The sequence below is a fragment of the Olea europaea genome, chromosome 15, assembly GCF_002742605.1.
Source record: "Olea europaea var. sylvestris chromosome 15, O_europaea_v1, whole genome shotgun sequence".
Lineage (NCBI taxonomy): Eukaryota > Viridiplantae > Streptophyta > Magnoliopsida > Lamiales > Oleaceae > Olea > Olea europaea.
In genome coordinates, this window is record NC_036251.1 from 4,665,431 (window position 1) to 4,728,756 (window position 63,326).

The 63,326-nt window shown below is 32.9% G+C and overlaps 2 protein-coding genes across 2 annotated transcripts; one reads left to right on the forward strand and one right to left on the reverse strand.

The window, feature by feature from the left end:
- Window positions 1-2,630: 2,630 nt before the first annotated feature.
- LOC111409896 lies at window positions 2,631-20,850 on the reverse strand. Its single transcript, XM_023040000.1, has 8 exons — window positions 20,416-20,850; window positions 19,806-19,873; window positions 18,475-18,541; window positions 17,550-17,701; window positions 17,407-17,474; window positions 17,011-17,079; window positions 3,405-3,505; window positions 2,631-2,990 (listed from the first exon to the last, which is right to left on the reverse strand). Exons 1-8 carry the CDS (start codon window positions 20,833-20,835, stop codon window positions 2,745-2,747), a joined length of 1,191 nt encoding a protein of 396 aa, XP_022895768.1. The 5' UTR covers window positions 20,836-20,850; the 3' UTR covers window positions 2,631-2,744.
- A 31,766-nt stretch (window positions 20,851-52,616) lies between these two features.
- Window positions 52,617-55,754, forward strand: LOC111409897 (pentatricopeptide repeat-containing protein At1g02150-like). The gene is made up of 2 exons (XM_023040001.1): window positions 52,617-52,995; window positions 54,308-55,754. The coding sequence occupies exons 1-2, from the start codon at window positions 52,639-52,641 to the stop codon at window positions 55,439-55,441; spliced, it is 1,491 nt and encodes a 496-aa protein (XP_022895769.1). The 5' UTR covers window positions 52,617-52,638; the 3' UTR covers window positions 55,442-55,754.
- The last annotated feature ends 7,572 nt before the right edge of the window (window positions 55,755-63,326 follow it).

Consider the following 63,326-nt stretch of genomic DNA (forward strand, 5'->3'; position numbering starts at 1 on the left):
AGAAATAAATTTATATATATATATATATATATATATATATATATATATATATATTATTTGTTTTTTGCTGTGTAGTTTTACGTTATAAATAATTTTTTTTTTCAATTTAAATTTTTTTAATTCCTTTCTCTTCAAATTTTTTACTTACAGGTAACTTTTAGTAAAATATTTTCTATCTTATATTATCTTTATTTTTAAATTTTTTTATATAAAATTATTTTTTTCTTATATCCCTACTATATATATCTATATAAGAGTGGTTGAGTATGAAGTGGTGGGAGGAATGAAAATTGCATGTTGCAATATTTTTTTATTGTATAATAAAATATATATCACGCAAGGCAAACGACCTCGTTTTGCTCCCCCATTTAAAAAAAAAAGTTACAGTGAAACAAAATGAATTAAGTCATTGTTGCTTTCTGCAGCAACTTCACATTCTCCTATTTATATAGTAAGAAAATAAAGTTACAATTTTACTCTTATAAAAATAATTACATGTGGTCAAAATCATATCCTTGGTCAACTAACTGAAAAGTGGATGTATTCCAATCACTTGGACTCCGGACGTAGATTTTTGAAAGGTTAGAAATTTCTACTGGTACAAATTGAAAGTTAGGATGAAGTCTGCAAAAAATGAAAATGTTAGGAATCGCTGTTTCAATTTTTCCTTTAATTTAGGATAAAATTCTTAAACAAAATATAATTTAATTTAGGGTCAAAATTTCAAATTTTAGTTAAATTTAATTTTAACAATAATTTAAAAAATTATAAATTCTAAATAAAATTTTAATTGGGTCAACAGTAAAACTCAAATCAACCCTAAGCCCAAAAAAATATTTAGGCCAATGCTGCCCCTTGGTAGATCCGCGACGTTCATCGCTCATCATGTAGCAGTGGCATTTGTCGTTGCAGCATAGGGTGCAAGGCTTGCTTTCGATGATGATTGTCGCCTTCGGTAGCTATCGTCCCTTGTTATATTCGACCCATTTTTTGATAAAAAATTAGTTTTCTTTAAAACAGATTTTAGAACAAAAAATTAATTTTTTAAAAGCTAGAAATTAACAAGAAATCAACAATAATCAACCACTGATTGTTCCCAAGATTCAAATATAACTTCTAACAAATACAAAGTTGATTTTGATACCACTATTGGAAATTTACTTATACATGAACAATGAAATTTTAAAATAATTTTTCAATTCAATTCAAGGATCGTCTTTGTGTTTATCTAAAAATCATGATTAGATTTTGTATATTTGGCAAATTCTTCAAACTATTTTGAAAATCTTGATTACAATCACGATTATTGCTCATTCTTGTGAATCTTTTTTTTAACTTCATAGTTGTTCAATTGTCCAAACTTCAATGGTAATCCAAACGAAAGAACAAAAATGAGATATTAGAAATTTTCTTTCTTGTGCTAGTAAGAGTATGATATTCTAATGTGAGTTACGAAGTGTTGTAATAAAAACTCAAACCTTATTGTTTATTTATGTATGTTTATGGGTTTGACCATTTATTAAACATAAGTCGAGCCATTAATTAATTAATCTAATTAATTAACTTGAGTTTGTTAATAAAAAATCTAATTAATTAAATCTACAAATATTAAACATTTGTCAATTAATTAATTCTTAATATCATTCTTCAAGTTTTCCCTTTTGCATGAACTATTTGGTTCTTGATCATGATGTCAAACGACATGAATTATTATTTTAATCTAAGCAAAATAAGATAAATTAAAACTCTCCTTTTAATTTACAATTAATTCACATTCTCGTTCTCGATTGACATCTAATAATGTATTAGGACAATTTATATGACAGAAAATGTCTCATGGTGTGATTATACCAAACTTATTAGTTTACCATTAAACTATAATCATTTCGACAATATGATCTGATCAATTACAAGATATTAAAATGTGTCATTCTCAATTAATCAATTATATCTTTCATCATGCTCTTAAGTCAATAATCGTCGAAACTCTTTTTGACTTATGCAATTACCTTGATTAAGGATGAAACTGTGGTGACCTCAAGTCGAAGCATCAATTCTACTACTGATCATTAGAATCAGAAACTATAATCATTTCGACAATATGATCTGATCAATTACAAGATATTAAAATGTGTCATTCTCAATTAATCAATTATATCTTTCATCATGCTCTTAAGTCAATAATCGTCGAAACTCTTTTCGACTTATGCAATTACCTTGATTAAGGATGAAACTGTGGTGACCTCAAGTCGAAGCATCAATTCTACTACTGATCATTAGAATCACCCGTTGACACTCAAATAGTTATCAATGTGGAATCCCTACAACGGGTCTTCAATGATTTTTTATTTTATTTTATTAAAACATCTATACATCCATTTAAATGTCGCTACATTTTAAATTGTGAGATCAGTTACTAATTTTATAAATGAGAAATAAGACACACGTATTGTTGCATCCTTAATAACAATATTCGTATTTCATTATTATTTACGATCACTGATATTTTAAAATTTAGGCATATATGTATTTGTATCTCATAATCACAACTCTTTGTAATTAACAAGTTATCAAGACATGAATCTACGGACTCTAATAATTTAATATATCAAAATAATAGATATCTCATATATAAAAATATATCAATTATATATTAAAAGTATTTATGTCCAAAATCGATTGGAACTAGATTACCAAACTTATATAATTGGGGTGAAAGGCATAGCGTTTTTTGTCTAAGAAACTCAATACCCAATATAAATGGATAGACAAAAGGCGATGATAGATATGATAAAAGCAAAACCAGTTGCACCATCCTGAGAGCTCCCAGATGCTGCTTTGATGTATGTAGAAGAGCTAGGAGTTACGTCCAGAGGTACCCAATCACAGCTTACAGTATAATGCTCTGAACTATTCCATGGATTTCCATTAATAGGGTACCAGAATGCAACAGAAAATTTGCTTGATTGGCCTATTGTAAATTGTACATCCTACAAAAAGGAAAATAAAGTTATCCTTAGTGCCTTCATAGCTTTCAGAGCCTGGCCAAGACAATAAATGCTAACTAAATCTTTTAACTAATTAGTGAAGTTGTCCATCAGAGGAAGTTAATAACATCAATCCCATTTTAACTTTTCAGAAGTTTCAAATCGTGTCATCATCGTCCAAAACAAATTGAATATTTCAGATTCAAAAAATGTACACCTCTTTTAAGCAACCATGACTTGTATATTTTAGTACCATGTATTGAGTTTGTCAAATATGAAAGTTGAAAGGACTGCAATCGAGAATTCGTAAATTTAATATCAATTTTAAAAGGTGACTCTAATCTGCAAGCAACAAGGAAAGAATGTGCACAAAAAGGCAAATAGAGAAGAAACGAGCAACTGAAAAGACAAAACAACCTGTTGAAGACAATCCATGGTTCTCATGGGCCTTGTGAACTCAAAGTAGTATGTACCATTTTGACCAGATGATGCATAAGGACTATCTTCCTCAATGAAACCTGTCAATCGAGGTCAATTAAGACGGATAAGAAGCTAAGGTTCCATGCTTACAAAAACATCATAATTGTTCTTATCATATACACTGAACTATATATTTTTGTTATATAAATTCTTTTATGGCAGCTAGAATCAATTGGAAATGCAAAAGAATATAGTGATGCATTGCACAAAAAATATTTATCTAGATTAGTTTGGATATGAAAACCTCTAAATTACCAATTGAACTTCAAGAGAGGAAGCAGAAAGATAGTAATGCAGATTTTATTTATTTGGTAGTAAAATGAAGTCCTTTTAACTAGGATACTCCGATCCGAAAAAAAAGAAAAGAATTTGTTGAAATTATTGTTCAAAATCAACAAAACATGCTTTGGAATGGAAAAGCCTTTGGAGGTCAAGAATTTGACTTATATGATCGCATAGGCCTGTGTAGTCTGCGGTCGCATAATGATATGTAGGGCTTATATACCCTGCAAGAGATTGACCTATGTGATGGCATAGGATTGTTAAAAAAAAAAAAAAGCCTTTAAGGTTGGTTTTTTGTTTGACATTCTTGGTGACATTTGGGGAAAAGCATGCAACTTTTCATGATTTTTTGGCACTATTTTGCGGGTTTTGATTGAAATATATAGATACATATAGATTATCACATCAAAAACACAATTCTCGACAACTTCAGATCAAATCTTCATTCCAAAAGAAAGAATTTATATTCCTTCATTCATATTCAAATTTCTTTCAAAAATGTTCTTGAAGTTTTGATAGAAAATCTAAATGGTTAAGTGCTTTTCTATTGTAAGGCTCGATATCCTTTAAGCATCAAATTCATCCAAGATGGGGTAAATATTGTTTGAGGACAACGAATTTCGTGTTTAAACCTTTATGTTTTATTCCGATGTTCTCAATTTCATTCTTAGTTTCTTCTCCAAACCCCTTGTATGGAAGCAATTTTCCAACAATTTCAAACAATATCCTGCAATGAAAAACAAAACTATGATGGCAACGATCAAATTGATGAATCAAGATCTGGTCCACCTAGGGCATTTTGATGGGACAAATTTCACAAGATGACAAGACAAGTTGAAGTTCCTTCTCACAGCATTGAAGATATTCTACATCATTGATTCGGATTTGGCACACTACCAAATCCAACAAATGAAGAAATCGATGACTTAGGAGTCGAAAGGAAAAAGCATCAAGAAGATGAACTTATACGCTACGGTCATATTCTTAACACTCTATCCGACCAATTATATGATCTCTATACGAATACGTCATTGGCAAAAGAAATATGGGATGCTTTGGAAAACAAGTACAAAGTCGAAGAAGAAGGTAGTAAGAAATTCCTAATTTCAAGGTATTTCAACTTCAAATTCCTTGGTAACATTTATCTTCTTTTCCAAGTACATGAATTACAAGTGCTTATCAATAAGTTGAAGGCAATCGAATTTGAGATCCCGAAATCTTTCCAAATAGAAGCAATCATTGCAAAACTCTTAGAGACTTGGAAAGAATATCGAAAGAAAATAATGTATAGTTCCGAAGATTATTGTTTAGAATAAGTGCAAAAACATCTTCAAATTGAATAAAATTTAAGGGCAAGAGATAAGAATGACAATTCTTACGAAGGTATTTCAAAGGCCAATACCGTGGAAAAGACCAAATCTTCAAATAAATCCAACAAGAGAAAATCTTCTGAAAACTTTAACAAGTTTAAGAAGAAGTCCAAGTGACATTTCTTTATACGTGGGAAACCCGGACGTTATACAAAGAAAGGTTGACATCAAAAATAAAATAACTTCGAAAGAAAGGTAAACTCCATCAAAAAAGACAATATTGTGGCCATCTTAAGCAAGATCAATGCAATCAACAAAAAAAGTTGGTGGTATGATATATGTGCAACTGTACATGTATCATATGATAAGTCTTTATTCAAGGCCTATTATGAAGTGGATGGTGATCAAGGATTCAAATGGGTAATGAAGGCCGCTCTAAAGTTAGTGGAAAAGAAAATGTAGAGATTATCTTACTTCTGAGAAAATCATTACTTTAACAAATGTACCACATTTTATTGAAATGGATATGAGCTTAGTTAGTGGTAATCTTTTAGGAAAATTGGGCATATAAGGTGTTCATCAGTCTAGTAAACTTGTATTATCCCTAAATGGGAAATTTGTTGAAAAATGTTATTATAGTGAAAGAATGGTCAAACTCTGTACTGTTGATAAAATTATTAATAGTTTTTTTTTTTTTGCTTTTATTATTGATTCATTTACTTTATGGTATACTAAATTAGGTCACATAGGTAAGAGTACTATAAAAAGAATGTTAAAATGTGACTTAATATCATATAATAAAGATGATACATTTAAATGTAAAACATGTGTAGAATCTAAAATGACTAAGAAACCTTATCAAAGTGTAAATAGGACTTCTAATATTTTAGAATTGATTCATATGGACATATGTGAATTAAATGGTTTTGTTAACTAGGGGTGGAAATATATATTTTATTACCTTTATAGATGATCACTCTAAATATACTTATATTTATTTAATGAAACATAAACATAAAGCTTTTAAAATGTCTAAAACATATAAAAATGAAGTTGAAAATCACTTAAGTATGAAAATAAAAACTCTAAAAAATGATAGAGAAGACGAATATTTTCTAGTAATTTTAACCTATTTTGTGAACAACAATGTATAATTTATCAATATTCAGCACCTAGGATATCCAAACAAAATGGTTTGACTGAAAGGAAAAATAAAACTTCAATCGAAATGATAAATGCTATGTTAACTTGTGCTAAGTTGTCATTTAATTCATGGGGTGAAACATTGTTGAGTGTATGTATAATATTAAATAGAATTCCTTCGAAATTTACAAATATTCCTCCTTACAAATTGTGGAAATGAAGAAAATCTAACATTGGATACTTCAAAATGTAGGAATGCCTTGTATATTGTAAGGACACGAACTCTAATAGGATAAAGTTTGATCCAAGAGGCATTAAATGTGCTTTTGTTGGTTATGCTACTATTAGCAAATCATATAGATTGTTAAATTTGGAGACCAATATAATAATTGAATCAAGTGATGTTGAGTCCTTTGAGAATTCACTATTCTCAAAAAATGAATTAAGAGAAACTTACAATGAGATCTCTAGCTCTAGTGGAACTCAACATGAAACATCTTTTAAAGATATTCATGAATTTAGTGAATCATGAAGAAGCAAAAGAACTCCAATTGAGAAGTCTTTAGGACTTGGTGAAATTGACTCTCAACTTATTTCATTTTATCTAGTAGAAGGAAAGGAGAAGAATGTAGCAAGAACAATTCATTTAGTTCTTCAAGTGGAGATTGATCCTAACACTTATAAATAAGCGATGACTTCTCGTGATAACGTCTTTTGGAAATATGCAATTAAGGATGAGATAGATTCAATTATGTCAAATAATACATGAAAACTTGTTGATTTACCACCGGATTCAAACATATTGGATGTGAATGGGTGTTTAGGAGAAAATACAATATTGATGGTTTTCTTAATACCTTTAAAGCTAGATTGGTAACTAAAGAGTATCAACAAAAGAAAAAAAATATATTATTTTGATATCTATGCATTGGTAGCAAGAATAACTTCAATTAGTGATGTGATCCATGGCACGAAGCACGAAAGCAAGTACGGACAATGATCCACTGATCGTTGAAGAAGGGCCTATGACTGGTCACGAGCGAAGAAGGTTAAAGAAACGATGAAATTACTTGCTCAAATCACATGGACGAAACATTGATCATGATAAGCAAAAAATAAAGACTCATGTTGCACTCAGGAGAAGAAACACGATAGATCAACTTGGTTCAAGTAATAGACGAAGAAGCTGAAACGGGGCTTATGTGACCACATAGTGCAAAACTACATGTGGCGCATGTAACTAGGCAGAAAATCCAGCTAAAAAGTTAAAGAGTTCTATATGACTGCATCCAATAGAACTGTGCGACTGCAAAGTTCAAATTGTGTGCAAAATTTTCCAAAATTTGCGAAATCTTCTAATTTAGTTAAAACTCTATATTTTTGGTATCTTTTGTAATATTTAGAATTCGGTTTGGTTTGGTTTTAACTAGGTTTACAAACCTAATTTAATTAAAACTCTATATTTTTTGTATCTTTTGTAATATTTAGAATTTGATTTCGTTTTAACTAGGTTTATATGAGTTGATTATACACAGAACTCATTATTTTCACTGTAAAACAATTTTGATATATATAACTTAAGAGATTATTTTGTGAGCGTATTTTGATTTCAATCTTTGTTCTTCAATGAACTAATTTGGTCCCAACCAAGTTTTATTCTCGAAGAATTCAAATTAGGATTTGAGTGAGAAATTGTAATTTAGATGACTCAAGAAAGGAAAGATATTGTATACTGTTGGCAATTCTTGAAATTTTTTAAATTCGATTTTTTTTTAATTCATATTTTTTTTTTTTGCTCGAAAATTGAAAGGATTTGATAAGTTCCATTCAATTAAGAACAAGATAGAAAGTGAAAAATCTCACATTATGATTATTTCTCAAGAAATTAATGTCTTTATTGTATAATGAATGAGCCTTTTATAGGCATAAAACAAATTCCTAATAAAAATAAAAATCTAATTCTAAAGACAAATCCAAATAAACTAGAAACTACAAAACAAATATAAAAAAAAATGACAAATAACGAAAATATCCTTAAACTAATTTAAAACTTAAAAATGCAAAAATGAACCCTTGAAAAACCAATTTTGACTCCCAAAGTTCGACATATCATCCGTCAAACTTGAGTAGAATCTAAAGACATTTTCGAATTGTATTTATAGGCGAAAATCCGACAACCAAGTAGAAAGTTATACGCATTTTTGTACATCCTTTATGTTTTTACACATACTTTATATTCATTCCATTTTCTAATTGGTTTAAGATATTCTCTTTTAATTGATCCATACCAATTCGGAACATACAATGGATCCTTGTTAGTTTGGTCTCCATGATTCTCATCATTTAGAAGGACAAAAGACTCAAACAAAAAGACAAGAATCAACGTTTATAGTTTGATTCAAAAATATTGAACCAAAGAACCAAAACAATCTCAAACGTTATCTTGATCCCATGATCACAAAAACTATAAACCTTACTATGAATTTGTTGAACGCCACAAAAGAGTGTAAATTTTTGATAAGTTCGAATAGTTTGATCGTCACAAATATAGAAAATATTTGATAAGTTCTGTTCAATTAAGAATAAGATATAAAGTGAAAATTTTAATATTATGATTAAATCTCAAAAAATTAATGTTTTTATTGTACAATGAATGAGCCTTTTATAGGAATAAAATAAACTCCTAATTAAAACAAAACTCTAATTCTAAAGACAAATTTAAATAAACTACAAAACAAATATGAATAAAACTAAAATACTACAAATAGCGAAAATATCCTTAAACTAATTCAAAACATAAAAACGTAAAAAAGGACCTATAAATAACCAATTTTGACTCCTAAAGTTTTGACGTAGTCATCCGAGAAACTTGTGCAGACTTGAAAGACAATTTTGGATTGTATTCATGGGTGAAAATTCGACGATCAAGCAGAAAGTCATACGCATTTTTATACATCCTTTACATTTTTGCGCATACTTCATATTCCTTCCATTTTCTAATTGGTTTAGGATCTTTTCTTCTAATTAATTTGTATCAATTTAGAATATGCAATGGATTCTTGTTAGCTTGCCCTCCATGATTATCTTCAATTAGGATTTTATTCACTTTAGTTTCGATACATAAGCTGCATATTCATCAAATAGATGTTAAGACAACATTCTTAAATGGTGATCTCAATGAGGAGGTTTATATAAAACAACCCGAAGTGTTTGCTCTACCCGAAATTCCGAAGATTATTGTTTAGAATAAGTGCAAAAACATCTTCAAATTGAATAAAATTTAAGGGCAAGAGATAAGAATGACAATTCTTACGAAGGTATTTCAAAGGCCAATACCGTGGAAAAGACCAAATCTTCAAATAAATCCAACAAGAGAAAATCTTCTGAAAACTTTAACAAGTTTAAGAAGAAGTCCAAGTGACATTTCTTTATACGTGGGAAACCCGGACGTTATACAAAGAAAGGTTGACATCAAAAATAAAATAACTTCGAAAGAAAGGTAAACTCCATCAAAAAAGACAATATTGTGGCCATCTTAAGCAAGATCAATGCAATCAACAAAAAAAGTTGGTGGTATGATATATGTGCAACTGTACATGTATCATATGATAAGTCTTTATTCAAGGCCTATTATGAAGTGGATGGTGATCAAGGATTCAAATGGGTAATGAAGGCCGCTCTAAAGTTAGTGGAAAAGAAAATGTAGAGATTATCTTACTTCTGAGAAAATCATTACTTTAACAAATGTACCACATTTTATTGAAATGGATATGAGCTTAGTTAGTGGTAATCTTTTAGGAAAATTGGGCATATAAGGTGTTCATCAGTCTAGTAAACTTGTATTATCCCTAAATGGGAAATTTGTTGAAAAATGTTATTATAGTGAAAGAATGGTCAAACTCTGTACTGTTGATAAAATTATTAATAGTTTTTTTTTTTTTCTTTTATTATTGATTCATTTACTTTATGGTATACTAAATTAGGTCACATAGGTAAGAGTACTATAAAAAGAATGTTAAAATGTGACTTAATATCATATAATAAAGATGATACATTTAAATGTAAAACATGTGTAGAATCTAAAATGACTAAGAAACCTTATCAAAGTGTAAATAGGACTTCTAATATTTTAGAATTGATTCATATGGACATATGTGAATTAAATGGTTTTGTTAACTAGGGGTGGAAATATATATTTTATTACCTTTATAGATGATCACTCTAAATATACTTATATTTATTTAATGAAACATAAACATAAAGCTTTTAAAATGTCTAAAACATATAAAAATGAAGTTGAAAATCACTTAAGTATGAAAATAAAAACTCTAAAAAATGATAGAGAAGACGAATATTTTCTAGTAATTTTAACCTATTTTGTGAACAACAATGTATAATTTATCAATATTCAGCACCTAGGATATCCAAACAAAATGGTTTGACTGAAAGGAAAAATAAAACTTCAATCGAAATGATAAATGCTATGTTAACTTGTGCTAAGTTGTCATTTAATTCATGGGGTGAAACATTGTTGAGTGTATGTATAATATTAAATAGAATTCCTTCGAAATTTACAAATATTCCTCCTTACAAATTGTGGAAATGAAGAAAATCTAACATTGGATACTTCAAAATGTAGGAATGCCTTGTATATTGTAAGGACACGAACTCTAATAGGATAAAGTTTGATCCAAGAGGCATTAAATGTGCTTTTGTTGGTTATGCTACTATTAGCAAATCATATAGATTGTTAAATTTGGAGACCAATATAATAATTGAATCAAGTGATGTTGAGTCCTTTGAGAATTCACTATTCTCAAAAAATGAATTAAGAGAAACTTACAATGAGATCTCTAGCTCTAGTGGAACTCAACATGAAACATCTTTTAAAGATATTCATGAATTTAGTGAATCATGAAGAAGCAAAAGAACTCCAATTGAGAAGTCTTTAGGACTTGGTGAAATTGACTCTCAACTTATTTCATTTTATCTAGTAGAAGGAAAGGAGAAGAATGTAGCAAGAACAATTCATTTAGTTCTTCAAGTGGAGATTGATCCTAACACTTATAAATAAGCGATGACTTCTCGTGATAACGTCTTTTGGAAATATGCAATTAAGGATGAGATAGATTCAATTATGTCAAATAATACATGAAAACTTGTTGATTTACCACCGGATTCAAACATATTGGATGTGAATGGGTGTTTAGGAGAAAATACAATATTGATGGTTCTCTTAATACCTTTAAAGCTAGATTGGTAAATAAAGAGTATCAACAAAAGAAAAAAAATATATTATTTTGATATCTATGCATTGGTAGCAAGAATAACTTCAATTAGTGATGTGATCCATGGCACGAAGCACGAAAGCAAGTACGGACAAGGATCCACTGATCGTTGAAGAAGGGCCTATGACTGGTCACGAGCGAAGAAGGTTAAAGAAACGATGAAATTACTTGCTCAAATCACATGGACGAAACATTGATCATGATAAGCAAAAAATAAAGACTCATGTTGCACTCAGGAGAAGAAACACGATAGATCAACTTGGTTCAAGTAATAGACGAAGAAGCTGAAATGGGGCTTATGTGACCACATAGTGCAAAACTACATGTGGCGCATGTAACTAGGCAGAAATCCAGCTAAAAAGTTAAAGAGTTCTATATGACTGCATCTAATAGAACTGTGCGACTGCAAAGTTCAAATTGTGTGCAAAATTTTCCAAAATTTGCGAAATCTTCTAATTTAGTTAAAACTCTATATTTTTGGTATCTTTTGTAATATTTAGAATTCGGTTTGGTTTGGTTTTAACTAGGTTTACAAACCTAATTTAATTAAAACTCTATATTTTTTGTATCTTTTGTAATATTTAGAATTTGATTTCGTTTTAACTAGGTTTATATGAGTTGATTATACACAGAACTCATTATTTTCAAAGGAAAGGAGAAGAATGTAGCAAGAACAATTCATTTAGTTCTTCAAGTGGAGATTGATCCTAACACTTATAAATAAGCGATGACTTCTCGTGATAACGTCTTTTGGAAATATGCAATTAAGGATGAGATAGATTCAATTATGTCAAATAATACATGAAAACTTGTTGATTTACCACCGGATTCAAACATATTGGATGTGAATGGGTGTTTAGGAGAAAATACAATATTGATGGTTCTCTTAATACCTTTAAAGCTAGATTGGTAAATAAAGAGTATCAACAAAAGAAAAAAAATATATTATTTTGATATCTATGCATTGGTAGCAAGAATAACTTCAATTAGTGATGTGATCCATGGCACGAAGCACGAAAGCAAGTACGGACAATGATCCACTGATCGTTGAAGAAGGGCCTATGACTGGTCACGAGCGAAGAAGGTTAAAGAAACGATGAAATTACTTGCTCAAATCACATGGACGAAACATTGATCATGATAAGCAAAAAATAAAGACTCATGTTGCACTCAGGAGAAGAAACACGATAGATCAACTTGGTTCAAGTAATAGACGAAGAAGCTGAAATGGGGCTTATGTGACCACATAGTGCAAAACTACATGTGGCGCATGTAACTAGGCAGAAATCCAGCTAAAAAGTTAAAGAGTTCTATATGACTGCATCTAATAGAACTGTGCGACTGCAAAGTTCAAATTGTGTGCAAAATTTTCCAAAATTTGCGAAATCTTCTAATTTAGTTAAAACTCTATATTTTTGGTATCTTTTGTAATATTTAGAATTCGGTTTGGTTTGGTTTTAACTAGGTTTACAAACCTAATTTAATTAAAACTCTATATTTTTTGTATCTTTTGTAATATTTAGAATTTGATTTCGTTTTAACTAGGTTTATATGAGTTGATTATACACAGAACTCATTATTTTCACTGTAAAACAATTTTGATATATATAACTTAAGAGATTATTTTGTGAGCGTATTTTGATTTCAATCTTTGTTCTTCAATGAACTAATTTGGTCCCAACCAAGTTTTATTCTCGAAGAATTCAAATTAGGATTTGAGTGAGAAATTGTAATTTAGATGACTCAAGAAAGGAAAGATATTGTATACTGTTGGCAATTCTTGAAATTTTTTAAATTCGATTTTTTTTTAATTCATATTTTTTTTTTGCTCGAAAATTGAAAGGATTTGATAAGTTCCATTCAATTAAGAACAAGATAGAAAGTGAAAAATCTCACATTATGATTATTTCTCAAGAAATTAATGTCTTTATTGTATAATGAATGAGCCTTTTATAGGCATAAAACAAATTCCTAATAAAAATAAAAATCTAATTCTAAAGACAAATCCAAATAAACTAGAAACTACAAAACAAATATAAAAAAAAACGACAAATAACGAAAATATCCTTAAACTAATTTAAAACTTAAAAATGCAACAATGAACCCTTGAACAACCAATTTTGACTCCCAAAGTTCGACATATCATCCGTCAAACTTGAGTAGAATCTAAAGACATTTTCGAATTGTATTTATAGGCGAAAATCCGACAACCAAGTAGAAAGTTATACGCATTTTTGTACATCCTTTATGTTTTTACACATACTTTATATTCATTCCATTTTCTAATTGGTTTAAGATATTCTCTTTTAATTGATCCATACCAATTCGGAACATACAATGGATCCTTGTTAGTTTGGTCTCCATGATTCTCATCATTTAGAAGGACAAAAGACTCAAACAAAAAGACAAGAATCAACGTTTATAGTTTGATTCAAAAATATTGAACCAAAGAACCAAAACAATCTCAAACGTTATCTTGATCCCATGATCACAAAAACTATAAACCTTACTATGAATTTGTTGAACGCCACAAAAGAGTGTAAATTTTTGATAAGTTCGAATAGTTTGATCGTCACAAATATAGAAAATATTTGATAAGTTCTGTTCAATTAAGAATAAGATATAAAGTGAAAATTTTAATATTATGATTAAATCTCAAAAAATTAATGTTTTTATTGTACAATGAATGAGCCTTTTATAGGAATAAAATAAACTCCTAATTAAAACAAAACTCTAATTCTAAAGACAAATTTAAATAAACTACAAAACAAATATGAATAAAACTAAAATACTACAAATAGCGAAAATATCCTTAAACTAATTCAAAACATAAAAACGTAAAAAAGGACCTATAAATAACCAATTTTGACTCCTAAAGTTTTGACGTAGTCATCCGAGAAACTTGTGCAGACTTGAAAGACAATTTTGGATTGTATTCATGGGTGAAAATTCGACGATCAAGCAGAAAGTCATACGCATTTTTATACATCCTTTACATTTTTGCGCATACTTCATATTCCTTCCATTTTCTAATTGGTTTAGGATCTTTTCTTCTAATTAATTTGTATCAATTTAGAATATGCAATGGATTCTTGTTAGCTTGCCCTCCATGATTATCTTCAATTAGGATTTTATTCACTTTAGTTTCGATACATAAGCTGCATATTCATCAAATAGATGTTAAGACAACATTCTTAAATGGTGATCTCAATGAGGAGGTTTATATAAAACAACCCGAAGTGTTTGCTCTACCCGAAAATGAACATAAGTTGTGTGAATTGGTGAAATGGTTATACGGTTTAAAGCAAGCACCTAAGAAATGACATGAAAAATTTGACTTGACTATTAATTCATTTGGTTTCTTAAATAACAGTGTAGATAAATGTTTATATTCTAAAGTGTGTGAGGAATATATAATCTTTATTTGCTTTGTATGTCGATGAGATGTTTATTATGAGTAATCAAATGGATGGAATCAAAGAAACGAAGAGATTTCTATATTCCCCATTTAAGATGAAAGATCTTAGATAAGTGGATACCATATTAAGTATCAACGTTATGAAAACTAGTGAGGTTTTTTCTTGAGTCAACCACATTACATTGAAAATGTGACTAATAAGTTTAAACATTTGAACATAAAAGAATTCAATACTCCTCTCGATCCAAGTTTAAAACTCATAAAGAATGATAGAAGAGAAATTGCTCAATTGGAGTATGCAAATGCTATTGAAAGTCTAATGTATGTAGTTCAATGTACAAGATCGGACATAGCATTTGAAATTAATAAACTTAGTAGCTTTACCAGTAATCTGAGTAAGGAACATTGGAAGGCCATTGGAAGAGTTATCGGCTATTTAACGAAAGCCAAGAACTTAAATTTACAATATTCTAAATTTCAGCTATATTAGAAGGATTTACTTATATTGGTTGGATATCTAGTGCGAGTGAAAGTAAATCTACTTCGGGTTGAATATTTACTCTTTCAGAAATTGCCGTTTCTTAGAAATCAAAGAAACAAACATGTATTACACACTCAACTATAAAATCTGTATTTGTAGCGTTACCAGATACTGGGAAAGAAGTTGAATGGCTTTAGGATCTTCTCTATGAGATACATTTGCGATTGAAGGATCGACAAATACATCTTCAATATCTATCATGTGTGACTGTTAAGCAACATAAGCAAAGACATTCAATAAGGTATACAATGGGAATAATTTCCCTAAATTATATTAAGTCAATTGAGAATCTAACGGATTCCTTAACTAAACCTCTAAATAGAAATTCAATAATATCTATTTCAAGTATAATGGGGTTGAAACTCTTAAAATAAAAGATTCACCAATAATGGCAACCCTATCAGTCATTACTTTACAAGTAATTTACTAGTTTAGAGGGTAACAACTCATTCGATATGTGAATAGTTTCAACTTTATAAATTCGCGGTAACCTTATCCTAATAATATAATGTTAGTTGTTATTTGAATGAGGGTTGAACTTTAAGTTCCTAATGAAATTCAGTACTAAAATACAAGTATTTCTAAAAGTAACAAAGATACTGAAAGAATTTCACCTAGACGAATTTTGAGATGGTGTCGCCTCAATAGAGAGTTGGAGTTTCTCTCTTAAAAGTTTGTTAAATATAATAAGTGCAAGACCATATTAAAGTTAAGCGAGATTGAGGATCTTGAGAACACAAGGTACTTGCATATGTTCTTACTAGTATTGTCACAAGAAATAATTAGTTCAAAACATCTTTTCTACCTTTAATTTTGACTTTACTTTGTTTGAATTACATTGGACTAGTGAAGGATTGTTGAAATTATAGTTCAAAATCAATAAAATATACTTTGGAATGAAAAAAGTTTTGGAGGCCAAGAATTTGATATATGCGATCGCATATGCTTGTGTAGCCTACGGTCGCATAATTATACGCAGGGCTTATATGCCCAGCAAGAGATTGACCTGTGCGACAATATAGGATTATTTTATGCTGTCGCATAGATAAAAAAAAAAAAAATAGCCGCTAAGATTGGCTTTTTGTTTAAAATTCTTGGTGACATTTTGATGAAAAGCTTGCAACTTTTTGTGGTTCTTTGGCACTATTTCTTAGGTGTTGATTGAAATCTATAAATACATATAGATTATCACATCCAAAACACAATTCTCAACAACTTGAGATCAAATTTTCATTCCAAAAGAAAGAATTTATATTCCTTCATTCATATTCAAAATTCTTTTAAAAAGTCTTCTTGAAATTTTGATAGAAAACAATAAGTACTTAAGTGTTTTTCTATTATAAGGCTTGATTAATCATTCAAACCATTTGCCAATTTCCCTTTAAGCATCAAAATCATTCGAGAGGGGGCAAACATTGTTTGAAGACAATGAATTTCGGGTTTAAGCCTTTATCTTTTACTCCAGTGTTCTCAATTTCATTCTTAGTTTCTTCTCCAAACCCCCTGTGTGGAAGCAATTTTTCAGTAGAATTAACAATTCATTTAGAAACACATAATATACCTGAATGGTTTGTGAAACTGCTATGCCACCATGCACCTTTCCAGTCATTCATTGCTGTAGTTTTGTTTCCTGAGAGAGAGAAAAAAAGGCTTTTGATTACATGTGCTTTTGGTCCACGAATAGTATCATCCTTTTTTTTAATATAATGAGTATTCATGACCAATTTAAAGCCTGAAAAATATTTTGAGAATTAAAGTTTCCTGGCAGCAATTTATAATTTTTTTTCCCTGTAGTGTAAGAACAAAATCGTACTTAACACAAGTAGCAAACTCTTAATTCTATATTTCATGGCATAGGAATGAAAGTTTTGTCCTAAATAACACTGCAAGATTAAAAACACTAATCAGTTAACAGCTAAAGATCAGTTTCTAAAACATTTTGAGATATCAAAAATACCTGTGGAACCAACGCCGTCAAGGTTTCTACAGTGTGGGTTCCAAGCAAACATATCAACCAAATCAATCCTGTTAAAGAGAATTCAAATAGCATGTGACACCTACTATTAATTAATCTCTGAATCTCTGCACCAAATAGTTTACCTGTCACCACTGTTACCATATTCCACGATCGGGTTTCCGCCGTACAGTCTGCCTGGGATAGAATTTCCAGTGGAGAAATACATGATGTCAACTTCATAACCACGACATGTCTTGTTGTTGCATGTACCAGGCATTTCTTCACATCCACCCATCTTGTTTAATAAAGCCAAACCCGTTTCAACATAGAAAGATATCAAATTAGTAAAGTGGGAGATTACAAAAACGGAATGAAGTTGCAATCTAACCATGTTTTGGGTGTGTTTATAAGCACAGTTTAAATGATAAATAGATATAAATGACTTATGGATAATTGGGTAGTGTTGATGATAGAAATTGGACCAATAAATCCTCTTACCTACCTAAGATTTTAACCTCCAAATCTCACTAGTTTTGACACTCAAATTGAAGTTAGAGATTAACTAAATGGCTATTTGGGAGGAGGAAATTTGAATTGCATGCGTCTATCTTTAAATAAGGGGGTATTTACAGATTTTCCTCCAAGTCTTAGGGTGGTTTGATCATTTTAGAAGAAAGATAGATGGTGGCTCTTCATCGGCTTATTAGTAATTGATTTTGTTACAAGCGTCATGTTTTATGTACATCTTGACAGTCAACAGCCAGCCTAGAAGGAGCGGTTCACATTTATTTTATGCGAACCTTTAATGCCTTGATTCCCCTTGCATGTTGCTACATCCTTCACGAGGAATTCGGTAAGGTTCATAGAGCAAATTGAACCTTTCATGCCTTGATTCCCCTTGCGTGTTGCTACATGCTTCGCGAGGAGTTCGGTAAGGTTCATAGAGTGAATTTTTTGGGGTTAATATGTGAAATATGAATAAAAAGTGGGTTAAGTGCTTTTAAAATGTTTATAAACATGAGCCAAACATAAGATAACAAAACTTTTAGTTTCCTTAAAAAAACTTACATTATGATATGATGCGCTCTCGCCAACTTGGAACATCAGGGCTACTGATGGGCATTTATAGTGATCTCTGCATGATAAAAGAACAAAATCATTTGAAGTTATTGTTTATGCAAGTCAGGTTGCATTAACTTATAAGGCAACACAGAGAATGAAACTATGAGCAAATATGTACTCATGGAATTCAACAACGCAAATGTATATTATTGAGTTAGTTATTATATAGTGGTTAAGTTTATTTGGGCTTTTTTTTTTAATCTGAGATAATGATGAATGTGTCTAAAAGAAATTTTAGTTATTCTAATGTCAATTCGTGTATGCTGAAGTATAGCGATAAGATGCTCCACAGTAGAGTGTTTAAGAATAAAAATTCAATATTGTAAGGCGAAAATTTCTAAACATTGTGTGTTGTGTCTGGCACATGAGAAAGAATACGGCCTAAATAATTGTGTGTGATGATGAAAATCTTATAATATTAGGAAATATAATCAAAATAAATTAATATGAACTCCATTAATGTTATCACTTCTAAGCATAGTAATTTTGAAAAGAAAAAAAATTCTTTTACAGTTTGTCTGGGAGTGATTTTTCCCCCCAAAAATTTGATTTTTTGATCGTTATTTCACTATTTCATCCTTTATATTTGACTTCTTCTCTTACAGGTAAATTTTCCTAACGGTCAAAAAATCAATTCTCAAAATCACTCCCAAACAGGCTCTTATTCTGCGCTCTTTGGCACAGTGAGTCTAAGTAGGTAATATTGTTAGGTATCTTATTCTCATTCCTTGATATAAAGTTATGGCATAACATTTAGGGTTTGTTTAAGTCCCATTTTTTGGAAAAATAGATTTTGTAATAGTTATTTTTTAGAGGATATGTGATTGAAAAATAGGGATTTTTTTTTATTTACGTGTTTCATTGGAAGAATGTGTAGTCAAAACTTTTATCGAGGTAGCCCTATATTATCTAAATATTTAAAATTAATTTAAATATATTATACAGTCATTAGTCTAGTGAGATTGGCAATAAAGTGACTACAGATATAGAACATAAAAAATTTAAAGGAAAAAAATGAACAAGGAATGATTCTCGAATGGAACAAGGCTACACGAATCGTGGAAGTGACCGTGAGGATGACCATACACACATACATGAGGGTTTGGGATTTAATTCATGTGGGACCCACTCGTCCCATGTGAGGGCGCGTTCATCCCCGTGGTCTCTTCCGCAAGTCGAGTGGCTTAACTCATGGAACAAATAGAAGAAGAAATGGCAGGAGATCTCCCATATTTACTCTGAAAGAAGTTGAAGTTTGATTGGGGAGAAGGACTCACCCTTTTGAATACTCATAATCTCCATCCACTTGCAAGATGAAGTAAATATCCTTTCCATCATGAAGAGCCTATAATTCATTATCAAGAAAATCATTAATATAACATATGAAACCCTCGAATTTATTTATTTCGTCTATCTGTTTCAAATTCAATTTCCCCTAAAGTATTTCCTATTTCAACTGAAAATTCTCCGGGAGCCAGTACAATACTCGATATTAGTCGATTTTTCACCCTATGTAAAATTAAATTATTAAAATTTGCACGGCTTTAATGTAAGAGCATGCTTGAAATAAGATGGGGCTAAGGGACTAGACTTGGGAAGATTTCCGAACTTGATACTGGACGACATAGGGTGAATTGTTTTTGCGCCATGAAATATAACTTTTAAGTAAAGCGGTGACAATACCCTACGTCACGAGCCTCGAACAAATTAGTACAGTCTCGGAAAACGATCATACATTAAGCTAAAAACTAGAGTGAATTCTTTTTGTGAGCTATTTTTCGTAAATAGACATATTGAAACTTGGGTCTTTTTTTTTCTTTGATACCATGTGAACCATTTTATCTTTGAAAAATCTATCAGATATATGATTTTCAAGTCCATTTGCACCTTAACGGCCATTTTCCCAGCTTTATACTCCATATCTTCATCTGGATCGAGAGCTGGGCGTAGTGGAAAATCGTACCCATCGACATCGATCCAATCATCAGAATTTCCATCAACAGTGACAAATCCGGGCTTAAACTCGGCCACAAGTCGAGCCTTCTCGTCGGGCTCGCAGTGCCAGTCACCGGACTCTTCGTGAGAGGCCACGAATTGCAGTTGGCTTGAGCCGAAGAGGGCGAGGAAGAGTTGAAGATGAAGTAGAAGCGACATAATAGGCCGAAACGTCCCCTTTTTGGAGTTGTAAAACCACAGAAGAACAAAGCATGGGATCTTAAAGATTTGAAGTAAATTTGAAGCCGCCCAGTAAGAACGACGACCGTTGGAGTTGACTTGAGTTATAAGGTATACAGCAGCCAATGACATCGGATATGTTTCATCTGTGGTAACCAAACTTTTAGAAAAAATTCAATTTGGTTATTAAACCTAATTTATTTTCAATTACATCGCTAAACTTCAATTTCAGTTTCAAATTTCGTCGCTTGTAGGGCATTTTTGGCAAATAAGTTCATGGCTTATAGTGAACCCTGCACCATGTGTGGTCAAAATTTATGGAGAGCCTCTGAATGGTGTTCTAAGTTAAAATTAATTAATTATATATTTCATGAGATTCATAACTTTTTAACAACACACTTCATCAATTTTTATCAAAATTTACTTAAATTTAATTTTAATATAAAGAGTAATGGCCAATTGACAAAGTGATGAATTTTAAAATGTAATTAAATTAAATGACCAAATTGAAATAAATGAAATTTAATGATGTAATTAAACCCTTATATGAGTCCATGAGGAAAAAATATATTTGGGAATCGTAATTTTTGAGAATGTGTGATTAAAAATAAGAAAAAAATTCGATTTATGTATAAAATTATTTTATTGGAGAATAGATAATTAAAAAAGAATTTTTGATAAAATAGGACTCAAACAAGGACTATTTTACTTCAATAATCATAAATTATTTTAATTAAACTAAGAAATAATATTTTTATTTAAATTTTGCGGGGCCAGAGTGAAGTAAACTCCAGTCGTGAGAAGTAGACGCATCATTAATGGTGAAAAAGATAATTTAAATTTTGCGGGGCCCAAGTTAAGCAAATTCCGGTTGTGAGAAGAAGACGCATCATTAATGATTTAATGGTGAAAAAGATATAGGCTGATAGAGATCAATTTACAATTTTATTTTTATTTTTTATTTTTCCCTTTTTTTGTAATTTTTTTTTCTTGTTAATGGTTTTTGCCCTTTTTATTATTTGATTATAGAGTGATGAATGTTAATTATTGTGTTTAAATTTTACTTGTTGGATTGAAAAATTCTAAGGAAAATCATCATATTTGTATAGTCATGCAATCAAATTAATTGAAAAATTATACAAAAAATTAATAAAACATCGTGAATTATATTTTCACAATCTGCATGTATCCTTTCTAATTTTTTTAATTTATTTGATTTAATTTCGTATAATAATAATGATAAATAAAAATAAGGAATTTGTAAAACGTTAATCATTTTTCATTAAATTTTATGATTTTATTTATGGGTTAATTTCACAATCGGTCACTGAACTTACGGAAAAATTACAAAACAGTCACTGAAATTTAAAACTGTCAGTAATGGTCACTTAAGTATTGAGACGCTTTTAAAAATGGTCACTGAAATTTAAAAATTTTTGAGCTACTTTTGCGGCAATTTTTCGATCACTTCCGACCACCGATACCACCGGATTTTGATACCCTTGGAAAGCCTAAAATGTCCTCTTCAATTACAATAAAAAATCTCCCCAAATTCTAAAGGATTCGGCCGGAATAAACCTACAAAATTAGCTACCCGAAAAAGCAAAAATCTGCCAAAATTTTCAGATTTTTGGTGGACTTTTGAGGCGATTTTTTGACAACTTCCGACCACCAAAATAGCCAAATGTTGATATCGTTGGAAAGCCCACAATGTCCTCTTTAATTAGCATTCAAAATCTCCCCAAAACTCCAAAGGATTCGGCCGGAATAAACTCACAAAGTTGGCATCCCAAATTTTCGCCTTTTTGGGATGCCGACTTTGCGGGTTTATTCCGGCCGAATCTTTTGGAGTTTGGGGGAGATTTTGGATGGTAATTGAAGAAGACATGGTGGACTTTCCAACGGTATCAAAATTTGGCTATTTTGGTGTTTGGAAGTTGTCAAACAATCGCCTCAAAAGTCCACCAAAAATCTGAAAATATAGGCAGATTTTTAGATTTTTTGGGGCGACTTTTGCGGTGATTTTCCGGTCGAATTCCTTGGTGTTACAGAGAGATTTTGAGTGGTAATTGAAGAGGACGTTGTAAGCTTTCCAACGGTATCAAAATTCGATGGTATCGATGGTTGGAAGTAGTCGAAAAATTGCCGTAAATGTAACTAAAAAAACTAAAAAAGTGTTTTTCAACTTCAGTAACTGTTTCAGAAACTATTTAAATTTCAGTGACCATTTTTGAAAGCGTCTCAATACTTAAATGACCGCTACTGAAAATTTTAAACTTCAGTAACCGTTTTGTAATTTTTCTATAAGTTCAGTGACCATTTGTGAAATTAACCCTTTTATTTATGGGTTAATTTTATATCTATAATGCTATTAATTAATAGTATTTTTTATACTGACATTTTAAAGCCTTCATTTTATATTAATTTTTTGCTAATACTTAGACTCGTGCTTCTTAATTTTAATCTAAACAAGTACTTCATTTTTCCTTCATGTCAACAATTATTCATTTATTTGATGATTATTATTAGGGATGACAACGAACTTGTCGGCTCGACTCGAAAAAAGCTCGAGTCGGCTCAAGTCGGGGCTCAGACCAAGCCCAAATTTCGGGATTTGGCTTGAGCCTGGGCCGGCTCGTGAAACGGCGTGTGCCACAGGCTTGGCCTGGCTCATTGTCAACCTTTATTTTTACTTTATTTATGTTTAATTTAAGATTTAAATAATGTATATATAAATATGCTTACATAATTAATATTCATAATTATGCCACAGCTATCTATATTTATAATTTATTAGTATTCTTGTTATATTTTGTTGATATAAATTTTATTATGTAGGAGTTAATATAATATTATTTGTTTTCTAGTGGTGTTTAAACTTAAAAGACATTTTCTATTTCAACATTTTTAATTCTACAAATGAATATCAAGATATGTATACACCTGAAAATTGTACTCTAATTTATATACTTTTGTATCTATATGAATATTTATTTAATTGTATTTTAGTCGACAAGAACAATTTGTTTGACTTCTTTATATGAATATTTCATGAATTTAAAAAATTAAATAAAAAAATTAAATTGGAATCGGCTCGACAAAGTCCTAGTCAAGCCTCTAAATTTCGATTAGGCTTTGACTTGGCTTAGGGACTAAAAAAGCTTGAGCTTTCTTTGACCAGGCCACGTACGAGCCGTGAGCCGATTTGCGAGCATCGACTTTCTAATCGACTCAACCCGATTCGTTGACACCCATAATTATTATTAATAATAGATATTTATATGAAATTATTGAATTGTTGTTTTGTTGATGGTTTAAGTTCTCACTAACAAAAATACTGAATCTAAAGAAGATTCTTCTCATGCAAAATGAGAAAAGGGCTCAATTCAGATTCGGCATCTGAAAGTTAAGAAGAAGCACCATTGGAGAATAAAATTCAGATCCCAAACGTAGCTGGACAACAAAAAAATGATTCCGACTTTGATTCTGAAAGCCTCTAACAAAACATTATGTCCATTCAATCAAATTAATTGAGAAGAAACCTTTACTTAATTCTGTGGCCAGATTTTCATGAAAGATGATGTTATTGCTTTACTTCAAGGCTTGATCGACTTTAAGTCATCTGAGCATATTGCAAATTCAGCCCATATTTAACAACTATACTTTTCAAACCTTTTTTACGTACTTATTTTCCACTACATTCAGACAATAAAATATTCAACATATTAATTTAAAAATTTTCACTACTATTTAACTACACATTCTCCTAAAAAAATCACTATTTAAAATTCTCTCTCTCTGTCGTTTTTTTTTTTTTTTTAATGGTGGTCAAGCATTTTTTTTAATTTCTTTTGTTCGTCAATGACAAATTTTATGTCAAGTTTACGAAGATTTGGGTCATGAAAACGTTTCAAAAACACAAAAACACAAAAAAAAAAAAAAAGGGGAAAAAACTATTTTTTAAGAAATGGAAAATGTTTTATTTTAAAACTACTATTTAACCACACATTCTCCTAAAAAAATCACTATTTAAAATTCTCTCTCTCTGTCGTTTTTTTTTTTTTTAATGGTGGTCAAGCATTTTTTTTAATTTCTTTTGTTCGTCAATGACAAATTTTATGTCAAGTTTACGAAGATTTGGGTCATGAAAACGTTTCAAAAACACAAAAACACAAAAAAAAAAAAAAAGTGGAAAATACTATTTTGTAAGGAATGGAAAATGTTTTATCTTCAATAAAGAAAGGATATGTTTTATTTTTAGAAAGAAGAAAATTCGGACTGATATTATCAGAAAAATAAAATATTTAATTATTTTCAGTGAAGTTGAAATAATTTTGAATATTTCCTAAATCAAAACTTAAAAAAAAAAAAAGAAAAAAAAATCGTCTTGACACTTATGGCAACCAAGTCTATAGGAAGAGGAAATAAAGGTAATTAGGAAAAGAATAAAGTGATCATCAAGAATAAGTGTTTGCGTTGAGGAATAGATGATCCATTCGATCATTTATAAGGATCTATGGTATTTTTAAAGATAGATTTCTTGATTGGATATAAAGAGTTGAATATTGGAGTAAAAAGTTTTATTAATCACTGAACTTCGAATGTTGTCACGTTGTGGTCGCTGTACTTTGACTTGCTTCTGAGTGGTCACTGAACTTACCAAAGGTCCTCTCCATCCGTCACTCCTCAAGATCCCATTTAAGTTCCAGCTAATGTGTTAAGAACAACATCTTGTTTGGCGCCAGATGCCATCATTCATAGCAAATGTTGGAATCGATTTTTTGCACAATTCATTCCCACCCAACTCCAGCAAGAAGACAAACCCTAGATTTCGATTTTCCCTAATTGATTCCCTTCTGATTTCAAAAATCCCCACATCCAGAAACCCCTAATCGCACATCCTTCCATCTTTCCTTATCATCCCATAATCTAAACCCACAAAAACGCGAAGGAGCAAATCTGCCCGGTCAACCACTTTTGCGCACGGTGAAGGTAATCCCATGTTGAAGGCTATTATATGTGATCTGAAGAATCATTTTTGAAGTTACTTTGAAAAAAAAAGTTTGAATAATGTACTTATTGTTATATTTAATCAGCAAAAGAATATGCATTGTGACATTGTATAAAGCTAGTGTAGCATCCCTAGTGGAAGAATAAAAAACAAGAAATGGAATTTTATCGCCACAGAATTTGGAAACTGATTTTTAAGTATCATGGCAGGGAAGAACTGGGAATGTAAAGCTTAAGATTCAATTTCTGTGGAAACCTCAAGGGGAGTTGATAAGTACAATTTATGCACGTATTTATGCTACATTATTAAATTTTTAAGTCATCACATTATTAATTTCTCTTTAATTTAGGTTAATTTTCTTTGTGTTTTTAGTGACGGACCCCTTCGAAGCAAATAGAAAGGAAGAAGGACAATGGTTGAACAAATAAAACTGTATCACAGATTAACTTGCATTATTTGAAAGAATTGAGGGCTTGCGTACTTTAAATGGGCCTCAAATTTGGATTTGTATTCAAAGGCAATTGGGCTTTAATTAAATCCAATCAACCGGCTGGAATAAAGAGAAAAAAGGGTGGACTTGGACTCCAAAAAAATTGGAGGGCTACTTTATGCTGTAATATATATACCCATCCACATGCATTGGAGAAGGGGCGTGGGGGTAGATATATACACAACTACCGGCCGGGGGAAGGGAGAGAGGAACCTTTAAAAAAAAAAAATTGTCTTTTTTGGGGAGTCAAGAAAAACGACTGCTTGGAGGAAACATAGACACAGATAATTACGTAGCAGTTGGAGGGGCTGAAGGAGGTTTTATTTATTTATTTATTATTTTTTTTTTTTACATACAAAAAGAGGCTCCCAACCTACTGGAATTATACACGCCAATTGGATTAAAAGTGCTGCTAGGTTTAATATATATACACATCATACTGCAAAAAGGGAGGAAAGTGGATGAATTAATTTCAGTTACATAGTTGCTTGGGGGTTGATTTATATTTATATATACACACGCAACTGAGAAATTGGAGGGCTAGAATTTGGAGGAAACATTGGGACTTGCTGCTGATATATATATATATAGGAAGGAAACCTTCGAGAAAAATAAGACACGCGCACCAAAAAAAGAGGAGAAATTGGAGAGAAGAATTGCCGGCGGTTTGGGCTGAATTTTATATATACTCACACATAATTTTAAGCAGCTTTGAGTAAAAGAAGAGAAGTGGACGGCTGCCTCGGAGAAATCAACATACACGTGCAAAAGTTGAGCGAATTTGTGAAATTAATCACGTTTCGTCGACTCTCGGTGATGTCTTTCCACTTTTACGTGCTTAATTCCAATCTTATGCTAGGCTAAATATTTTCACGTATTGGATAGATGACAAAATTATTTAATTCTTAGTTTTAATTCGAGACCTATGTTTTTATCTTAATTTTTGTGTTGTAATTCTATCAATATGCATAATTATATTGTTTTAATGTTTGCGCACCATTAGGACAATAAGTTGTTTATTCGTGGTGTTGGAAAGCTCATGATAGGTAGAATGCTATTATTGGGACACACGGACAATAAATATTAGGAATAATATTTATGGGGTGTGCAATCATATGTGATAATTCTAAGTGTCAATACATGTTTGCCATATGAATTTAAACTAGGAATATGATTGTCTCGTGGTAAACGTAGATTTATTATATTTTGGAAAAGAATAATAAATAAATGTGGAATTATCGATCGTCACAATTGCATGAATTAAGATAATTATTATTGGTTGAGAATTAGAACTAAAAATTGATCAATGGCGTCGAAAATTCAATACGTTCACACACTTGATTTTTTTAAAACCAATTTTCATTGATTTCATAAGTTTTAGTTATAAAAATTAGTTAGTTATTCATCAATCATCTTTCGATTACAAACAAGAATTTAAATATATCAAATATACTAGAATTAATTCTTATTTTCTGTGGGACGATAACTTTCTCATCACAATTATTACTTGTATAACGAACTCGAATGCTTGCAGGATTTTGACGAACAAGTTTTTGGTGCTGTTGCCGAGAAATAACATTGTTAATTTTAGGGTGTGTTTGATTACATTTATTTTCCAAGGAAAATATCAATTTTCCACCCAAATTTCTATTTTGAGTGTTTGATTGCTATTTTTTTCCATGGAAAATATTTTCCAACTTTTGAAAATATGCCTAATTTTCCTTGTTTTTAAGGAAAATATTTTCCTTGGGTAGAGGTGGTTTTTATTTTCCACAAAAGATGGAAAATATTTTCTTTTCTATGTGATATTTTCCATGTCAATCAAACACACTCTTAGTTATTAGATATTTTATATTTATTTTTATTTTTATTTTTAGTTGTTGTTTTTAGGTTACCATTACACCGTTTGATTCTCGTGTCTTAACACTTTTTAGGCGACTTTAGTTTATGCAAAATCCTGACGAGCCATATCTCTTTCCGATAGACCACAGAATCGAAAGGACATTCAGAAACCGCAGAAGAGTGAAACGTCAAGCAAGGAGAATGACTGATAATCAGAATCAACTGCAGAATCAAGTTCAACTTCAAGAGCAAATACCACAGCCAAATCAACAGAGAGCTATCCAGAACGAAGCTCCTATCTTAGTTGAAGATTATGTCAATCCAATTCCTGCACTAGTACAACCAGTTGTGGTATATCATCCCTTTGGACGACCTAATTTCCACATTCGACCTGATGTTATCAATTTGTTTCAAAATCACCAAAACATCATGTTTTTTGGAAAAGCCACTGAGAATCCTCATGAACACATTTATGTTTTTCTCATGTCATGTGAAGTGATCAGTCACAAAGGGATATCAATAGATGTATTCCGAAAGAGATTATTTCCTCATACCTTGAAGGACGCTGCTAGAGAATGGTTTCTCTGTTTACCACCAGGAGGCATTCAATCATGGAATAATATGGTTCAAAAATTCATGATGAAATTCTTTCCACCTTCTCGAGTTCACCAAATTAAGAATGATGTCCACTTTCAAGCAAAAAGATCTTGAGAGCTATCCTAAATCATGAGAGAGGTTCAAGAATTTTTTCAAAAAATGGCCCAGCCTTGACACTTCTAAGCAGGCTCAGCAATATCTCTTCTACGATGGTTTGAAACAGGAGTTCAGGAATATGATAGATGCTTCAGCGGGAGGACCGGCTATGAAACTTGATGTCGATGAGGCCTATGATTTGTATTAAAAAAATAGCTGAAAATCAATCGATGTGGCCAACCGATAGGAAAGTTCCAAGAAAAACATCAGGGTTACACAACGTGGATACAGTGACAACACTGGCCGATCAAATCGAAGTTCTTACAATGAAAATGAATAATCTGTCTAAGTCAGTTAACATGGTACACCAATCGTCACCTATTTACGAAGGCTGTAGAGCATATCATGCTAGTACACGTTGCCCTTTGGTGTCTACACATGTTAATCAGTCTAAAGAAGTAAGTTATGCGCAGAACTTTCAGAGACAGCAAAATAATTCTTTCTCTAACACATATAATCCGGGTTGGAGGAACCATCCAAATTTTTCATTATCCAATAATTAGGTACAAGAATAAGGAGAAAATAATCAAAATAAACCACTAGGCTTCCAACAGCAACAACAGCAAGGGAGAAAGCTATCGTTGGAAGATTTGGTAGCTCAATACATTACTAAAACTGAAACCAACTTTCAGAACCAACAAGCCTCGATCAAGAATTTGAAACAACAGGTGGGAGCCGCACTATCAAGTAAAGGTCAAGGGACATTGCCTATCAATACTGAGAAAAATCCTAAGGAGCAGGTTAAAGCAATCACTACACGTAGTGGCGTCCAGTTACCAGAAATACATGTAAAGCAGCCAGCAACTGTCATAGAAAAGATACCTACAACGGGGCAAGGAACAAGTTGATGAATCAGACAAAACAATAGAGAAAATTCAAATTGAGTCATTTGACAGTCCACAAATGAAGACAAGCGCTCCTATCAAAGCATATGTTCCTCCGATCCCATTTCTACAGAGATTACAAAAACATAAGCTCGACAAGCAATTCCAGAAATTTTTGGATGTGTTCAAGAAGTTGAAGCTTTAGCTCAAATGCCCAGCTACGCCAAGTTAATGAAAGATATTCTATCAAATAAGAGGAAACTGGAGGACAATGAAATAGTCATGCTTACTAAGGAGTGTAGCGCAATTCTCTAACATAAGTTACCATCGATGTTAAAAGATCCAAGGAGTTTTACTATTCCTTGTAAAATTGGTAATGTATATATAAATAAAGCACTGTGTGATTTAAGAGCTAGCATTAATTTAATGCATTTATCTCTTTTCAGGAAACTAGGTTTGGGGAAAGCAAAACAGACTACAGTTTCACTACAGTTGGCTGACAAGTTGATCAAGCACCCTCGAGGTATTTGTGAAGATATTTTGGTGAAGGTAGACTAGTTTATCTTCCCAATGGACTTCATTATTCTGGATATGGAGGAAGATATGGACGTCCCCTCATATTGGGTTGCCCATTTTTGGCTACAGGAAGGGCTCTAATAGATATGCAAAATGGTCAGTTGATATTGAGGTTAAATGAAGACGAACTGATAATCAACATGTTTAGAGCTTTCAGATTTCAGAGTGAACCGAATTCTTGCATGCAGATTGATATAATAAAAAAAGTGGTGTCAGAGACATTCAAACTACATCACCCTCAAGATCCGCTTAAGGCGTGTTTAGTGCATTCTCGGGATTTACCATCAGAAAGGGAGGAAGCAGAAGAATATGCCCGTTATTTGGCAGCCATACCACCATTCTTCAAGCAACCACGACTGGAACTCGGTGAAAGACCCACAGCACCTTTACAATCTATACAACAAGCTCTAACTCTTGAACTCAAACAGTTGCTTACCCATCTTCGCTATGCATACTTGGGGGAAAAGAATTCACTTCCAGTAATTATCTCGAACAATCTTATAGAGCCAGAGGAGGATCAGTTGCAAAGGGTACTTCGGGAGCACAAGACAGCAATAGGATGGACTATATCAGATGTAAAAGGGATTAGCCCTTCACTTTGCATGCATAAGATTCTAATGGAAGAGGACTACAAAGCTTCAATTGAGCATCAATGTAGATTAAATCTGACTATGCAGGAAGTGGTAAGGAAAGATGTATTAAAGCTTCTGGATGCAAGGATCATCTACCCCATATCAGACAGTCATTGGGTGAGTCCAGATAGGTCGTACCGAAAAAGGGAGGGATCACAGTGGTTCCAAATGAAAACAACGAACTCATCCTGACACGCACAGTCATGGATTGAAAATTTTGTATTGACTATCGTGAACTCAACAACACCAGGAGGAAGGATCACTTTCTCCTTCCTTTCATTCATCAGATGCTAGAGAAACTTGTTGGACGTGCTTACTATTACTTCTTGGATGGTTATTCAGGGTACAACTAGATTCCTATAGCGCCGGATGATCAAAAGAAGACGACCTTTACATGCCCTTATGACACTTTTGCTTATACAAGGATGCTCTTCGATCTTTGCAACGCTCTTGCCACCTTTCAACGTTGTATGATGTCTATTTTCTCGAACATGGTGGGAAATATCATTAAAGTGTTTATGAATGATTTCTCAGTATTTGGAAAATCATTTAAGGAGTGCCTTGAACATTTGGAAAAAGTGTTGCAGCGGTGTGAAGACACAAACCTTGTACTAAATTAGGAAAAATGTCATTTCATAGTTTAGGAAGGGATTATGTTAGGGCATTTGATTTCAGCATAGGGTATTGAGGTTGATAGAGCTAAGATACAAGTCATCGAAAAACTACCTGTAACAGTGAAGGGAGTTAGAAGTTTCTTGGGTCAGGCTGGGCTTCATCAAAGACTTTTCCAAAATCTCGAAGCCATTATGCAATCTATTGGAAAAATGGACTCCATTTCAATTTTCTGCTTGGCTGCTTTCAACACTTTAAAGGAAAAATTGGTCTCTGCTCTAATGTTGGCTCCTGCAGACTGGGATTATCCATTTGAGCTTATGTGTGATGCCAGTGATCATGTAGTAGGGGCAGTGTTGGGTCAACACAAGGAGAAGATTTCTCATGTTATTCGTTATGCTAGTAAGACTTTGGATAAGGCTCAAATAAATTATGCTACTACAGGAAAAGAGCTTTTAGCAGTGGTGTTCGTCGTTGACAAATTCAGATCATATATGATTGGGTCAAAAGTAATTGTCTATACGGATCATTCAGCCTTAAAATATCTAATGAGCAAGAATGATGCAAAACCAAGACTTATTCGATGGATACTCCTATTGTAAGAATTTGATTTGGAGATTAGAGATAAAAAGGAGAATGAGAATGTTGTGGCAGATCACCTTTCTCGCGTTTGAATCACATGAGTCAAATCCTACAATAGAGATCAACGAAGTTTTCCTGATGAAATGCTTTTTCAGATTATCACTACACTATGGTACGTCGATTATGTCAATTATTTGACCCACTCCATCATCCCACCATACTACTCGAGTCACCAAAAGAAGAAATTATTCAGTGACCTAAAGGATGATCTAATCCTTTATAGAAGAGGTCCAGATCAGATAATACGCCTTTGTGTGCCATAAGTAGAACATCATCAAGTATTCGAATTATGTCACTCTGCACCGTATGGGAGCCATTTTGCTGCAACCAAGACAATAGTAAAGGTACTACAATCAGGTTTTCATTGGCTTACGTTGTTCAAAGACGCCCATTATATGGTGAAACATTGTAATAAGTGCCAGAGGACTGAAAACATCTCAAGAAGGAACGAAATGCCTTTGAACAGTATTTTGGAGGTTGAAATATTCGACGTTTGGGGCATTAACTTCATGGAACCATTCTCCCTATCCTACTGTCAACAATACATACTGGTAGCAGTGGACTACGTGTCTAAGTGGGTTGAAGCTGTGGCTTTGCCAACTAATGATGGCTAAGTAGTGACTCAATTTCTGAAGAAAAATATTTTCACGAGGTATGGCACCCCGAGGGCGATTATTAGTGATAGTGGAAAGTACTTTTGTAACTGCCTATTTGCTTCGTTGTTGGCCAAATATGAAGTGAAACATCGTGTTTCAACTCCATACCATCCTCACACTAGTGGGCAGGTGGAAATCTCCAAGAGGGAGTTAAAGAAAATTATTGAAGGTATAGTCAATGCATCACGTAAAGATTGTACTAAGAAACTAGACAATGTACTTTAGGCGTATAGAATAGCATTTAAGACTCCAATTGGCATATCTCCATATCGGTTGGTATTTGGAAAAGCTTGTCATCTGCTGGTTGAGTTAAAGCATAAAGGATACTGGGCGACACACTTGCTCAATTTCAATATGAGGGCAACAGGAGAAAAGAGGGTTCTACAACTTTATGAGCTAGATGAGTTTCATTTAGATTTGTATAAGAATGCAACAAATGCAAAGATTTACAAGGAAAAGACCAAGAGATGGCACGTCAAGCATATAAGGGAGAAGGAGTGTTTGTCAAAATCCCACAAGCGTACGGGTTCGTTGTACAAGTAATAATCGTGATGAGAGAGTTATCGTCCCACAGGGAATAATGATCAATTTTAGTATATTTGATATATTTAATTCGTATTTGTAACTAAAAGACGATCGAGGGAATAGCTAAATAATTTTTATAACTAAAACTTGTGAAAATAATTAAATTTGGTTTAAAAATTCAAATGTGTAAACATATTGGATTTCCGACGCCATTGATCAATTCTTAGTTCTAATTCGCAACCAATAAGAATTATCTCAATTTATGCAATTGCAACGATCGATAATTCCATTTTTATTTATTTATTTATTATTCTTTTCCAAGATATAATAAACCTATGATTATCACGAGACAATCCTATTCCTAGTCCGAATTCATATGGCAAACATGCATTGACAATTAGGATTATCATATAAGATCGCACACGCCACAAATACTATTCCTAATATTTATTGTACATGTGTCCCAATAATAGTGTTCTACCTATCGTGAGTTTTCTAACACTACGAAAAAACAACTTATTATCCTAATGGTGTGCAAACATTAAAACAATCTAATTATGCATATTATTGGAATCACAACGCAATGATTAACATAAAAACTTAAGTCTCGAATTAAAACTAAAAATTAAACAATTTTATCATCATCCAATACGTGAAAAGGAATTAGCGAAACATGATGCGAGAATTAAATAAATAAAAGTGGAACGAGATCACCAATTGACGGAGCATTATTAATTTTCCCTAAGTGAATCTGTCGTGGCCGTGCTGTTTCTTCAGAATTCCCTTCAATTTGCGTGTTTATTTCTCAACTTTATGCCCAATTCAGCCGTCACCTTTGTCCCCTAATTGGTATGTAAATCAATCTCCAAGCAACTGCCTTTTAATTGTATGTATCTCTCAATAATTCCCTAAGCTGCCACCTTATATTTCCAACAGTAGCCGCCCAATATTCTTTCCAAAAACTCCAATTCAGCTGCAATTTTTTTCCAGACTTGATTCACAATTTTCGACCACTGTTTGCATGTTTCCTTAAATCCTCACTTTCCTGTCTTTTGTTGGCTGGTATCTATATTTACTTAGCAAAAAAGGCAGCTCTCTCTTCTCCAAATAAGCACAGAAATCATCCAATGTTTGTAGGTTTTCCCTCAACAATTTTTTTCCAGCCACTCATATGCGTGTATGTATATATATTACAGTAGAAACAGCCCTCCTTAAGCTGTTGTCAATGTTTTTTTTTCTCCCCCAAGGTCGCCGCCAATTTGCGTGATTTGTATCTCCAAAGTTGTAGCCACCAACCTAGTGTGTGAATTGGTAAATTCAGCAACTTGTTTTAATTCACCAGCAGCCAGCAATTGTTCTCCACTTCCCCTCTCTTTTCTAATGCATGAGGATATTTTCTTCCAGCAGAAGGAAGCCCTGTGTTATATGGTTTTTGTCTCCCCCACTAGCCGTTATTGATGCGTGTATAATCTATCCCGAGCAGCCGGCAATTCCCGTGATTGTTTGAGTAATTTCAACCAGCCGGCAGTTTTTTTTTCTCTTTTTCCTCCCTTCCAGCTGTCTGTCTTCTCTCCGTTTTCTTCCTGCATGTGTTTGTATATATATACCTCAACAATTAAACCCTTGTTGTAGCCCAATTAGGAGTCCAAAGCATGATTAGATTTTGATTCCAAACAAGTCCAATTTAGGCCCAATTTGTTATTTCCACTTCCGGCAGATTCCTTTGCAATTCCCATAAGCAATTAACTTTGTCCAATTTAGGAGTTGAAGCCCAAATTTGAATTCCAATGCATTATTTATCTTCAATTCCTTTAATTTACAAAGTGTGAAATTTGATCCCCATACTTTTTGATTTTGCCATTTTCGCCCGTTTTTACTTCTTTCCTTCTTCTTTTGCACTCTTTTTTATCACTTCCATCGTTCTACAAAACAATATCAAAATCACATATTAGCATTTCTAAAATACTCTCCAAGATAGCAAAATCATGAATTTAATGGCATAATATAATAATTGTAAATCACTCATCAAGGAGTTTGAGTTTGGTCAGCAGGTATTGCTGTTCAATTCATGCCTCAAGCTTTTTTCGAGAAAGCTAAAGTCTAGTGGCCAGGTCAATTCACAGTAGTAGCTATGTTTCCACATGGTGCTGTGGAGGTGGTGTCTCAGGATCAACAAAGGAAGTTCAAAGTAAATGGACAATGGTTGAAAACTTATTGGAAAGGTGACTGTTCCAGTGAGAAAACAATCGTGCCACTTGACAATATAGAGTAGTCAGGACAACAAAGTTTAGCTAAATACTATAAATTAAGCGATTGTTGAGAGACAACCCAATTTCTAAACCTTTTATTTATTTTGTCTTCTACATCGCATTGCATATAGACTTGTTTTGATTATTAGTTTACATTAGATTTAGGCACGTTTAAATTTATAGGGTATCATCATCCGATCATGTTTTCCCTAAGGTCTTTAAATTTAATGTTGGTTACTTCGAGTGTTTGGGTTAAGTAACACACGTTCTAAATTATTTGATCTCTAATGTTTGATTTGATTGCCATATGCAGAAACATGACGTCGTTGAACACTCAAACCAACATAGAACGAGAGAAAAGTATGATGAAGAAGATTATCTGGCCATTACCCATAGTCCTTTCCACATTCAACAAAAAAAAAATCTGGGGAGTACCTTCGTCTTTTTCTTCCCCGTCCCCTTTATTTTTAATTATGTTTTAAGATATTGAGGACAATGTCTAGTTTAAGTTTGGGGGTGGAAAACACTTTGTTTTTTTGGTTTTCGTATGTTTAATAAAAAAAAATTTGTTTTTGTGTGTTAAATAAAAAAACATTAAATATTTATTTTTATATTATTTTTTTTTGGCAGTGCTTGTGTAGATTAGACAGTTTGACTGACAATGGTGATTAAATTTGAGATTTGGTATTGATTTGCGAACTGTGGATAGGATGCATGCTAGACTGATTGAAGTTGAACTTGCAAAACTTGATATTATACATGCACTAGACCTGAGTTTGACATTATGATGAAATGAGTTGATTCATGCATTTGATAGATTGATTTAGCTGAACATAGAAGTTTTACCCAAAACTATACTAATTAATTATATGTAGACCAAATTTAGTACAGTTTGGGGAGATCTTGCTGTTGTAGGAAAATACGGATGTGAATGTGGATTCCTTGTGTGAAAATATTTGTATGGATTGTCTGAGATTAACAGGTTAAATTGGGTGAAAGTCTTAAATTGGAGGTCGGTTTGCTTGAATATGTGTATGATAAGGGGCATTGTACTAATCGATGCATATATTCTAAAATTTAAAATTTCTCTCTAAAGCCTTTATGACTGAGTGCATTCCCATATTTTATGAGATAACATATAATTTATTGAAATCTCATTATTTTCATTCACTTGTAATTTTTCAGGAACCATATTTTCAATATTTGATTGATCAATTTTTTTTAATGTTACTTTTTCTGAAGTTTTTGGTTGATTTTTCTCTTGTACTTTTCTTTTTCGTGATATAGTATCTTTTGAACCAACTAGTTAACCACACTTTTGACGTATTTGAGATTTATTTACTATAATAGATTGTCTGCATTGACATCAATTTTTGTTGAAATATTTTTTACTGTATATATGACTTTGTCATTTTTCTTATGTCAACAAATATATCAGGTAATTTATTTGCAACTCTTTGTAAATGACCAATTTTTTCAACCTCTTAAATATTCAAGATACCTTATAATAGATGGTAAATCAAAACCCGTATAAATCTCAAGTTTTCGTTGGGTACCCATTTTAAAACGTCGTGTGAATGAAATAGGGACTTGGACAGCACAACCAAAAATCCACATGTGAGAAATATCAAGTTCATGACCGAATGCCAGTTGTTAAGGTGAATATTGATAATAGGCAGTTGATCTAATACAAACCAATAATACAGTGTGTAATATGGCATGAACCTAAACAGAAGTTGGGAGTTTTATTTTCATAAATAATGGTCTAGTAATAAGTTGTAGACATTTAATAAATGACTTCTTTAAACCATTTCTGTATGAACTTGCACAACCGAATGTTCATTTAAAATCTCAATTGACATACAATAATCATCAAATACTTTTGATCTAAATTTATTAGCATTGTTAAGACGAATAGTCTTGATTGAGTAATCTAGGAATTTTTGCTAGTAATTTTATGATTTGAGCAAATAGTCCAACAAAGGCGACATTCATAGTGAAAAATAGACAAACATGTGACCATCTAGTAGAAGAATCTATTAATACAATAAAATAACGAAATTGTCCACATGGTGGGTGTATTGACCTACATATATCTCCATAAATTCTTTCCAAAAAAGTTAAAAATTCAACATTGACTATTGTAGTCGAATATCTAATGACTAATTTGCCTTTAAAAGATGTTTATGTGAATTGGTTTTTATGCGATGCATCATTATAACTCTTGGATATCCAACTTGATCATGCCTAAGTATAAAACTTTTTGGGTCAACGAACTTCCGATTCGTGACATTATTTGATTCAAACATTTTTATAAATGTATAATACATGCCAAATGAGAGTGTACAAAATTTTTCTTTTATCTGGTTCTTTCCAGATAGAAAAGAAGTTATGCAAAGATATTCAACATTATTTTTTTGATCGTCTCAATATGATATCCATTGCCATGGATATCTTTAAAATTAAGCAAATTTCTTTTGAATTTGCTAGAAAAGTGTATTCTCAATATATAAATTTGTATTATTTGGTAAAACAATACAAGCTCTTTTGGAGCCATCAACAATATTTGATACACCTAATATCTTATTGTCATTATTTTTTATTAATGTTAAGTCTAAAAAATATGAAGAATAATATATATATAGTTGTACTATCAATCAAGCAGGTGTCTTGACAACCCTATCATGAATATTGTCTAAACTTTGAAAATTTTTGCTTTCGTGCTGATAACGTATTATAAAAATGGAGAAAAAAAGAAGAGAATAGAGAGAGGTCAATAGACTTGTGTGTATTTTATTAAGAAACAAAGCCCTACATTTATAGGGTAGAATTAGGAATGCAATGGTAATAATTTCTAGGGCTGCAGGAATACAATTCTCATTCATTAATAAGCCCTAATAAACTTATCATTTATAACAAAAAAAAAATAATTTGTAAATTACTAAAATGTTCTTTTATATAAAAAGACATAATGTCCTAATTCCCCTTTCAATTTCCATTTAGCCCTAATTCAATTTTGGCTTTCATTCTTCCACAATTAGGTCAACATTTCTATGCAATTATTCTCCTTTTCTTATCATCATCTTCTCCCCTTCATGAAATCCTAAAATCTACCATCGTCATTCCCTTAAACACTCATTTAGTTGAAGTGAATAATCAAAGTTTACAACATTCTTGTTGGGACTTTGGAGAAGAAGATAAGGCAAAGTTAAATTTCAATATTTTGGCCACTTTCTTTTTCAATTTTTCTAAATCATTTCTTCATGCTATTATGATTTGTGTTTATGATGTTCATTTGTCAATAATGACTTTGAATCCATTTTATCGTTAAATTAGAGCTTTAATATGGGTTTTTTTTTCGATCTATTCTTATTACCCCTTATTTTTAAGTGAAATACATGTTTGGTTATTCTATTTGTTCTTCTACTATGAAATATACATTTCATTTTTTTCTGTCCAGAATGACCTACAGATTGTTTTCTGCAACCAATGATGACATACATCTTGTTATTAATATTGTACGAATTTGATATTTGATGAGATTTTAAAATTTTTATTTTGAATTGCAGTTATCGACACCATGAATATGTTATAGATTCAATTTGTTATCTAGTTGAATATAAGTAGTTAGTTGAAGGTGTTTGGAAACGAAAATATGCAGAGAATCGCAAAGGAAAAATAATGCCTAATCTTGTTTCGAACATAATTTCTTATTTGGACTTTTATGATAAAGTCGAAGAGGTGCTAAAGGTTGATAAAATTCTATACAAAATGGAGATGTCAACTCTTGTAAAAATGATGTAGCTTTATCATTTTGTATTTATTGAAAGCCCCAGATGATTTATTACATTTTGTAGTCATTATACTATTAATCGTGTTATATTGGAACGACACTAAAATCATCATGTTGCTTTTATGTTATTGCTTGTGTTAATGGAACAAAATTAAAGTCATTTTTACATTGATTTTTTTCATTATAAGCCAACGACTTTCGTATCATATTATTTTTCTGAAACACACAAATATCATTATAATTTATATTAATATCGTTCTAGTAAAACAACTGTAATGCTTAACATAATGGCATTTAAATAGTTTTTGATACACAAAAAAGGTATTGAAATTGTTCCAGTACAAAAATTCTAATTTTTAACATGACGACAGTGAAATCGTTACTGAGGTACAAAATGATATGGAAATTGTTCCTGTACGAAAATTATAATGCTTCAACGATATTTAAATAGCTCCCAAGATATAAAACGATATGCATATCGTTTCGATACAAATACACTAGTGCTTTACTGATTCACACAATGATATTGAAGTCCTTATGATTCGTAATTTATAGGATTGACGTCGTATCACTTTCAATGTCCAAAATAATAGACTCGAACGATTTTAATGTCATTATGTTATTCTAACTATTTCATTCAGAACGATTTCATTGTCGTTATGTATGAAAAGAAACAATATTATCAAAATCGTTTTAGTTATGTTTCATGCTATAACAACTTCAAAGACGTTAAAATTCTACCAAAACAATATTGATGTCATTATTTTATTTCGTAGTTTGATATAAAATGATATTAATGTTTCTCGTATAAAAAACGATATCAACGTCGCTGTAATTTTGTTTCATACTGGAATGACATCAATATTGTTTTATATCTCAGTAACGATTTCAATATATTAATGTGAATCAGTCCGTTTTTCATACTGGAACGATATCAATATCGTTTTGGGATTGAGAAACGAAATCCACATCGTTATGTAAAGCAGTAGTTATATTTTGTCATAACGACTTAAATGTCATTTTGTTAATTTGGAACGATATCAACATCTTGGATAAGTATGGTATTTAATTTTGAAAGTTTCAATAGTCTAAAAATATATGAACTTCATTTAAATTCAAAATTATCAAATCACCAAGTTGCAACTAGATAGTAGCAACACGACATCCTCAATATATGAAGTAGTCTATACAAATAAAATGAAGTAGCCACACGACATTCTCAAAATATCAACTACTTTAAACAAACAAAAAAAGGTAATTACAAGACATCATTAAACATCAAATGAAATGGTAAAAAGCAATCTATGGCTTGACATCCTATGCCAATAACTCTGCATCTAATTTTTTCTGCCACATTCGTACACAATTCAAGTGAATTTCATTTACACCTATCTTCACTTGTAGAAATTCTATATACTTCGAAGTGAATATCCTGTAGTCAAATCTACCAAATCTTGAAGACAGAAACTGTAGTGGCTACCAGATCTTCAATAGATGTCTTAGACATTTCAACATATTGTATGATAGAATGAAATGTAGTAGAAAGTATCTACAAAGCACCAATATTTCCCCAGTTAGCATTTCCAAGCTAGCTCCAGATCATTTAACAAATCAAATATCGACATTGTAAATTATACTCAAAAGAAGCTACCCTTTTAACGTGATGTTACCTGACAAAAAACTAATGTTCAATATTTTGTACAATTAGCAGTAGAAAGATAATTTTGTATAACCGGGACATATATTATCTTAATTACAAAACAAGTTACAAAATATAGCGTTCAAAGATAACTAAACAAAATACAAAAGATAACATCGAACATTTAAATATAACTTATATTTTCTGATCATTTCACCAAGTCAAGCTATATAAAGCATCGTAGATAAAAGCTTGCCAATTTTTTAACTTTCTAAAATAAATTACTTATCGTTAATTTTTCTAAATACCACCCATATTTGGATTATTTGAATCTATGTTACACAATCCGCTCCTATTAAGGCTCATATTTGTTACATAAAATGGCTATGGCACACAAATTTCTCATGATAACAATTTGACATTTGAAACATTTACTAAAGCTGGACATCCATATTGGCAAGCAAACTAATTTTTATCATTATCTCGACAACGAAAATGCTAACAGACCTTCAGAGCAAAAATTAATTTCATTACCTTACAAAAAAATCAAGTGAAATTTGATCACTGCATTATCTGTCTAAAACAGCTACACAATTTCAATACGTGCGTTAAAAAAGAAATTGTATGCCAGGGCATTAGAGAATAACTTGAAATAAAATCTTATATCATTAATAAACAAAGCTCTCAACTTTTTCATAAAATTCCATAATTATGTATGATTTCCCTATACAATTGCAAATAAGCACCTCTCCATTATGATTAGTGATGTGATCCAGGAGCCGCAAGCAACCAAATCAAGTCCAACGTCAAGCCCGGGGAAAGATCCGTTGAAAGTCGAAGATGAACCTATGACACGAGCGAGGACAAAGTGAGTGAAAGAGGCGATGGGATTACTCGTCAAGACAACCATCGATGAAATCTTGTTCGGGACTCAAAATGGGATAAGTTTCGTGTTCGGGTCGAAGGCCGAAACCAATTGGATCAACATAATACAAGCAGCCGAAGATGGAGCTGGAGAGAAGAACCATGCGATCATGGAGCTGGAGAGAAGAACCATGCGATCGCATGGTTAAAACCGTCCTGCGGATGCACGGAGTGAGGCAGAGAATTATTCAGGATTTTCGAAAGTTACATGCAGCAGCATGATTTTACACCATGCGACCGTATGATTAAAATTTGACGCGTTTTTTTTCGGTGAATTTCCTACTTTTGATAGAATTTGATACTTAGTAGATTTCTTACCATATTTGAAATATTAGGCACGTTTTTACCTAGTTTTTTAGACCTAGTATAAATGCTATTTTATTTACAATTGTAAGAACCTTTTGACATAATTCGTAATTTGAGAGGCTATATTGCTTTCAACTCTTGTTCTACAATTGAACAATTCAAGAATTTATCAAGATTTAATCTTGTGACGTTCAAATCAACCGGGTGAGATTCTGTATTTTTGTATAATTAAGAGGTCCGCACATCGTCGGCGATTCGAGTTGCTTGGTTCCAAGTCTATTGAATTTAATCCAAAACCTTGCTTTGGCTTTCTAGGGAAGATTTCAATATTGTTTGTGAGTTTCGTAGCGTTTGCCTACGCGGGTTCACATCAGTTGGTATCAGAGTCTGGCTCTAATCCAAGGTTATATCCCTTTTAATTCGTGTTGAGTCAGTTATTCCTTTTTCTTATTGTTCTTCGTGTCAGTTGTTATTTTTGAGTCTTTAATCCAAAAAAATTCAAAAGTTGTTTTTGAATTCAATTTGCATCCAAATCAACTTTCGTTTGTTGCGTCATGTCTTGCTTTTGATTTTTCAATCCCAAGAGTAAAAAAAAAAAATTTTACTGTTCATCTGTACTGTACTGTTCATCCGTACGCAGTAAAAAAAATTCGAGTTTTAAAAAAAAGTTTACTGTTCGTCTGTACGATGCTGTTCATTTGTACTCAACAAAAAAAAATATTATTATTATTATTTTTATTGATCTTAGGGAAAATATACCGACTCTCTTTAGTTCCATTTATTATTTTGTGTCTAATTTAAAAGTCAGTAATTCTTTTCTTATTTCGTATTTTTGAGTCAGCCTTTAATTGTTTAGTCCGAATTGCCAGTCAGAACTAAATTCTTTAGTTTTGTAGTCTCACTCACACCAGTTTGAATTCCACGTGATTAATTTTTTTTGATTGAGTTTCAAAATTGTTCTTTTGGAGACTTGGTGAAAGCAACGAGTGGAAAAAAGGTAGAGTGGTAAGAGCAATAGACGAAAAAAATAGTATTGAGTGAAAACTTGTGAGGTAGAAAATAATTTAGATTTAGGATGTCTGACAGGGAATGATCAAATTCAGGAAAGGTTGATGATCGGGTTTCCATGCTAGAGGACTCGGTGCGGAGGATTGAGCGGTTATGTGTAGATATGAGAGATCAGATGGATAAACAGGATGCATGAGGAGAAAGGCAAAATCCATTGACTGCCAATACCCGAAGAGGTGGTCTTAATGCACGGAGATAGGGTAGGCGGGAACCTATGATGGAGGAATTTAGTGAATTTGAGGTTGATAGTGGGTTGGATGAGGATGCGACATTGGATATGGATATTGGAAGGGGTAAAAATAGAGGAGTTAGACCAGAAAGGAGAGGTAGGAATCTCGGTGGAGGTGAGGTGGATGGAAAATTGAGTAACATTAAAATGACCATTCATTCCTTCAAAGGTAGGAGTGATCCGGAGGCCTACTTGGACTGGAAAAAGAAAATTGAGTTAATCTTCGATTGCCAAATTACTCGGGGGAGAAAAAGGTGAAAATTGCAGTTCTTGAATTCACGAATTATGCAATCACTTGGTGGGATCAGGTGGTGACTTTGAGGTGGAAAAGTGGGGAGCGACCTATCAATACATGGGAGGAATTGAAAACTATCATGCGGAAGAGGTTTGTACCTACTCACTACTACCAGGAGCTTCATCAAAGATTGCAAAATTTATATCAAGGCTCCAGGAGTGTGGAAGATTACCATAAGGAGATGGAGATACTAACGATCAGGGCAAAATGTGGAGGAGGATAGCGAAGCTACCATGGCTCGGTTTCTGCGTGGATTGAACAGAAACATTACAAATACAGTGGAATTACAGTACTATGTGGAAATTGAAGACATGTTACATGTGTCAATGAAGGTAGAAAGGCAGTTGAAGTGAAAAGGAATAGCAAGGCTCCCATCTAGATCTTCAAGTTCTAATCCTTCTTGAAAATTGAAGTGGGAAAATAACAAAGGAGATGGGACTACTACAAGAGGAAGAGCTGAGGTACCAAGAGGCAAGAAAGAGGGTGCTAGCAAGCCTATACCAAAGGAGGAGTCACAACCATCACGAAACAGGGATATCAAATGTTATCGATGCTTGGGAGTAGGGCACATTGCTTCTTAATGGCCAAACAAGAAGACAATGATTCTACGAGACAGCGGGGAAGTGGAAACTGAAAGTGAAATTGAATATGCAGACATGCCAGGATTGGAAGATATTGATGAGGAAGATACAACTGAGTATGCAGTTAACAGTAGGTTGTTGATCACGAGACGAGCTCTTAGTGCTCAAATCAAGGCAGACGACTTGGAGCAGCAGCGAAAAAACATATGCCACACGCGGTGTCACGTTAATGGCAAGGTATGTAGTGTAATAATTGATGGCGGTAGTTGTACTAATGTAGCTAGCACTAACATGGTGGAAAAGTTGGGCTTAACACTATTAAAACATCCTAGATCTTATAAGTTACAATGGCTGAATGGATGTAGGGATGTTAAGGTGACAAAAAAGGTGTTGATTAATTTTCCATTGGTAGATATCAGAATGAGGTAATATGTGACATTGTACCTATGCATGCGGGACATATTTTGTTGGAAAGGTCATGACAGTACGATAGGAAAGCAATGCATGATGGGTACAGAAATAAGTACAGTTTTATAAAAGATGGGAGGTCTACCTCTCTTGCACCATTAACACCGACACAAGTATATGAGGACCAAGTTCAACTGAAAAATGAAGAAGAAGCGAGAGTGAAAGAGTTAGAGAAACAGAGAGAAAAGAGTGAGGTGACCAATAGAGGGGAAAAAAGAGTGGGGCCACATGAGAGAAAAGAAAGAAATTCTTCCGAGTGGAGAGAAAAACCGAAACAAAATTTCTTTGTGAGAGGGAGTGAGTTGAAAAAGGCAATAGTTGAGAGACAAAAAATGATATTGTTGGTTTACAAGGAGTCACTCCTCAACTTTGAAGAGCATAACACATCCCTCCCTAGTTTGGCTATTTCTTTGTTGCAGGAATTTGACGATGTATTTCTGGAGGACGTGTCTAGTGGGTTACCACCCATTAGAGGAATTGAACATCAGATTGATTTCATACTTGGCGCTGTCATTCCAAATCGACCGGCTTATCGGAGTAATCCAGAGGGGACAAAGGAGTTTCAGAGGCAAGTTGAGGAATTGATGAGCAAGGGATATGTAAGGAAAAACATGAGTCCATGTGCAGTACTTGTGTTGCTGGTGCCAAAGAAAAATGGGTCTTGGAGAATATGCGTGGATTGCAGAGCCATCAACAACATCACGGTAAAGTATCGTCACCCAATTTCTAGGCTAGATGATATGTTAGATAAGTTACATGGTGCATGTTTGTTTAGTAAAATTGACCTTAAAAGTGGATATCATCAAATTCGCACGAGGGAGGGCGATGAATGAAAAACAGCTTTTAAAATTAAATATGGGTTGTATGAATGGTTAGTCATGCCGTTTGGACTCACAAATGCACCAAGCACTTTTATGCGATTAATGAATCATGTTTTGCGTGCTTTCATTGAAAAAACTTGTTGTAGTTTATTTTGACAACATTTTAATCTATAGCAAGAGTCTTGATGAGCATGTGGAACATCTAAAATGTGTGTTTGTGGTTTTAAAAAAGGAACAACTTTATGCCAATTTTAAAAAGTGTACATTTTGCATGGATAGGGTTGTATTCTTAGGCTTTGTGGGTTAGTGCTAACGGTGTAGAGGTAGATGAAGAGAAAATAAAAGCTATTAAGGATTGGCCAACACCTAAAAACATAATCGACGTTCGAAGTTTTCATGGATTGACTAGTTTTTATAGGCATTTTGTTAGAGATTTTAGTACAATCACCACACCCTTAATTGAAATTGTCAAGAAAAATGTAGGATTTCATTGGGGGTTAGAGCAAGAACATGCATTAAACACTATCAAAGATTGTTTGTGTAAAGCACCGATTTTAGCACTTCCTAACTTTGACAAAACTTTTGAGATTGAGTGTGATGCATCAAGAATAGGTATAGAAGTAGTCTTAATGCATGATAAGAGACCTATAGCATACCTTAGTGAAAAGCTAAGTGGTGCGGCTCTCAATTATCCTACATATGACAAGGAAATCTATTCACTTGTTCGAGCTTTGGAAACATGACAGCATTACCTATGGCCGAAGGAGTTTGTAATTCATTCAGATCATGAGTCACTGAAACATTTGCGGGGTCAATGTATGTTGAACAAACGACATGCACACTGGATGGAATTCATCGAAACTTTTCCATATGTCATCCGTTACAAACAAAGTTAAGAAAATGTAGTAGCAGATGCATTATCGTGCAGGTATGTGCTTCTAACTACTTTAAGTGCAAAATTGCTTGGTTTTGAGTATATTAAAGATATGTATGTTACTGATTCTGATTTTTTCCGACATTTACAATTCATGTCACAAGGGGGCTATAGATAAGTTCTTTAAGCATGAGGGATACATATTGATTGAACATTTCTATTGGCCTAAAATGAAACTTGATGTAGAAAGGGTTTGTAGTCGATACATAAAATGTAAACAGGCCAAATCTAGGGTCTTACCTTATGGACTGTATACACCTTTGCTAGTACCTAGTGAACCTTGGATAAATATTTCAATGGACTTTGTGTTAAGTTTGCCTAGGACTAAAAAGGGGTGAGATTCAATTTTTGTATTGGTGGATAGGTTTAGTAAAATGGCATATTTCATTCCATGTCACAAAACTAATGATGCAACTAACATTACAGATTTGTTCTTTAAAGAAATTGTGCGCTTGCATGGAGTACCTAAAAGCATAGTGTCAGATAGGGATGTTAAGTTCCTTAGTCACTTTCGGAGAGTCTTGTGGAGTAAGTTAGGCACGAAACTATTATTTTCTACAACTTGTCATCCACAAATAGATGGCCAAACCGAAGTAATGAATAGGACTATGACACAACTTTTGTGCACTGTAGTTAATAAGAATTTGAAGAATTGGGAAGAGTGCTTACCTTTCATCGAATTTGCATATAATAGGGCCATACACTCCACTACGTCGTTTTCTCCTTTTGAAATTGTTTACGGTTTTAATCCTATAACACATATGGTTTTAATACCTTTGCTTGTTAATGAACGAGGTAGCTTAGATGGAAAAAGGAAGGCCGAGTTGGTGAAGTCACTCCATGAAAAGGTGCAGGAGCAAATTGAGAAAAAAAGCAAACACTATGCGGGGCAAGCAAATAAGGGCAGGAAAATTGTCACATTCGAACCAAGAGACTGAGTTTGGGTGTACATCAGAAAAGAGCAGTTCTCGGAGCAAAGAAAATCAAAGTTGTTACCACGGGGAGATGGACCGTTCCAAATAGTTGAGAAGATCAATAACAACACATACAAATTGGATCTTCCAGGTGAGTATAGCGTTTCGACAATTTTTAATGTATCTGATCTTTCTCTCTTTGATACAAGTTCAGATTCGAGGATGAATCCTTTTGAAGAGGGAGGGGATGATGTGATCTAGGAGTCGTAAGCAACCAAATCAAGTCCAACGTCAAGCCCGGGGAAAGATTCGTTGAAAGTCGAAGATGGACCTATGACACGAGTGAGGACAGAGCGAGTGAAAGAGGCGATGGGATTACTCGTCAAGACAACCATCGATGAAATCATGTTCGGGACTCAAAATGACACAAGTTTCGTGTTCGGGTCGAAGGCCAAAACCAATTGGATCAACACAATACAAGCAGCCGAAGATGGAGCTGGAGAGAAGAACCATGCGACCGCATGGTTAAAATAGTCCTGCGGTCGCACGGAGTGAGGCAGGGAATTATTCGGGATTTTCGAAAGTTCCATGCGGCCGCATGATTTTACACCATGCGACCGCATGGTTAAAAATTTGACGTGTTTTTTTATTTTTTATTCTTCCGCGAAATTCCTATTTTTGATACAATTTGATACTTAATAAATTTCTTACCATATTTGAAATATTAGGCACGTTTTTACCTAATTTTTTAGACCTAGTATAAATACTATTTTATTTTCAATTGTAAGAACCTTTTGACATAATTTGTAATTTGAGAGGCTATATTACTTTCAACTCTTGTTATACAATTGAACAATTCAAGAACTTATCAAGATTTAATCTTGTGGCGTTCAAATCAACCGGGTGAGATTTCGTATTTTTTTGTAATCAAAAGGTCGGCACATCGTCGACGATTCGGGTTGATTGGTTCCAGATCTATTGAATTTAATTCAAAACCTTGCTTTGGTTTTCTTGGGAAGATTTCAATCTTGTTCGTGGGTTTTGTAGCGTTTGTCTACGCGGATTCACATCAATTAGCCTTTTAACAAAAAGTAAATCCTTTGAATTTAGAGTCAATTAAATCATATTTCTTATAGTTTTTGTTTACAATCACAGCAAAACACAATTAATCAAAAATTATATTTTAAACCAAAAAAATCACAAGATAGCGAAGCGTGATTATACTCAAAGATGGAATAATGTGTATGGATGTACATTATTTGAATAGTTACAAAGATGAAGTCAGAATTTGATCCCACTAAAAATATGGAACTAATTTAATCTCCAAAAAATTGATTTTTTACAAGAATGAGAAGACACTTTTTTTTTTTAAAATTTGAAGCAGAATTTTTTTTTTCTATTTTTAATTTGAGAAAGAATGGTTTTAGAATTTGAAGGAGAAGACGTTTTTTCAATTTTCAATTTGAGGAAGTTACTTTTGAAGTGAATGAAAGCCTCCAATTCCCTTCCTTCTTCAATTCAGTTTTACTTGAGAGGAGTAAAGTAGTTTTTCCATACTTTTAAATAATTAAAATTTATTTTCTTTTAAATAATTTGGTCAAAGACCATTTGAACAAGAAGAGATTGAGGTGTGGTCTTTTGAACTAATTTCCCATTTATTAATGCATTTCAAAAATAGCCTTAATGCATAACAAAAACATCCTTGATGCATTATAGAAACAGCCCGAATGCATATACAAAAATTGGCACTTAATGCATAACCTTCATTCTGACAACCACAAATTTTCTACAGTAATTTAAATTCTGCCATTTAGTCTAACAAAATTGTTAATAATATTAGTCAAAGCATGTTAATTTCCTTCATTCATCATTCTATCTGTCTAGATCGAAGCTCACTTGTGTGCATTTCTTTAGTAACCATGAAGGTAGGCATGAATGGCATGAGCTTCTCTTCTACTGTGGTTTGGTTTGAGGATGATCCCGTACATCTAGAGGCGAACATTTTACCCTGTAAGACAGTAGAGTATAAAACATGAAAGCTATTTTTGGATTATTCATTAAAAAAATTATAGAATAGGTTACTCTAGAACTGTCAACTTTCAATAACCAATTAACTGAAATTGATTGTCGAAGAAACATATTTCTTGTGACTGAACTAAATTTGTGCAACAAAAAAGAGCTATAGGTTGGTGAGTTTTTCTATTATATATTTCTACAGGTAGTCTTTATCAAATGTGGGTGAGTTTTCCCATAGTTTCGATGAAATATCAATTGTTGATAAAAATCCCGTAAGAGTACGGATTCATTGTACAAGTAATAATCGTGATAAAAAAGTTATCGTCTCGCAGGAAATAAAGCTCAATGCTAGTATATTTGATATATTAACATTCGTGATTGTAACAAAAAATGATTGGTTTATAATTATCTATGTAGTATAACTATGAAAGTAATAAAAATTGGTTTTAAATCAAATGTGGATGAACGTAATGGATTTCTAACTCCACTAATCAACTCTTTATTTCAATCTTCAATTTGTGATAATTAATTCAATTTATGCAATTGTGACAATCAATCATTCTACTTTTATTTACCATTCTTTTCAAAATATAATAAACCTATGTTTACCATAGGACGATCATATTCCTAGTCCGAATTCATATGACAAATATGCATTGATGCTTAGAAGTATCGCACACGACTGCATGTGCCATAAATATTATTTCTAATATTGTCCGTGCGTTCCATAAACAATATTGTACTTATCTCGAATTTTTCAACACTATAACTTAGCAACTTATTGCTCTAATAGTATGCGAGTATTAAAACAATGTAATTATGCATATTTATGGAATCACCAAGCAAGAATTAAACTAAAAACATGAAATCTCGAATTCAAAATTAAGAATCAAAGAATTTTTCATCTATCCAATACGAAGTTTAGCCTAACATATTAATGTAAGAATTACAAAGAAAATTAAGAAATCAACAGCCTGAATCGTTAGAATATGAAAAAAAATCTTGAAATCTCCAATTAAAGCCTTCAAATTTGGATCCAAGCGATGAATTTTTCGTTTTTGATGTAAATTCTCTCTTTTTTCTATCAAAATTTGGCTAGAATCCCTCCTTCCTCCATTCTGGTGGCTCTAAATCTCTTTAAAATGTCCACAAAGTTGTGTCTATAAGAGTTTCAACTGTATAAGGAAAGCTGAATATTTTGTATCGGCAAACAATCTACGCAGGCATAGAAGTAAAGGTGCGATCACATAGAACAATTGAAGTCCCCAATTTTTGTTTCGGCATTGATAGATGCGCCAGATTTGAGACAGCATATGCGGTCTCATATGCTTATATCAAGCTTCCTCGTTTGCATTTTAGTCCTCAAATGATTTCTTGTTCCTTTTTCACCCTTTCTCTTTCCAACCATCCCATTTCCTGTTCAATTTATTTCCAATATTTTAATATGTTGATATCAAAGTTGAGCTCAACTTCTGATTATTCACATTTTGGTTCCTGAACTTCCAATCTTCTCCACTTTGATCCTTTTTCGTTCCTTTTCTACAATTTCACTATGTTCATCATTGTAAACCTAAAACAAGACAAAGCACAATGAATTAAGCCAATACCCCATATACTTTATCACTGAATACTCAATAGGAGCTGTCCGAATAAGTGTATAAAATACAATTATCATTAATATCTCAGAAAGACGCAAAATCAGATGAAAAATGGTAAGTTTTTTGTCGTGTTATTGGTCCCCAACCCTACCACTTCCTTGTCCCAAACAATAGACTTCTAACAAAAATGAAATCAGCAATTTCTATTTGTCAATTTGCATGTTCTACAGCATATCTACTCCCGACGTTGCCACGTTTGGCTCTTCTTCTACTCAAACTACTCCTTCCTTTTCACAAAAATACAACCGGACCTTAAATTACTTTGCTAAACCTTATGGAATAAGCAATATGGTAGGTTTAAAGGTTGAAAATCAACTGAAGTTGGGGATGGTGTAATGATCAATTTTTGTCTAGTGACCTCTTAGAAGCAAATTTAAGTATAGTGACCAGAACGTGACAACATTGAAAGTTCAATGATTAATGAAACTTTTTGCTTTGAATATTGAGGAAGAAGATATCCCTAACGGTAAATACTATTTTGAGTGCACATTGTGATAATTACGATTCTAGAAACGCATTTTGGCCTAACAAATGTAGTTTTATGAATTTAATGAATATAAAATTAAAGGAATATCTTGATTTGTTGATGATTTCTTAATATATTTTAAAATTGAGGAAGAGCATACTACACAATTGATGATAGTCCTTCAATTTTACGATAAAAACAGTTGTATTCCAAATGCAATAAGTGAAAATATTGAATAGGTCAAGTGACATTCTTAGAAGTAGCAGTAACAATAGAAGGAATTACGGTAGATTTTAGTAAACTTGAGACAATTTTTAGGATGACCATGACTGTCTAAACTTATAGTTATGGAATGATGTTATATCATGTATTTTTGTCTTATTATTTTGGGTTATATTGAATTATGTTTTTATATGTATATAATTTTTACGTTTTACTGCATTTAAATATAGATTGAAGAATTTTTATATTTAAATATTAGTAAACCATCTTGCTATTACGGATGTTGATTGTCAACAGTCAAAGTTCAACAATCGCTCTAACTGACCTCCAAGCTTGGATCTACCATTGTTTATAGCCCAAGATTTCTAAGTTGAGCTCAAAGTGTACATATATTAATCAAGGATCCCTAAACGATATAAGAAGAAATGTGAGCAACATCTACATACTGGTCCTTTATATTACAAGGTAGTATCATGAAAAATTGAGTTAAGTGTTCACAAATAAGAAAGTTTTATTTAGTTAAACACGTGGAAGAGGGAATCCATGAAAGAGGACGAGAAAAATGAGATAAAGGAAAATTTTCTCGAGTTATCATAGACAAATTTCGAGGACGAAATTTATTTATGGGGGAAATTTATAACGCCCCCAAAAAAAGAAGATTGAGGATAGATTATAAACAAATTGGAAAGATTAGGGACGAAAAGTGCAAAAAACTTTAAAAGTTATAGCGTCTTATCCTTTTAAACTCCAAAACCTCGGACCTAAACCCGTAAACAGAAAGTTCCAGCAATGCTTCTGCAACCCACATCGTCAAAATCGTCCCTCAGTTTTCATCACCAAAACCAGAATCATGCCCTATTCAAACAACCCATTATTGTTACCCTTCAAACCCACAAAAATCCAATCTTGATAAAGGGTTCATCAATATCAAAGAGTAATACCCATGAAACAGTGGACTATGAAAAAAGGGCTATTTCAAAATGGAATTCTATATCCAGGAGAATATCGACGCTGGAGAATCCACAAATGGGCTCTGCTTCTGTGTTGAACCAGATGGAGAATGAGGGTAAGAAACTCTCCAAATGGGAGCTCTGTAAAGTGGTTAAGGCTCTCAGGAAGTTCAGACGTTTCAAATATGCTCTAGAGGTAAATAATAATAATATTATTAGAATTGAAATGCTTGATATTAATTGGTTGGCTCTCGAGGCAAGTTCGAGTCTTTGGTAGCATTAATTTGATTGCTATGATGTTTTCAATTTGCTTGTGCTTTGATTCAGTTATTGGATTTCTTTTCTTGACTTTTAGAAATTGTGTCTCCTCATTCTTGATGTTGGAGAAAAATGTTGATCTTCAATTGATAATCTCGATTTGAGTTTAATTACGTTGTAAGTTTGACAATATCTTGGTTTTCTATTTTAGGATTGCAGGATTTTTAGGCGTTTTAGATATCTTTGTTAGTATTAGATTGTGGTGTCATCCAAACCTTGCGTTGCGTCTTACATTCTCTTAGAACTCTTGTCTGAAGGGGTTTTTACTCTGAGGTGTTTTAACGTGTACAATTTGAAGGCTCAACTACTTCTTTAACGTTCATTCATTCAATCGGCCATGTTATTCTTGCTTTTTAGCTAAACTTGTTTGTGTGGCATTTTTGCTGTTGAATTTCAATAGCACAGTTCTTGGGTGTCTTGAATAGATTTCATCTGAAAGTTTTAATTATTGGATCAAATATTCATTTATATTCAATTATACATTGCTCAGTCCTGTCTAATATTGAAGAAAATAGATAAGATTGTTTCAACTTTATCTTAGGTGAGTATTTAATCATGGGTTTTGCAATGTTTCGTCTTCATTTTTACCAGCATATCTTTTCCCTAATTAATGGATTGGCATCTAAGAAATTGTATGTGTCCTAAGTTTAAGGTCTTATTGGGGACCTATTTATATCAGGCTATTTACATGTAATTGTGTTGGGTTGTCTCATGTTGGCACGAGTATAGCACGGCAATGAAAACTTGGAGTGACTGAGGGCTCAGGTCGGGTTTCCACTCTTTTAATTCGTACCTCCTCCTATTCTTAAGTAGAGAACCACCTTGTAGTTTTCAGGTTAAAAACAAGGTATGGCGAATTAAGATTCCAAAGGAGAAGGTGGGGTTTTTGTCGTTTAGGTAAGGGACTGAAATGGTGAGCATTGAGTGGAAATCATGTCAATACATATAGTTCATGTGCCTCTATATGCATATATTTGATGTTTTCTGTAGTTTATGAGAAAAAGTTATATGCGTCGTCATACGACCCATGAACACACACAATGATGCAGGCTTGTGTATTTATTCACTAGAAATGTCTTTTATGCATGGTCTAACGGACCTTGATACTTCCACAATTGGGTGAACAGAGATTCATTTCAATTCCAATTACTATGTCATTCCATCATCCATGAACTTTCTATAATCTGCAGGTCTATGAGTGGATGAATAACAGAGGAGAGAGATATAGAATAACCACCAGTGACACCGCTATCCAACTCGATCTGATTGCTAAAGTGCATGGAATTTCAAGCGCTGAAGAATACTTCCTGAAGTTGCCGGATGCATTGAAGGACAAGAGAATTTTTGGTGCTCTCTTGAATGCGTATGCTGGTGCCAGAATGAGGGAAAAAGCTGAATCATTGATTGATAAAATGAGAAAGAGAGGTTATGCTTGCGATGCACTTCCATTTAATGTGATGATGACACTCTATATGGACCTTAAAGAATATGATAAGGTTGAGTTAGTGATCTCGGAAATGATAGAGAAAAACATATCATTAGATATCTATTCCTATAATATTTGGTTGTCGGCCTGTGGATCACAAGAATCTCTTGAAAAAATGGAACAAATATTTGAAAGGATGCAGGGTAACACCACTATCACTCCGAACTGGACTACTTTCAGCACAATGGCTACTATATACATCAAGTGTGGGCAGCTAGAAAAGGCTGAAGACTGTATAAAGAACATTGAAAGTAGAATCGTGGGTCGGGATCGAATTCCTTATCATTATCTCATTAGTCTCTATGGTAGTGTTGGTAACAAAAATGAGGTTCATCGTGTGTGGAACATTTACAAGGCTACCTTTCCGAGCATTCCAAATTTAGGCTACCATTCCGTAATTTCTTCTCTGGTTAGATTGGATGATATCGAAGGAGCTGAAATGATCTACGATGAATGGATTTCTGTGAAATCATTTTACGACTCTAGAATAGGAAATCTTCTCTTGGGCTACTATGTTAGAAAAGGGCATTCTGAAAAAGCCAAGACTTTCTTTAACCAAATGATTGAAGCAGGAGGAAAACCAAATTCAACGACGTGGGAGATTCTTGCAGAAGACCACATAAGAGAGAGGAGGATTTCCGATGCTCTTTCTTGCTTACAGAATGCCATTTTCCCTGAAGTTTCGAAGAGCTGGAGGCCAAAACCTGTGAATGTCTCTTCAATTCTCAAGATTTCTGAGCAAGAATCCGATATGGCTAGTAGGGATGCCTTATTTGAGGTCTTGAGGCAAGTGGGCTGTCTCGATGATGAAGCCTATATGTCACGCATTCGTGCATAATGGGACAGCAACGTATACGGCATTGTAGCAAGTGCAAACATAGGGATGACGGTATTCGACTAAATGAAGCTTAATGTTTTTGTACACTTATGCCATCAACCACGAATCTTTATTTAGAGGTATTTTGTGTAAACTAACACATATTTGATTACTCTAAAATTCCTACTGGATAAAGGAATTTTTTCATTTTTTTTGAGGGGGCCGTTTCTATGTACGAGAGAGGTGTGAAGAAAAACTTGTATTCTGTTTTCTCTATTATTGTGAAAACTTGTCGAGCAAGTGTAGTTCTAATATTCAGGGTAAACAACTATAATTTATGGTGTCGTGTTGGCATTAAAATTTATAATTGCGCTATGTCTGTCAAATTAGCAGTGAAGAAGGTTCTAGAGGGAAGAAGAAAACTGGCGGGAGAATTTTCTCATTACCAAAAACAATCAAAACTGAAACATTAGTCCACTATTTATACACAAATGTATCTAACAGACTTAACAGAAAAGAAGTGCAAAAAGACTTAAATATCCCGATGCTATCTTGTTCAATACACCCCCTCAAGATGGAGGATGGATATTCAGTACTTATCTTGCTTAACAACAACTTGAATCGTGTTCCTGCCAAAGGTTTGGTTAATAGATTAGCTGGTTGATCATGTGATGCCATATACAATATCTTCACTTCATAGGCTTGTGCTTTATCTCTTACCAAATGACAATCGATTTTATACGTTTTGTACGTTCATGAAATACGGGGTTCCTAGCAATGTGTATGGCGGATTGATTATCACAAAACATCAACACTGCTTGATTATATGTGACACTTAGATCATTAAGAATGTACTTCAGCCAACTTAACTCACGGGCTGCAACTGCCATGGATCGATACTCAGCTTCAGCTGAGGATCTTGAGACAGTGTGTTGTTTCTTAGACTTCCAAGACACAAGTGAATTTCCCAGAAATATACAATAACTAGTAATGGACCTTCTTGTATCTGAACAAACTACCTAATCTACGTCACAAAGCCCTTTGAGATATAAGTCAGGCTTGCTATCAAAGAACACGACTTGTCCTGGCGTACCCTTCAAATATCTTAGAACATGATGAGCTGTCCTCAAATATGATTGTTTTGGTGACTAAAGAAACTGGCTAAGTACATGTTTCCCATAGGATCAACCAGGCCTGGTTATAGTCAAGTAAAATAATCTCCCCACTAATCTTTTGTAGGTATTTTCATCTGCAACTTCTTTCCCTTCATTCAAGCTCAACTTCAAATTCTGTGGCAAAAGGCTATTGACAGGTTTTGCTCGAAGATATCTAGCATCAGCTAATATCTCCAATGCATATTTTCTTTGGCAAACAGATATTCCTTTTGATGTTCTTGCTACCTCGAGTCTTAGGAAATATTTCAAGATTCCTAAGACTTTCAACTTAGCTGATTATTCAATTCTCTTTTAAAATGCTCTATACAACATAGATCATTGCCTCCTATAATGATATCAGCCACATAAATGAGTAAGACGATAAATGTGCAGCCATTCTATTTGCTAAACAATGAGTAATCAGATTTGGACTTTTAAAAACATTAAAATACAATGTATGAGGTAAGTTTAGCATTCTATTGTCGTGAGGCCTGTTTAAGTCCATATATAGACTTATTCAACTTGCAAACTAATAGCTCCCCATGTACCCCCTGCTGCTCATAACCTGAAGGCAACAACATGTACACCTTCTCATCCAATTCACCATGAAGAAAATATATATTAATATCCAGCTGATGAGGGTGCCATTGTTTTTGAGCTGCAACTGCTAAGAGAGTTTTCACCTTAACCAGTTTAGCAAAAGGAGAAAAGGTTTCTTCATAATCCAAGCCGGCCTGTTGAGTGAAACCTTTGGTTACAAGACGAGCCTTCTTTCTTTCCTCAGTCCCATTTGACCGAAGCTTAACCTTGTATACCCATTTACAAGCTACTGGTTTCTTATGAGTAAGAAGCCTGGTGACAATCCAAGTATCATTGGAAACAAGAGCTTGATACACTGTGTCCTTGAACTTGCACCAATTTGGACAATGAAAAGCCTCAGCATAGGAACGAGGATCATACATAGTAGATAAAGCCACTGAATAACTCCCGTGGATTTTGGATAACAAGTCATAGCCCAGGTAGTGTGAAAGAGGATATCGCCTTCCCGATGTAGGATCTTTTTCTAAAGAATCAGATTGGGAAATAGGCCCCTGAGACATCAAGCGACAATGATAATCATGAAAGTATGAAGGAAGTCACCTGGGTCTGCTAGACTTATGAAGAAGAGCTTCATGTGATGACGAAGATGTTACAGGTGGAGAGATGTTAGTAGAGGCTGTTTGGTGAGAAAGAGAACCTAGGGTAGAAATGTCTGTAGTTGGAAAACGCTCAACAGGAAAAGAAATATGATCTTCTCTGTGTGATAGGACATGGATTGGATTGGAAAAGGAATTAACAAAAACTTGAGAAGATGATAGAATATCAAAAGAATAAGATGGTTGAGGTGAAAATAGAATTAGGTTAATATGAGAAGAATAAGTAGGATTAGACAAGGATGAGAGAAGGGCAGGATGATGATATGGAAAGATGGTCTCATGAGAAATGATGTCTCTTGAGGTTAACACAGTATATGTTCGAAGATTATACAGTTTATATGCTTTCCTGCCATAAGGATATCCAAGGACAAGACATGGCATGGCTCTTGGATCAAATTTGGTTTGATTCCTTTTGAGCGTGGAAGCATAACATAGGCACCCAAAGAGGTGAGTGTAAGAATGTTTTGTTTGGTAAAGCATTTCATAAGGAGATTTACCTCCAAGAACAGTGGTAGGGGTCCCATTGATAAGGTGAGTAGTAGTCAAAATGCATTCTTCCTTGAACTGATGTGGTAATTTAGCTGGGAATTTAATGGCTCGAGCAACATTAAGAATTTATTGGTGCTTTCGCTCGATGACTCCATTTTGTTGGGGCATTTCAACACAACTCAATTGATGTAAAATGCCCTTAGAACAATAGAAATCATGCATATGGAATTTTGAGCCATTATTTGATCTTATGGTTTTTAAATTGCATTAGAAGTGTGTTTGAACAAGATTGAAGAAAGATTGAATAATGTGCCTGGTTTGAGACTTGTCTCTCATAAGATAAGTCCTCTCATAAGATAAGTCCAAGTGATTCTACTATAATCATCAACAATGGTTAAAAAGAATTTTAAACCATCTAATGAAGGAGCAAAATGTGGCCCCCAAATATCACAATGAATGAGGCCAAATATTTTTGAGGTTTTAGTTTCATTGTTGGGAAATGATAGCCTATGTTGTTTGGCTAGAGGACATATTGTAAAATGCAGGTGTTTCATTAAATGTAATTGCAGGCACAAATGTGTAAAATTGATAGTTTGGAAAAAGAAATGTGTCCCAATCGACAATGCCAAAGATCAATGTTGGTGCTAATATCATTGATAGAACTACAAATAATAGGATTTAATTTATTACAATGCAAATTTAAAATAGGAATTTGACTATTACTGGAAAAGACAGTAAGAACTATATCATAAGAAATGACAGAATTTGTTCCAACTTGTGATGAAATTACAAAAGATTGATCATTAAGATGATGCTCAGAATGTTGGAAATGATATAAACGATCTTCAAGCTTGCCTATCCCCATCGTCTTCCATGTTAAAAGATCCTGGATAAAAGCAAAAATCATGTGAGAATAGTAAGAAACATTTGTGCTTAAGTACAAGATTACTTGCAGAAATCAAGTTGAACTTAAAACATGGCACAACCAATATGTCTGTGAAAATCAGATTCGTAGTTAATTTTTTTTACCTTTCCAACATGAGTAACTGGAACAGTATCACCATTTGGTGACTTTACAAATGCATTAACTTGACTGGTCACAGTAGTCAATTAATTGATATAACACACTATATGTTTTGAAGCACCCGTATCTATAATCCATCTACTTGGAATTATGGAAGTACTGGGATATATACGATTACATGAGAATGCAAAAGCATCAGGCATTTGAGAAGATGAAGATATTACTTCCTGAGATTGTTGGCTTCCTATGGAAAGTTGCCCTTTCAATTGTGGAGCACGCATAGCTAAGATTTGTTTGCACTGAATGGTAAGATTGGATAGAGAATTAGTCACTTCTGCACCATTATCATAGGAAACTTGACCAACGGTGTTAGCAACTGGAGTTTTACCTTTAGCTAATCTATGATCAAGAGGATAGCCAATTAACTTGTAACACTTCTCTTTAAGGTGTCCAGCCATCCTACAATAACTGCATATAGGCCTGTTCTTTCTCTCTATTTGATTTAATGCATTGGCTCTCTAATTGCCAAAGGAATTAGGATTACCTTGCTAGTAAAAGCTGATGCATCAAAACTCTGTTGCCCTTTTGCAATAACATCATTCTGTCTCTCATCTTGTAAGATTAATGCAAAAACTTTATTCAATGAAGGTATTGGATCCATTAATAAAATTTGACTTCTCACATTGGAAAAATGTTCATCCAGCCCCACGAGAAATTGCATACCTTGATCCTCTGATTTGTAATCAGCATTGCTAACCTCCGGTCTATAGTTGTGTAATTCTTCCCAAACTCCTTAAGCCGGTTGAAATAGGAATTGAAAAAACTATTTGCTTGAGAAATTGATGCAACCTGCTTCTTTGTTTTATAGATTCGAGGACCGTTACTTAACTGTATCGATCCCTAAGCTCGATCTAGATCTGGCATGCAGAATCCTTGTGCATAACACTCGAATAAACTTCTTTTAGAACAGAATTGATGATCCAGGAAGAGACTACATGATTGCACCTCCTCCAAGCACTGCAAAGTGGATCATCTACAGACTACAGAAGGTTTAGCAATCGATTCATTAATAAAACCCTCCTTATTTTTGACACTAAGTGCCATAACAACAGTACGACTCCATGTCCCATAGTCTCTTCTGTGACACAACAGATATGACCTGCATTCTCGTTTTATCACCATAATGGAGGTAATACGGACTATTTGGATCGCTTATTAACCGATTAACAAGGGAAGTTATCTCGCCAGCAACTACATCTCCGGCAAGGGAAGTTACCTCTCTAGCAACTACATCTCCGACAGACGAATCAGTTTGACTCTGGATTTGAACTTGTTCATTAGATTCCATTGCCATTGCAGGAAGCTTCAAAGCTCTGGTACCATGTCAAATTAGCAATGAAGAAGTTCTAGAGGGAAGAAGAAATTTGGCGAGAGAATTTTCTCATTACCAAAATCAATCCAAATTGAAACATCATTCCACTATTTATACACAAATGTATCTAACAGACTTAACAGAAAATAAGTGCAAAAAGACTTAAATATCCCTATGCTAACTTGTTCAATAATGTCTCAGGCTTGTTGCAACTTAAACCCAAAAATCTCAAAAGAACATAAAATATCGAAATGAACATCAACCTCAAGATTCGATTATTTTTGGGCTCAAAACATCATTGTAGCCTTCTATACAAAATGAAAACTCCACAAACCTAACCCCAAATAAATCGAACAGAGGCAACTATTATAATGATTAAAAAATAAACCCCCAACTCTGATTTTTACTTCTCAACCTTTAATCGAAGAATCACAAAGACTCAAACACAAGTTAACACCAAAAAACTAGGAGTTTAAGGGATTTACACGAAGTATACGAAGAAAAAGACTAAAGTAATGAGAAGCAACACGAAGAAATAGAAAGAAAATCCAGAAGCTTCTCAAACAAAATCAGAGATGAAAAGTCACATGGAGCAGCCACTAAGGTGGTATTTATATTGTCATTTCATCACCGTTGGTTGTGTCGTCCAAGATTGGGGCCGAGTTTAGGCCAATTTCATTAAGTATTATAAGGCGATGGATAAGTAAGTCGACAAATGGGTAGAGTCCAATTTCATCATTGTCCAATGGACTGGGCAAACTTAATTTGGTATCACAGCCCAATAAGACTAATATTTCCCTACTATTGATATAAAAATATTCTATTTTTTTATAGGGTTCACTGTTTACATATTCTACACAGAGTAGTAAAATATAAAAAAATAAAATAAAATAATAATAACAACAACAACAACAATATTTATAGATAGGATAACTACAATATTTACTAACTATTTGTATAGATAAAAGATAATTGTGGCAGCGATTAAAGATAAATTATTTACATAATATTTATTTTATACATAATGACTTAATACTATTGATTATTTGATACCTTATTTATAGAGTTTACAAGAGTTATTTACAAAGTAAAGGCTAACATTTATTGCATCACATTTTAATTATATTTAAAATCATTAACCTCTGCACATCTTGATACGTATGTTGCTAACTTTTCTTCATCAAAATATTATCTTCAATCTTCAATTAGCAAAACTCAGATATGGTTTTTAGCAAAATATTGTGGCTGCGCACTTTGAAATAAGGAAAATATAATTTGTTGAACTTTTGCATTTATTATTTTTTAAGTATATGATGGACAAATAAGTTATTTTACGCCCTAAAACAAACATTTTAACAGAAACCATTCTTAGAGATGAAATGTGCTATTTAATTGAAGGTTAATAATAAGAATGCATTGAAAAAATTAGGGTTTAAGGGTTATAACGAGAAAATTGAGAACCTTAAGTGTAATTAAAATGTAGAATAATTTTGTAAAAAATATTGTGTGAATAATTACCCCAAAGTAAAATACAATAATTTTATATATCTATCTTAAATATTGTCTCTTACATATCTTTTCAGCTAATGAAACACATTTTCGAATGTGTAATTGTATAGCACCCACAAATTTTTTAGTTGAAGTTTTTTCAATCTTTACTTAATTTTGCACCAATATTCCAGTATTTTTTGTTAAATCTCATGCTCAACTTTCTATTAGCTATCACATATTGTCCATCATGACGTTTTTCATCCAAATTTGGTTTTAATTAACAAATAATAATAATAATATAAAAAGCACAATATACTAGATATCCATTATATTAAAGTAAGAGTAATGCTATTTGTAGTGAAGACTGTCGACAGTCGCCTTATGTGACATACACTTGGCAATTTGGTATTTGATACATAGATATGGTAGTTATTTTTTTAATCATATATCAAATGAAAAACTGCCAAGTATACGTCACATAGGACGACTGCCGGTAGTTTTCACTGCAAATAGCATTATTCTTGAAGTAAATTAATCAAATATATGAATAGAACCCATCGTAGGCCACTCACGTACCATTGTCTTGATTTCAACAAGCATGATCCTCATTTAGGAAAGTAAAATACAACAATTTTGGGTACCAAATTAGGCTATTTTCTTCCCACTCGCTATTGGGAAAACGCATTGATGTTGGATTATTGGATTCTAATAAGATAACGGATTATTAATTATTCGCTAAAATGTTCCTTGCACAATAAATTGCACCACGTAAGAAAAACATGTGAAAGAGAGCCTAAGTTTCGCCGAATTAGTGACGTGAAAATACCATTTTGGCTCACACAATTCATAGATATAATTTTCTTTTGAATTTCATTTTTCCTGCTAAAATACTATTAAGAATGTCAAAGAGTCGAACCGAACCAGCTCACTAGCAGAAACTCAAGGTTTTGGCTCGATTTGAGTAAAAATGGAGTGGACTTTTTTCGAGCTCAGTCGAGCCGGAGTTTTGCTTGACCAAAAAATTTAGGCCCGACTTGAGCTTTGGCTTGAATCTTATCAAGTCGAGCCGAGCTGACTCATATTTTTGTTTTTTTAATTAATAAAACATAGGCAACGTGTCATGAACTAAAGATTTTTTTTTTTTTTTTTTTTTTTGTAACAAACTTTTTTGTTTTGGTTT

Bases quoted from the DNA above. Each gene is read 5' to 3' on its own strand.
- LOC111409896 (XM_023040000.1), bottom strand. From the start codon at position 20,835: ATGTCATTGGCTGCTGTATACCTTATAACTCAAGTCAACTCCAACGGT. The intron at 19,874-20,415 runs GTGCAAATGGAC...AATGAATTATAG, and splicing joins CTGGGAAAATGGCCGTTAAG to GCTCTTCATGATGGAAAGGA. The intron at 2,991-3,404 runs GTTGTTTTGTCT...TCCTTTTTGTAG, and splicing joins CCATGGATTGTCTTCAACAG to GATGTACAATTTACAATAGG.
- LOC111409897 (XM_023040001.1), top strand. From the start codon at position 52,639: ATGCTTCTGCAACCCACATCGTCAAAATCGTCCCTCAGTTTTCATCAC. The intron at 52,996-54,307 runs GTAAATAATAAT...TATAATCTGCAG, and splicing joins GTTTCAAATATGCTCTAGAG to GTCTATGAGTGGATGAATAA.